The following is a 72,089-nucleotide window of genomic DNA, read 5'->3' as shown; positions in this document are numbered from 1 at the left end:
ACAGCACCAATTTAACCTCTCCGTTGTGTACATTCTCACCACTCTAGTCGCTCCACTTGGGATGCAATCTCAAGAGTCTCAAGATGTCCTGCATGGGAGACAGGTGCTCTAACCAAGATGCCAAAACCCACAGGCTCTGGCATCTGTGGACAGAGCATCTTTTGGTGGTGGGGAGTGAGGTTTACTGACTACCATATGCACAGGGACATGCACATTTCAATGAAGGCAAACAAAGAACAAACCTTTGATGAGGTCATGGTACAGGCCTAAGATAATATATGATAAACTTCATTATCACATAGAGAAATTAGTATTGGACTCATGTGTTGCATACATATGCCTTCTTAGTACAATAAAGTAACAACATCTCCATAAAAATTAAAATAATGTCCACAATAAAAAACAAACAAACAAGCAAGCAAACAAACAAACAAAAAAAATCCATAGTGAAACAAACAGCATGGGATAAATAACACATTAAACTAGCATCACAAGAATCACCCCCCCAACCCCATATTACACACACCCATAAACACAATGGACCATATGCACAATTCCTAAAGTTCAGGCTGTTGACTTGTATCATGTGACATATCCATAAACAACTGTAGCATGACTGTAATATAACTTTATTTACAATAACAGCCTTGGTTCTTCTGGAAAACCTCCCAATGAAGACATGGCATATATAACACTTTACAGTTTTCATGGGAATACAAGGGTTTTCAAAAATATGTCAAAGATTGAAAAAAATATCTAACATACAAATTACATCTGGTTCATACGAGTCCATGACCGTTATATGTGATTTCTGTCATTAGAATATTAACTGAAAAAGCTCTGATTGTGATTTCTGTTGGTTCTACCTTAAAATATACAATAATCTCATAAGTGAATTTATTATTGCTGGAATTGCAATATTGTTGGACTTAATGTATAATGTTGTAAACTCTTTTTAAAACTTCACAACACTGCACTCTTGGCAATTAGTTAATTTCAAGAACAGCTCATCCTTTCTCAGGTTGTGCCTCTGTCTGAGCCCTGCTTATCTGAATGGTCCACACGTCATAAAGCTGACTGGAGTGGCAGAGCTGCGCTCCTCAGCACTGGAGAAGGCTGTTTAGTGGCCATAAATGACACGCTGCCTGACAGCATAGGCTTTAACCCTAATTACACCTGGATAACTGGTGCCAAAACACAGCATTTACAAGGAAACCCTTTTAATAGTCAAGCCTGTGAGTTCTATCGAATCTGTGTGCAGCATCTTCCCATTTCCACTTCATTTTATTTCCCTCTCTCTCCCGGGAACAGATGAGAATCATGAAAAAAATAAAATAAATAACAACCTTATGCTTACCATCGGAATTCAATAAACGGGTTTACGGGGGCAGACAGGCACAAAACAAAGTGTAGTTTCTGACAGCTCAGTGAACACATACTGAGCCGTGCTCTGTGTTAAAGTTGTCACTCTCATTGCCCTGCTGATGACCACATCCCTGTTTTCCCCTCCAGTCATCATATATAGATGTCAAATGAAAATGGAGGAGCTTAATCTGTCATGGGCCTCTGCTGCAAGAAGAAGGATCCTGCAGAGATAATGGTGACACAGAACCTAAGCTGTGCCATTCTGCCTCTTCTTTCATCCCTCGTTCTTTTGCCATCAAAAAGCCTTTCCTGTTTGTGTATGTCTAAACCTATCACAAATCCCTCTCTCTGCCTCCTTGCTCCAGTGTGCATTTTCAACCACCATATATGACTCATCTTTATGTTTCTGAGTTCACACACTGCCATACCTTCACTCCTACTGTCTCCTATCTCTCTCTCTCACTCTCTCTGCTGGCACTCCCAGTGGGAAGATCGTAGCCTAGCAGGGCCTGGATCCGTTATTGAACAGTGTCTCCTAATCTTTCTTTTTATCGAGCAGCCCAGCGTCAGCACGCCTGCCAGCCTGTTCCTATTGCACCCCATTTGTCCTTCATGCTTGGCTGGCTATTCTCAATGGACAATGCGCAATGGACAAGCCCCACTGTGTTTTAACACTGCAAATAACTCGATCAGGATTGAATCCTTCTCAGCCTTTCAAGAAACAGACCTGAGTTTTATAGATCCTTGAATTCACTGGAGTCACTATTAATAAGCATTCATAAATCCTTCTGGTCAAACACAAGTCCACCATCTTTTGGTAACAAATAAATACATTAGGTGTATTCTACCTTTTGTAATTTTGCTTTAGGAATTTAAACATTGCATTAACAGCTGGTTATTAAACTCTGAAATATGAACTAGTACACTGTCAGTTTGTTCCTTCAACTTCTTCCTTGTTTCACTCTTGGTCACCACAGCAGAGCCAAGATGGGTCTGCATGGTGATTTGGCAGAAGTTTTACCCCGCATGCCCTTCCTGATGCAATGCCACATCACGTGAAAAATGAGCAAGGGTGGTCTTCAACCAGAAACCTTCAGCACTGGAATCAAGTGCACATAACCGCTGGGGCTCCACCCTTAACTATTGCAGTGTGATATTGTTATAAATTTTTCAATCATTCAGCTAGAAACATACAAAAGCAATAAGTCCTGCATACGTCCTGAACCCAATCAGGCCAATGTTTATCCACAAAGCTGCCTGCTCTACTGCACATACATCAGAAAAAAGCTACATCTGAAACTTTTATGTTTTCCCAGTAAATTAGGCTATATTTCAAAATTTGACACACAATTGCATGAAGTCATCAAATCTGCAGTTTATTCAGTGTGTGCTCTGTGTGAATCAATCATTTAGGGCCCCATCACACTGGAGCACGAATGCCATACACATCACACGAATGGGAAAAACAAACAAAATTCAAGCTGCATTTGTACGGGACAGGCATTCATACAGCCGTGTATGAATGCCATTAAAAACCCACAATGTAGTTCGAAGCCAGCTAAAATGACTTGCACGCATTCAGAGTGCAGCGACTCCTGAATCCAGGTCGACTGCCCAGAGTGCAGGTCAGATGTGGACGCAACATAGCACAGACCATGAAAAAATGAAAAACAGAATAAAATAAAAAAGGCAAATAATAAAATCAATGCAGCATTAAACTCCACAATGCCAGCAAAATGCAGCAGGAATATGTAGAATGACGAACGTGCCAGCCAATGTCTGGGTGGAAGGCAAGTGGGGGGAGCATGGCAGGGTGAGCGCTGTGGTCTGCTCTTTTGAAGACTTGCCAGTATTCCACTGCTGGGTGTCAAATTTCATCCAACCCATGCACCAATTACATGTAAACCAGGGTCCAATGGCCATTGCATCACTGGAGTGCATGTGTGATCAGATTATTACAGATATCTGATCAACAATGTGCACACCCACAGCTGTTATTACCGGTAATAGCCACCAGTCACAGTGCAATGCAGTGAACCCATGTACAGAGGATCCTGTATGACACACAGCAGTCCATGTATTTGATAAATTATGAGGCAAGGCAGGTCTTGAAATTAATACATCAGTGCCCCCCCCCCCCCCCGCCTCCAGTGGCATGTCTCTCTGTCTCTCACCCACCAGAGAATCGGTGTCACAGACACACGCTGATGGGCAGTGCCTCTGATCGTAGTGTAACATCAAGAATGAGCATGATATCACAGATTGATCATCAGTCCACCTCATGTGTCAGAGGATGTATCTGTAATATCATGTTTTCATGACTGTTAGACCCCATCCAGACAGCCGCACTGCATGTCAGTGAGTTATGGAGATGCGCTGATGGACAGTGCCTGTGATCGTGGTGTAACATCCAGAATGTCCATGGGAATGTATCCAGTGATTACCCATCCAACTAGGATAACTGCGAATACAGCAACACTTACTAATAATATATTGACAATTTTGAGGGGGAATTGGTTATTAGTGACATCATTGATCATTTGCTGACTTTTGTAGTTTTTAATTTAAATGTAGTTGATAAAATTGACCATACTGAAATTGCGGATTTCAGGAGGAAAATAACAGAGGGAACTTTGGAAAATTTTTGAATGGCTTTAAGTAATCAAAACTGGAGTGACATTTATGTTGAGGACATTGACCAATCTCATGAATCATCCATTTCTATTATTTCCATTTTATATGATAAACATTGCCCTTTGATGTTAAAAGTTAGAAAGAATCATTATGTTGATAAACCTTGGCTCACCAAGCAATTGCAAAATGCATGTAAAAAGAAAAAAAAAATCAGTATAAGCAGTTTTTAAAGCTAAGAACATTTGATGCTGAGAAAAGTACAAGACATATATAAACAAACTAACATTATGCAATCTTGTAAAAGGCCGTGTTATAGTGATTTATTGGAAAAAAACAATAAAACAAGCATTAAGGGCACTTGGAAGCTTTTAAATGACAAAGTGACAAAGTTTTTTAATTCGGCACACAAAATATTCAAATAGAAAAAAATGAACAATTCCACAAACAAACACAGACAAAACTAGTGAGTCCGAAAGGGTGTGGGCTGAAGCAAAGCTTATTAGCGCCCACCCCTGCTAGTACAAGTCCAACAATTCTAATCAGTCATATTTACATAAATATAAATTCACTACTACATGTCGACACACAGACATACACATCAATATACTATTCACTTATAATTATATTTATATAGTACCAGATCATAAGAAAGTCGAATCAAGGCACTTTACGCCAGTAAGGAATAACCTTACCAACCCCCAGAGCAAGCACTAGGCAACTGTGGTGAGGAAAAACTCCCTATAAGGAAGAAACCTCAAGCAGACCAGGCTCTTGGGGGTGACCCTCTGCTTGGGCTGTGCCACATATACCTATATACATACGTATATACTTTACAAACATAAATATATACATACATATACACAGTCACTTATATACATATACATATACACCTACCCATATCTATATATCTACATACGCATATACATACCCACACATTCAAATATACAATAAGTCCCACTTATAAATTGAACATTCCATATAAATCAAATTATATTTGCTTCTTTTTGATACTTAGACATAATGTTCTTTTTGAGTAGTTTCTTAAATCTCACTAAGGTACTACTCATTCTAACCTCTATTGAACATTTGTTCCATTTCCTCACCCCAACCACAGACACACAAAAACCCTTTACATTTGTTCTTACTGGTGGTTTCATAAAAATTGCACAACCTCTTAAACTATATCTGGATTCCCTCAATCGGAACAGACTCTGGACATGTCTCGGTAAGGCTTGGTTTTTCGCTCGAAATAAAGTTTGAATTGTAATGTAATCGACCAAATCAATGAATTTTAATAAATTTAAAGACACAAATAGAGAATGAGTTGGTTCACGATATTGTTTATTGCAGATGATTCGTATGGCTCATTTTTGCAAAAGGAATATTGGATTGGTATTTGATTTGTAAGTGTTTCCCCATGACTCAACACAATATGTCATATATGGTACCATCAGAGAATGATATAAAGTAAGTAACCCTTCTTGCGGCAGTAGGTCTTTGGCTTTATACAAAATGGCTATAGTTTTTGACAATTCTGATTTCACATAATTTATATGTGGTTTCCAGCTAAGTTTATTATCAATTATAACACCTAAAAATTTATTCTCTGTTACTAACTCAATTTCCTTATTGTTTATAGTTAAATTTTTACATTTGGGTGCCTGTTTATTTCCAAATAATACATTTAGTTTTCCCAAGGTTGAGTGACAACTTATTAGCGTCAAACCAAACCTTAAATTTTTCCAGTTCTTTCTCCACTATGTCCAGAAGCTGTTCAAGATTTTCACCGCTACAGAACACAGTTGTATCATCCGCAAAAAGGACACATCTCAGTGAACTCGACACCCAACTTATATCATTTATATAGATTATAAACAACAAAGGACCCAGCACTGAGCCCTGCGGCACCCCACATGTGACATCCCTGAGTTCAGAATTTGTATTATTGAATTGAACATACTGAAATCTGCCTTGTAAATAACTAGCTATCCATTCATATGCCAGACCTCTGATTCCATATTTCTGCAGTTTACTTAATAGTATTCCATGGTTAATTGTGTCAAACGCTTTCTGTAAATAAAAAAAAAACACCTATTGTGTATTGTTTATTATCAATTGCAGTTGCTATACTTTCCACAAAGTCCATCAAAGCATGTGATGTAGTTCGAGACCTTCTGAATCCATATTGTTCTTCACAAATGATGTTATGCTTCAGTAAATAATCATTTAATCTTTTAGCAAATATTTTTTCCAAAATTTTGGAAAATTGTGGCAGGAGTGATATAGGTCTATAATTAGAAAATGTGTGTTTGTCACCAGTTTTAAACAGAGGAATTACTTTGGCTATTTTCATTTGAGAAGGAAATTTACCAGTACTTAGTGACATATTGCAAATATAATTGAACGTTTTTACTATACAATCAATAACTTTTTTTTAATAAAGCCATATCCAAATTATTAAAATCAGTCGATTTCTTACTTTTTGAACCATGAACCAGATCAAGTATTTCCCTTTCATGAGTACCACCAATGAACATTGAAACAGATTTGTTAAACGTTGAATTATTTACCCAGAAGTTATTAGTTGATGAGTCAATCTTACTGGCAAGATTTTTACCCACATTAACGAAGTATTCATTAAAGTGTTCAGCAATAGACTCGTCGTTATCAATCGTGATGTAGTTGTTACTCTGAAAAAATGAAGGATAATCTCTAGTTACTCTATTCTTTTTTACTATTTCATTTAATATGTTCCATGTGTTTTTGATGTTATTTCTATTTTTGACAAGTAACTCATTATAATATGTTTTTTTACTGAGTCTCATGATATTGATTAACTTATTCTTATATGTTTTATACTTACTTTCAGCTTCCTTAGTTCGTAGTTTTATGAATTGTTTATATAGTACGTTTTTCTTTTTACATGCCCTCTGAAGTCCCTTAGTTATCCATGGTTTGTTGCTATATTGATTTCTATATATTTTGTCAACAAATGGACAGTGTTTATTATACAAACTGGAAAAAATGGAAATGAAAGCATCATATGACCTGTCAACATCATCAACAAAAACATCTGACCAATTCTGACTTGATAAATCCTCCCTTAAATTATCAATTGTTTCAGGTGTTACTTTTCTACTCAAGAATTTGATATTGCTTCGATACTTACAACAACCCTCCAATGCAAAGACTGAGAAAACTGGCAAGTGATCACTGATATCACTGACCAGTAGTCCCCCACTAAGATTACCGGATATAACGTTAGTTAAAATATTGTCAATGAGAGTTGTTGTATCCATAGTTATTCTGCTAGGATGAATGATGGTTGGAAACAGTCCTAAACAGTACAAGGTGTTTATAAATGAGGTAATTTGTGGATGATTGTGAGGGTTTAAAAAATCTATATTGAAATCTCCACAGACAAATAAATGCTTATTTCTGTTGATTTTGTTGTACATTCCTAAGATAATGTCTTAAAAGGTGTCAATAGTTGTCCCAGGAGCTCTGTAAATGCAACTAACAACTATGTTTTTGGAGTTTATAGATGTCATTTCTATGGTAACACATTCCATGATGTTGTCCACTGTAAATGACATGTTGTTAATGAGTTTACAGTTATAATCTGACCTTACAAACAATGCAACGCCTCCGCCCCTTCTCGTCTGCCTATTAACCAGGAACAATTCATAACCATCAAGATATACCAGATCTTTATTATCCTCATTTAACCATGTTTCTGAAATTGCAATAACTGAAAAACTTTTTTGGATGTTTTCAAACAATCATTAATAGTGGACAGATTACGAGAAAGACTTCTGCTGTTGAAATGTATAATTGAAAAATTTTCATCATTGATTTTATAATTTTTGAATTGTTCTTCTGTAAAATATTTGCACTGTCTCACAATATTCTCACTGAAAAAGGTATCAGGATCATTTTCAGATTCGAAGGGGTGGTTAGCAGAGTTATTATAATGAAATGTATCTAGACAGAGCTCCTGGGCAGAAATAAACGGATCATTATCCTTAGTCATTATGTCTCTCTTGTCTCCGGGTGTAGATGATGTGGATGAGTGGGTTGCTCCAGTCTGCATCATGGTGCTGTGATGTGTTTGAGTCCTCAAACCTATTGTTCATATTTGTCCAGCTCCTCGATGTTCCTTATTGCCATGACTTTTGCTTGTTCTGGTGATCCGTTCAGTTTGATGAATATTTTACAGTTTGAAGTCCATGTGTGCTGGATTTTTCCCTGTTTCTTTAAGAAGCGTGCTTTCCTGGCGATGTCGGCATTCCGTTTGGTGAGATGTTCATTGATGAATACGTTTGTCCCTTTCAGTTTTCTTCCTTGTTTTAACAGTGCTGTTTTGTGTTTTCTGTTGATGAATCTCATGATGACGGTTCGTTTATCACCGTCATTTCTCCGGGGCAGAGGGTGGCACGCTTCAATGTTATTTAAATCCATTTCTATACCTTTAGATAGGAGGAAATCAGCAACCTGTTTTTCCACAGAGCTGACCTCCTGTTCACTGGGCTCCCCTCCGCTCTCATCTGTTACCGCCCGTGCGTAGGACCGTGGTTTGATGTGAAGACCTGTGATGATGACGTCGTTGATTCTGGTGTACTGCTCCAATTCAGCCACTCTATTTTCCAGCTGCACCAGATGCCGGTCTTTCTCGGCGTTCTGGAGACATAATGCCTTCACCTCCTCCACCAGATCCATGATTGATTTCTGTTGCTGCTTCACAACAGAAATCTCCTCTGATAGAAAGTCCAGAGATTTTTTAATATCGTCACCTTCCTCCGCTGTCAGAACCTTCTTAGGCCCCATGGTCGGCTTATGAGCAGCTTGTCGATCGCCGATGTTAACAGCCTGCGTTGTTTGTCACCGGGATGGATCTGCACTGCGCTGGTGCCGCGCGGCCTCGGTGTTTCCACGCTGATGGATCCGCGGTGGCTGCACGAGGCCTCTGGGAAGCGGCACTCGTGACGCGCGGCTTTAATGACGCAGCGCGCGGCCTCAGTGAATTCACCACATTGGGCGGGCCTCGGACGTTGTTGCTGTCCAGTGGCGGGGCTAAGTTGCCGGTTGAGGTGGTATTCCCACTGTCCGGGTTGGCAAACACCGGCGTGGCAGATGGCAACTACAAACACCACCTCTGAAAACTCAGGTACAAACTTTTTGCAGCTCGCTCTGATGACACGCAGCTCTGACTGACTGTGACTGACGCAGCTCCGATAGCTGAAATCATAAATAAGAAAAAAGTTGTTAAAGAATATCCTGACTATTTTGCACAAATACTGATGCAGTTGTTAGGAGAAATAAATCACTTTAATGATTACTTTATTAATTACGCTGTATCTTCTGGAATGTGCTCTTTGGATTACAGAGAAAAAAGTAATAAAATTCAGGATTCAATGTTCATAAAAGAAACTGATGAATACAAAATATTAGACATTGTTCACAGACTCAAGGGGAAATATCAATTGATCAATTTCTTTTTTAGAATGAAATTAGCTAAAGTGATACTGTTGCTTAAATCTAGTGACAAACATGTCTTTTCAAATTATAGACCTCACTGTTACCACAATTTTCAAAAAATTTGGAAAAGGTATTTGTAAAGAGGTTAAATTATTTCATCACTAAACATCACATACTGAGCAAACAGCAATATGGTTTCAGGAAAAATCATACTACTTCACTGGCTGTAATTGATTTTGTTGAACAGATTACAAACACAATTAAAAATAAGCAATGTTCTGTATTGTTTTTTTTTATTATTTACTGAAAGCATTTGAAACTATAGACCATAATGTGCTATTGAATAAACTACAGATGTATGGTATCAGGGGACTGGCACATGACTGGATAGTTAGCTACTTACACAATAGGTATCAGTGTGTACATATTGGTGGGACAATATCTGAATTCATGAAAATTACTTATGGGGTGATCCAGGGTTCAGTTCTGGGGCTGTTGTTTTTTCTTCTATATATTAATGACATATGTTTAGTTTCCAAGTCTGTTACTTGTATTTTGTTTGCTGATGATACGACAGTGTTTTGTAGTGAGGATCACTTGGGATAGACCTTGGACACGATGGAGAAGGAGCTACAGAAGTTTAAACAATGGTTTGATTTTTAAAAAAAAATTATCGCTCCACTGTGGTAAAACAAAGTGTATCATATTTGGAAAGAAGTCTAGGAAATTCTGCAAAAATTTATCATAAATGATATTGAAATTGAAAACATGTAGACAACTACACCACATTATTTGCCTGGTCATAAAGATTCCAAAAAGGTATAGTTTGGACAGTCTGTGACTGAATGTTATGGAGTTATGAGGTAAAAAGCATGGAATGGTGACAAAGCTCAGTTTCAGATTGTACAGGGGTGAAGTTCAATTAATTTTGCTCCAGCTGTGTTTGTGCAGAATTTGTTGCTTGTATCACCATTTGAAGGATTGTTTCAGTTATCTCCTGCACTAATAAGCCAACAGAGCATAAACTAGCTGCTGTCTGTTAGCTTAAACATGTATATAAGGCAACCCAAATTAAAGGAGAAAGGCTGCTTTTAACAACCTGGACCTCATTTCTGACATAAAATATGGCCGTTTACTCACTGTTATAAGTTTGGTGTGAGTCCATACTTCAAACAAAGTTTTTTCTTTTTGTGGTACACAGCACTGACTACTGGACAGGAGGAACCTAGCAGTCAATGTGACTCATGAATTTCAAAATGCAGGGTTTTTAACCAGACGTGTGGTGCCGTGACAGTCAATCATCTGTGATCAATCCGATTTCAGGAGAGTCCAGTGAAACCCGGGTCTCCGGTCTAGCTCCACCCATGCCAGGAAATGTTCAACATTTGACATTTCCTGTTTTACTGTGACTGAAAATTTGGCACTTCCTGTTTGAGTGTGAGCTTGCCACTGAGTTCCCATGAGATTCCATGGGATCTTGTCTGTCAATCCAGGAAGTGTTTGACATTTGAAGATTTCCTGTTTTATTGTGGATTTTAAATTTGGCACTTCCTGTTGAGGACACCCTGTACCATGAGCGAGCATCGCACCACTGCACGACCCTTTGCTCGTATAAAGTTAAAAATAAACTTTTGCCATAGCATGTCCATGAACAGTTAAAATTTAAGAGGAATTTTATTTTTTGGGGGAAATTAAAGATCTGAACTACTGCAAACGTCATTGTGTTTCTGTTAAAGGTGTTAACATCTGGAATAACTGTCCTGACAATATTAAAGTACTTCGTACTTTAGTAGGCTTTAAAAGACATTACAAGAATAATAAAATTCTTCTTATAGTTTGAAGATTTAGGTTTATTGATTTCATTATTGCTTTTGGAATTGGGTGTTGGGTGCCATTGTTTGTCTTGTTGTGTTTTATAAATTTGAGTTCATTGACTAATTTTGCACACTTTTTTGCTATTTGTCATCATGGGTGTGTGTTTCTGTATATATATATGTATATATATATATATATATATATATATATATATATATATATATCAACCATCAATATGTGGCAAGTCCAGTACTCCCATTGCAGATGTTATGTCTGTAGCCTGCATCTGCAGACGTACCCATGGAGAGCATAGAGGAATATATGTTGCAAACGTAATACCGAATATTACATTAGATGACATTAAAATTGAGGATGCCCCACTGGGTTTCCTGCAACATCAAATACTTTGTGTCATCAAATACTTTGTGTCTGCTACCTACAACTCAAGTGAAACTTCTTAAACCCAAACCAAATTTTCAGCACCATATATATACTACTCTGGAACTACCCCAAATACCATTTGTCTAATTGCCAACCCCATGGAGGTCTTTAGTTTGGACCACAATAACATAAGATGACTGTCCTCAAAATCACTGTTGAAAAAAACAATCTAATTATGGAACACCACTTTGATATATTGTTTTTTGTGAAACTTGGCTTAAACCTGCTGCTGACCTCTCCTTAAATGAAGACTAAACATTTAGTCACATCCTCATGATGCAAAGCAAGGCAGGGGTGTTGCTATAATTTACAAAGGTGGGATTACCTTACTAGCAGTTTGTGGTGTAAAATATAATGCATTTGAGCATCTGACTCTCTGCTCTGCCCAGGATACTACGTATAGCCAAGGTCAGAAGAACAAAAATAAACCATGTTATGTCACCATATATAGGCCCCCGGGCCTATATTCTGAATTCTTAGATGAAGTTTGTGAGTTTCTCTAATTTGGCAAAGTGTGCAAATAACATTCTGATTGTTGGTGACTTCAGCATTCATATAAATAAGCGTTCTGATCCCATCTGCAAATCATTTATGGACATTAAAGATGTATTAGGATTCCAGCTATGCATTCAGGGTTCGGCACACATTAGTGGAAATACAACCCCTGGCAAAAATTATGGAATCACCGGCCTTGGAGGATGTTCATTCAGTTGTTTAATTTTGTAGAAAAAAAGCAGATCACAGACATGACACAAAACGAAAGTCATTTCAAATGGCAACTTTCTGGCTTTAAGAAACACTATAAGAAATCAAGAAAAATAATTGTGGCAGTCAGTAACGGTTACTTTTTTAAACCAAGCAGAGGAAAAAAAATATGGAATCACTCAATTCTGAGGAAAAAATTATGGAATCACCCTGTAAATTTTCATTCCCAAAACTAACACCTGCATCAAATCAGATCTGATCATTAGTCTGCATCTAAAAAGGAGTGATCACACCTTGGAGAGCTGTTGCACCAAGTGGACTGACATGAATCATGGCTCCAACACAAGAGATGTCAATTGAAACAAAGGAGAAGATTATCAAACTCTTAAAAGAGGGTAAATCATCACGCAATGTTGCAAAAGATGTTGGTTGTTCTCTGGACCAAATACAAACAACATGGGAAGGTTGTTAAAGGCAAACATACTGGTAGACCAAGGAAGACATCAAAGCATCAAGACAGAAAACTTAAAGCAATATGTCTCAAAAATCAAAAATGCACAACAAAACAAATGAGAAACGAATGGGAGGAAACTGGAGTCAACATCTGTGACCGAACTGTAAGAAACCACATAAAGGAAATGTGATTTACATACAGAAAAGCTAAACGAAAGCCATCATTAACACCTAAACAGAAAAAAAAACACGGTTACAATGGGCTAAGGAAAAGCAATCGTGGATTGTGGATGACTGGATGAAAGTCATATTCAGTGATGAATCTCGAATCTGCATTGGGCAAGGTGATGATGCTGGAACTTTTGTTTGGTGCCGTTCCAATGAGATTTATAAAGATGACTGCCTGAAGAGAACATGTAAATTTCTACAGTCATTGATGATATGGGGCTGCATGTCAGGTAAAGGCACTGGGGAGATGGCTGTCATTACATCATCAATAAATGCACAAGTTTACGTTGATATTTTGGACACTTTTCTTATCCCATCAATTGAAAGGATGTTTGGGGATGATGAAATAATTTTTCAAGATGATAATGCATCTTGCCATAGAGCAAAAACTGTGAAAACATTCCTTGCAAAAAGACACATAGGGTCAATGTCATGACCTTCAAATAGTCCGGATCTTAATCCAATTGAAAATCTTTGGTGGAAGTTGAAGAAAATGGTCCATGACAAGGCTCCAACCTGCAAAGCTGATCTGGCAACAGCAATCAGAGAAAGTTGGAGCCAGATTGATGAAGAGTACTGTTTGTCACTCATTAAGTCCATGCCTCAGAGACTGCAAGCTGTTATAAAAGCCAGAGGTGGTGCAACAAAATACTAGTGATGTGTTGGAGCATTCTTTTGTTTTTCATGATTCCATAATTTTTTCCTCAGAATCGAGTGATTCCATATTTTTTTCCCTCTGCTTGGTCTAAAAAAGTAACCGTTACTGACTGCCACAATTTTTTTCCTGATTTCTTATAGTGTTTAAGCCAGAAAGTTGCCATTTGAAATGACTTTAGTTTTGTGTCATGTCTGTGATCTGCTTTTTTTTCCTACAAAATTAAACAACTGAATGAACATCCTCTGAGGCTGGTGATTCCATAATTTTAGGGGTTGTACTCTGGATTTTGTCCTTGTTTGCGGTGTCTCTGTCACGAATATCAATGTCTTGTCCAAATTCAAAAGTAAGACATTGCTGGACATCCAGCTTTCACTGATGCAAGGCAGTCCTCTAAGGATTTTATGTGTATGAGATTACCAGAGCAGTAATGGGGTCCTTCTACCACGCAGCCATCAAGAACATGCTGACTTACAGAGTCTGGTGTGCAGGTTGTATGGCAGCAGAAAGAAGGACTCTACAAAGGATGGTGGAAACAGCACAGACGATTATTGGCTGTGCCCTCTGGAAGAAGTTGCAGGTACTCAATACCTCTCCAGAACCAAAAACATCTTAAAAGACTCTTCACATCCTGGATACAAAATATTCAATCTTATGCCCTCAGGCAGGTGGTACAGAGCCATAAAAACACACACGAACAGACAGTTTTTACCCAACAGCCATACAACATTTAAACAAACCACAACCACACTGACGACCTTGGGACAATATAGAATAGGGACTATGCAATAATGTTTTTAACCTATTGGTTTTACTATGTCTTAGTCATGCACTTGACACTTAAGGTTGTATTATTTATTCTTGATTGTTATTATTGCATTATGTGTGTGGGTGTGTGTGTTATTGCACTATGTGTATGTGTGGTTGCACGATGTGTATGTGTGTGTGGTGCTATGCCACACTGATGAGTCCCCTATAATTTCATTGTATCACTTGTACAATGACAATAAAGCCTATTCCTATTTCTATTCCTATTCAACTCTTCAACAATGATTTAACTTGGAGCAGACTACCTGATATCTTAGCCTAACTTTTGGAAAATGACAGTTCAGTAAACACTTTTGCAGACAGCTAAACTCAGCACTCACAACCACCTTTGACATAATTGCTCCACCTACATTAAAACCATGCCCCCAAAACAAAATCACATTGGTTCAATGATTGCCTATATGGCCTCAAGCATAAGGCTAGAGGTCTAGAATGGAAACAGCATAGTTCAAAATTAGAAGTACTCCACCTTGTGTGGTGCTATGCTATTCTAGAGTATAAGCATATACCACTGGCTAAAAGGCAGGCCTACCACTATGATTTGATCAACAAAAACAGGCATAATTCAAAGTTCCTGTTCGACATGGTGGCAACACGTATTCATGGATAATCACCTGTAAGTCACTCTCCTTTTACAGCCCAAGATTTTATAGATTACTTCAAGAAGAAAATAGATAACATAAGGTTAAATATTATCAAGGTGGGTGCCATCACTGATATATCACCCAGATTTACAGAATTTGATAGTATCTCAGTTGGCATGCTGACAAAACTTGCAATGTCGGCTTAAAGCTCAATCTGCTTGTTAGACACTATATGAACAACAGTTTAAGAACCTGTGGCCCACTCTTGTGCCACAGAAATCTAATCTTGACCATACTGTATTGAAAAATAATAGGGTGATATCAAATCAATCATTTTGTTCTAAAATTCTGGGAAAAAAAAGTGCTTTCACAGCAGCTAGTGGACCACCTTACTGAGAATAATCACTTTGAGCCACTGCAGTCTGGATTTAGAACATATCATTCCTTGGAGACAGCTCTTATTATAGTGGTAAATGATATTCTGCTTGCAATGGATTCAGACACCACTATGGTTCTGTTATGGTTAGATCTTAGCACTCCATTTGATGTGGTGGATTCTACTTGATAGGCTTGAGAATCATTTTGGGATTACTGGGAATGCCCTTGTATGCCTAACATCATACCTAACCAGACGTTTTCATTATGTCTTGTACAACAACACTACCTTCAACCCTGGTGATATGAAATATGAAATCTTAGGCCCCCTTCTTGTCTCCCTTTATACAGCACCCCTTGGACACATACATGTATTGCAGCAGGATTACCTATCATTGTAATGCTGATGATACTTAGTTGTACATGCCAATAACTGACCTCTGACCTCTTCTTCTTCTTCTACTTGCAGCACTCCACGTAATTTGCCGGCAGCATTCCAGACTTCCCGGTTCTCTGCACGGTGCCATACATCCAACCCTCATCGATTGGCTGAGCATTGATGATGACATCACCGTCGCGGAACGAGACCTCATCGTGGTCCTGTGCCACGTAGTTGTAGAATGCCTGGAAACTAGGCCCACGGCGTCAGATCTGCTCATTAGTCTGCATCTAAAAAGGAGTGATCACACCTTGGAGAGCTGTTGCACCAAGTGGACTGACATGAATCATGGCTCCAACACGAGAGATGTCAGTTGAAACAAAGGAGAGGATTATCAAACTCTTAAAAGAGAGTAAATCATCATGCAATGTTGCAAAAGATGTTGGTTATTCACAGTCAGCTGTGTCTAAACTCTGGACCAAATACAAAAAACATGGGTAGGTTGTTAAAGGCAAACATACTGGTAGACCAAGGAAGACATCAAAGCGTCAAGACAGAAAACTTAAAGCAATATGTCTCAAAAATCCAAAAATGCACAACAAAACAAATGAGGAACGAATGGGAGGAAACTGGAGTCAACGTCTATGACTGAACTGTAAGAAACCGCCTAAAGGAAATGGGATTTACATACAGAAAAGCTAAACAAAAGCCATCATTAACACCTAAACAGAATAAACAAGGTTACAATGGGCTAAGGAAAAGCAATCGTGGACTGTGGATGACTGGATGAAAGTCATATTCAGTGATGAATCTCAAATCTGCATTGGGCAAGGTGATGATGCTGGAACTTTTGTTTGGTGCCGTTCCAATGAGATTTATAAAGATGATTGCCTGAAGAGAACATCTCAATTTCACAGTCATTGATGATATGGGGCTGCATGTCAGGTAAAGGCACTGGGGAGATGGCTGTCATTACATCATCAATAAATGCACAAGTTTACGTTGATATTTTGGACAATTGAAAGGATGTTTGGGGATGATGAAATCATTTTTCAAGATGATAATGCATCTTGCCATAGAGCAAAAACTGTGAAAATGTTCCTTGCAAAAAGACACATAGGATCAGTGTCATGGCATAGGGTCAATGTCAACGAGCAGATCTGATTTGATGCAGGTTTTAGTTTGGGGGATGGGAATTTACAGGGTGATTCCATAATTTATTCCTCAGAATTGAGTGATTCCATATTTTTTTCCTCTGCTTGGTCTAAAAAAGTAACCGTTACTGACTGCCACAATCTTTTTCTTGATTTCTTGTAGTGTTTCTTAAAGCCAGAAAGTTGCCATTTGAAATGACTTTAGTTTTGTGTCATGTTGGTGATCTGCTTTTTTTCCACAAAATTAAACAACTGAATGAACATCCTCTGAGGCCGGTGATTCCATAATTTTTGCAAGGGGTTGTATAATTTGTGCTTCTAAGAAGTGTGCCTGGTCTAGTTAACAGATCTGTGACTCACATGAGTACCATGTCCACACAGAAGGAGTTCTCAGTATCACTGGAATTGAGCCTGCTCTGCTTTGTGCTCATGAGTCAAGTCTGAGTCACGTGTCGCTAGATATACAAAACCATGGAACCACTCGAAGACCTGGATGGTACCCGCTGAAGCAGACAAACAACCCTTTCCCACCTCGCAAAAGTAGCCATCAATCTGCTAGTAAAAATGTACTGTGGGTGTCTAATTGGTCTTCTCCATCCGTTGTGATCCTTAACCTTCAGGCATCTACATGTTGGATCATGGACAGAGGGCTGCAACACGTCCAAAATGTTGTCACTGACTCCTCATCTGAGTCTCACTAAGTAACTGCAAGTTTGACCTCAAGTCTTTCCAGTAACTCAATAATCCTTCCTAGTGACGAAGATCCATATTCAGTCATATGCTGTTCAGTGTCATTACAACATACAATTCAATGTCAATTTCAATTTGTTTTCATTTAAATAGCGCAAAATCACAACAAGGTTGCCTCAAGGTGCTTCGCAAAAGTAAGGTCTAACCTTACCAACCTCCAGAGCAACAGTGGTAAGGAATACTCCAATTACTCCATTCCATCCAAGGAGAGTATTGATTGAAGTGTTATTGCTTTAATTTGGGAGATGATGATCAAGTGGTCAAAGTTGACAGCTTATGTTTAAAGGATTCAGTTCTGTGTAAAACTGCTTGGGGTGTTTGAGCAAGGTTCTCAATTCCCAAATTGCTCATGTGTGCAGCTGAGCACCTTGCATGGCAGAACCCTGATGTCAGTGCATGTGAGACATGACTGTGAAGTTGTTTGACCAGGCAAGCACAATATAAATGCAGTCCAATTTTCTGTTCTATGTCACCTGGTGTTTTACTGCACATGTGCGACCAAAACGATCTGTGTGGAGATCAGACTCGTGGCTCACAGGTTTGGTATGGGATCCAGGGAATCATCCAAGTGAATCCAAAAGTATGTGGGATTTCCAGAGCTGGCAGTACACATGCACTAATGATGGAGGAAATGATTTTGTCTGAACCACAATCCCAATTTTGAAAGCCCACATATACCAACAAAAGGCCTGTGCAGAGATGCACAATAAGATGCATGTATCTGCTGACACGTGTTCCACACAATTAATCGGATGTCAAAACACACTCCCTAAAATGCAATGAAGTCTAATGTTGCTGAAATGTATGAGTGCACAGTTCAGACTAAAACACACACATGCAGACACTCACAGAAAGGCCCATGTTAAATCCCCTGCAAAAGTTATGAGTGACACTTGAACAGCAAAGTAAATTGTCCGAGGAGAAAAATCAATTTAGAAAATTGCTTGAATTCTCACAGGCCTGTTTCATTGTCATTAAGAGAACACATGGCGGGATAAATGTCTCCATGCTACCACACACAGCCTCTGATGGCTTATTCATTTTTTTCAGTCTTAATAGATATTAACAAGCTATGAAAGGGAAAGTGAACAAGACTCAAGAATGAGAAAGTACGCAGAATTTCAATCCGCTCTGTGTTTATAACATTGCAAAAATCGGTCAGTTGTTTATCATGACATGCAAGAGTTTAGTCTTTGGAACTATGAAGAGTGTTTTCTAATTGGGACTTCCATAACAAGGACTGTCATGATGTTCAGGCCTTACTTCAAGTGGTAATTGCTTGGAGTTTAGGGGTAAAATTGGAATAAAGCACAGTATGCGATTTAGAAAGTGAACAGATGTTGCCACATTCTTCATCCAAAATGTGGACATCTTAGATTTCTGTTCTCAGGCATTTTCTGTTCCTTAATTGTTCCTCCAGCCACTGTCACTCAACAAAAGTTTGAATTCGATCGCCGTCCGGTGTTTTCTTCTGATGATTACCTCCTAAGCTGCCATAGGCTTTCGTGATCAGTGATGCATCAGTGGAACAAGATAAGGCAGTGGCGCTGACTAGTTGTCATATGGAAGTCCTCCAATCGCCATCTGTTCTGGCATGTAAAATCATTCTGTCTGAGAGCTTACAATGTGTCCCTAGGGTACCGTGCATTGTGCAACTAATGACAAAAAACAAAACTCCAACTCATTATTTCGGACGTTCTAAGACAGGTTTCCTTGCTTGTATTGCCACACTGATGAACAAGAGGAGCAATATGGCTTCTGAGTGCTGCATTTGTCTACCACCCATTGCAAAACACAAAGCACTGTGCAAGTATCAGTGATAGTTTAATAATAGCCTTTATTGTCATTGGGCAGCATGGTGGCTTAGTGGTTAGCACTGATGACTTACTGCAAGATGGTCATGGGATCGATACCCACCTGGAGCCTTTCTGTGTGGACACGTGGGCACAGGGAGAACACATGTTTGCATGGGGTTCCTCCAGGTGCTCCGGTTTCCTCCAACATTTAAAGACATGCAGGTTATGTGAATTGGAAACTTTATAAATGCCCAGGTCTCCCTTGCAAAAGAGATTTCAATCTCAATGGAACTAACCTGGTTAATTAAAAAGTTAAAATTGTACATATATACAATGAAAATTGTCCTCTGCATTTAACCCATCTTAATTACAGTTAGACACAATCCAACCTCTAGGAGCAGTGGGCAGCCACACCCTGGTGCCCAGGAACTAACTCTGGATGTAGGGACACTGACTTTGGTCAGGAGCAGAGAAAAAAGAAGACCCTAAATAAGCATGTGCATGGAGGAAAACCACACAGACACAGGGAGAACATGCAAAAACCACACAGAAAGGGCAGGAAGTATCCCACGACCTTCTTGCTATACTATAAGGCATCAGTGCCAACCACTAAGTCACTGTGGCACCAGTTTCTTCCTGATGTAATTTTGTAATTTTTATGCTCATATTTTTTTAGATAATATGTCAACATGTCTAACATGTCTACTACTGGTGCAACCAAATGCCATGACAACCAAAATACATAGGCATATGAAGGCAAATGTCAGGTCTCTTCAGTTTCTCCATGATTGAAGCCATATACACACACACCTGCATACATGTACACAACGGCCACTTTGATTTTAATTTATAGACTGTTAATCATATCATAGCTGATGTGCCTAGGTATATATCATGATGCTTATTCACGCCATTAGCTTACATACAGTAGTGTTCAGAATAATAGTAGTACTATGTGACTAAAAAGATTAATCCAGGTTTTGAGTATATTTCTTATTGTTACATGGGAAACAAGGTACCACTAGATTCAGTAGATTCTCACAAATCCAACAAGACCAAGCATTCATGATATGCACACTCTTAAGGCTATGAAATTGGGCTATTAGTAAAAAAAAGTAGAAAAGGGTGTGTTCACAACAATAATAGTGTTGCATTCAGTCAGTGAGTTTGTCAGTTTTGTGGAACAAACAGGTGTGAATCAGGTGTCCCCTATTTAAGGATGAAGCCAGCACCTGTTGAACATGCTTTTCTCTTTGAAAGCCTGAGGAAAATGGGACGTTCAAAACATTGTTCAGAAGAACAGCGTAGTTTGATTGAAAAGTTGATTGGAGAGGGGAAAACTTACATGCAGGTGCAAAAACCTATAGGCTGTTCATCTAGCATGATCTCCAATGCTTTAAAATGGACAAAAAACAGAGACGCATGGAAGAAAATGGAAAACAACCATCAAAATGGATAGAAGAATAACCAGAATGGCAAAGGCTCACCCATTGATCAGCTCCAGAATGATCAAAGACAGTCTGGAGTTACCTGTAAGTGCTGTGACAGTTAGAAGACGCCTGTGTGAAGCTAATTTATTTGCAAGAATTCCCTGCAAAGTCTCTCTGTTAAATAAAAGACATGTGCAGAAGAGGTTACAATTTGCCAAAGAACACATACTCAAAACCTGGATGAACCTTTTTAGTCACATAGCACTACTATTATTCTGAACACTACTGCATTGTGCACTGGCAAATCAAAATACAATGAATAACAGAATGAGGTACAAGTAAGCACAAATAGGAAAACACAAAACAATTTCTCCTCCCAAGATGGACTAGCTAAGGAATCATGCGGGTGCTGCGAGTAGGCAAGGGGTCATCTGTCTTCAACTGGTGGAAAATGTTTAAAATTAGGCAGCTGGAGAAGGATGACATGAGGAGGTACTCACTGCACCTTACTCTGCACTCACACGTGCTGCGCAAATAAAGTGGATGTACCCCAAATCATATGCTCTTTGAGCTTTAGGTCATGCACTAAAGATTGCCATGGCATGGTGTTAAATTCCTTCTGTTTCGTATTAAAGAGGAACGATGACTTTACAACAGGGCTAATTTAATTCAAAGATGTGGTGGGGCTTAAATGTCATGTTTTATGATATGATCAGGTAGCAGCAGCAATTACAGCAGAGAGCCAGTGGTCTTACATCCATTTTCTATACCCACTTACTCCAGTCAAAGATCACGGGGGGTTGGCTGGCATGTATCCCAGCAGGCATATGGCATGAAGCAGGGTACACCCTGGACAGGATGCCAGTCTGTCGCAGGGCAACATAAAAGTAAATCCCTTTGGCTACTCCCTTGTTTGCACTCAGGGTCGCCACAGCAGATCCGAGGTGGATCTGCCTGTTGATTTAGCACAAGTTCAATGCTGGATACCCTTCTTGAAGTAACTCCACATTACTTGGAGAAATGTGGGAGGTGTGGTGCTTGAACCAAGAACCTTCTGCACTGAAACCAAGTGCACTAATTAAAGAACGTCCAAGTTAATGCAAATATAGGGGATGTTTTTACACCAGAGGATATTAGTCTGGTGCAATTTCCATCTTTGTGCAGTTTATGTTAAGATATTTTAGAGACATTGTTCTCATCACTGGTGCAGCACGCCTTTAGTGGGACACCGAACTGGACCATAATACCATTAATCCTGAGCAACCCTCCTGTTGAGCATGAATTTTGGAATAGAACCCATTTAATAATAAGGTGAAAAGGATGGATGTGATCATGACTTAGATATTATGTCCCACCAGCCAAATGTGGGCTGTCCACTGATGACTGCATGTGTCTTTTGGTCCATCATGTTTCCTGCCATTCATACCTTGTGGTGAAAAGTTGTGAAATTTGGTATACTTATTAGGGACAGTCAGGTCATTCTTTTCATAAAGGCTCATTGCTGCATCCTCAGCAGTCTAGCTCTTGCTCCACCAGTGGATCAAATTTAGAAGTATGTTTACGCTTGCAACTTTTGAATTGCCTGTTTTTCAAAGCATGAGTATTTTGCACACCATGACATGAATGTTTTTCCATCCAAAATTCCAGCCATATTGGACATGGAATTTTTTTTTTTTTTTTTTTTTTTTTTTTTTTTACAGGCAACAAATGTTGTCCAATCTTCACAAAAAAATGGCACAGTTAATTTCCAGACCAAACCTTGCAATTCTGTCAATTGAATTTGGTGGCAAACCAGCCAAAAGGAAGTTGAGGTCATATTGATCTGGGATCAGGGAGACAGACACCCTCTCTACTTTTAAGATTAGGCTTAAAACTTTCCTTTTTGCTAAAGCTTATAGTTAGGGCTGGATCAGGTGACCCTGAACCATCCCTTAGTTATGCTGCTATAGACTTAGACTGCTGGGGGGTTCCCATGATGCACTGTTTCTTTCTCTTTTTGCTCTGTATGCACCACTCTGCATTTAATCATTAGTGATCGATCTCTGCTCCCCTCCACAGCATGTCTTTTTCCTGGTTCTCTCCCTCAGCCCCAACCAGTCCCAGCAGAAGACTGCCCCTCCCTGAGCCTGGTTCTGCTGGAGGTTTCTTCCTGTTAAAAGGGAGTTTTTCCTTCCCACTGTAGCCAAGTGCTTGCTCACAGGGGGTCGTTTTGACCGTTGGGGTTTTACATAATTATTGTATGGCCTTGGCTTACAATATAAAGCGCCTTGGGGCAACTGTTTGTTGTGATTTGGCGCTATATAAAAAAAAATTGATTGATATTGCAGCAATATACGAGGTCTCTTAGATAATAAACCGACCCTTTTATTTTTTTTTTTAACTATATGGATTTGAATGACATGCGATTACACCAATCATGCTTGAACCCTCGTGCGCATGCGTGAGTTTTTTCACGCGTGTCGGTGATGTCATTTCCCTGTGGGCAGGCCTTGAGTGAGATGTGGTCCCGCCCTCTCAGCTGAATTCCTTTGTTTCACACGCTGCTCGAGACGGAGCGCGTTGCTTTATCAAAATTTTTTCTGGACCTGTGAGGAATATCCGAGTGGACACTATTCGAGAAATTAAGCTGGTTTTCTGTGAAAAGTTTAACGGCTGATGAGAGATTATGGGGTGTTTCTGTCGGTGTAAGGACTTCCCACGGAGCGGGACGTCCTGCAGCGCTTCCAGGCGCTGTCGTCGGCCTGTTTCGAGCTGAAAACATCCTAATTTAAGGCTTAATTCACCCAGGACATCGTGAGAGAACAGAGAAGATTCAGAAGAGGCCGGCATGAGGAATTTATGCGGACATTCCACTGTTTAAGGACATTTTTTTAATGAAAGACGTACGCGCAAATTCGCCGAGTCGTTTCCGTGACGACTCTGCAAATCTGTGTGCGCCGCGACAGGAAAAACACCTCCGTGTTGAAAACCATTTGTAGAATTCAGGCGGCTTTTAATGGCTTTCAACAAGTGAGTAACTGAGAAATTGTTTAAGAGCTTGGGCATGTTCCAACTTGCCCGTTAAGGTTTCCAACGGAGGTGTTTTTCCTGCCGCGACCCCCCGCGGTCGGGTTCAGCCCGACATGCGACTCTGCCCGCACGTTCTTTCATTACAAAATGACCGTTAACAATGGAATGTCCGAATAAACTCCTCATGCCGACTTCTTCTGAAAGTTCTCTGTTCTCTGACGACTTACTGCGTCAACAGAGCCTGAAATGTGGAAGTTTTCAACTTGAAACGGTGAGACGCTGCCGCCTCGAAGCGCAGATCGCCGTCAGGCGCCGTGGACCGTCCTTAAAGCGACACTACCAGACCAAAATCTCTCATCAGCCGTTAAAATTTTTACCGAAAACCAGCTGAATTTATTGAATGGTGTCCACTCAGTTGTGCCTTACAGTTTTGAAAAAATTTTTATCAAACAAAGCAACAGTCTCTGAGCCATTCCTAAACAATGAAAAAAATCGACGAGCGGGTGGACGACTCCTCACTCAAAGACTGCCCACAGGCGAATGACGTAACCGACAGGCGTGAAAAAACTCTCGCATGCCCACGAGGGTTCAAGCATGTCTGATGTAATCACACGTGATTCAAATCCATATGGTTTTTGAAAAAATAATAAGGTCGGATACTTTTCTAATAGACCTCGTATTAATCAAAACCAAGTATATGGTGTTGGTACAAGGTATATCACTCATCCTCTAGTGTTGCTGCTTACTCGGGTTCTCCCATTAGTTGCAGTGTTTTGCCTAATATTCTGTAATATTCAAGAGAGGCAGGTGGTTAAAGTGCAGTGTGGTGTGCTTACATCTGATTATAGGGTTTTTCATCGTTAAAAAGTTATGTTACCATAAGATATTTACTGCACATCACATATGCTTCCCCTCAGAATTACAAGATACAGTCTGCTCATGTTGTCATTACTTATGACAAATAAGATGATGTTGCATTCTCAAATAATGTTCATATTGGAGCTTTTTGTCACATCTGAAAATAATAAATCAGAAGCAGTGATGCGAAGCTGAACCAGCTGTCAGTCAGTCAGGGAACAAACTTTATTTTAGTGCTGATGATGCAAGATGACAGTCATCAAAAGAGTTCAGTGCACGTGTTATCAATTTCTATCCCAACCAAGAGAGTAGGGGCATTTATGTTACTGGCTGTCTGTCTGTGCCAACCCACTGCAGAGGACAGATTTCAACAATTTTTTTGAGACAACCTTTGGGTTGTGGAACTAAATATTGAGGTAAATCCATTTTTAATTATTTTCTGTTTTTCCTAGTTATTTTCTGTTTTTCCTAGTTTTATCTTACTGGCTTTGCAATGTCTCAAAGTTCAAGACAGATGATGCCCAAAAATCTACTGTATAAACTCAAGTTAAGAGCTCTTGTTGCTCTTGTAATGTTTTTTGCTTACGAATCAAAAAAAAAATAGCATAGGGAATTCTATGACATTCTTTAGACAGATGGTCTTTAGGTCAGGGAATAGGTTATTTCATTTTTGCAGTGATCTGAATCATCCTAAATAATAATAATAACAACAACAATAACTTGAATGCGGTACTCGTAGAGCAGAAACCTTCGCCAACACTAGTTTCCAATTTTACAAAAATGTTACCTTGAAAAATATTTTCAAGGTCAAAGTCCTGTTAGAAGTGTTTATTCATGAAGCCCCATCACACTTAGCATGAATGAAGCCAAATCAGGCTGAATGGGGAAAAAAAGGCAAACACTGAGATGCAGTCTGGAGGAACACAAATTCTACAGCTGTGTAAAGTCCCCATCACACATAGCAAAAATGTGGAGGAGCCATTCCAACACGGCAAATATTGCCATAATCTGATGCAGTCAGGAGGAAAAGAGGCGTGGCCAGCCGTGGTCCGAATGCATCCCAACTACCTCATGCACACCTGCAGGATGCAGTCCAAACATAATTCAGACAACAGTCAGATGACACAGATTGCTGTCAGATGGCCCTGACATTGAAGCTGTCACTCACCCACGCATGCAATCAAATCTGCACTCGTCCTCACATCCCAGCACTAAGCTGACCTCTCATCAGTGTGTGTCTCACGTGACAGAGTGCGCGTGTGTATGTACATAGAACAGGTGAGCCGAATGTGTTCACAATGGCTGAACAAGCCATGTGTGCCAACGTGTGTAGAACAGGTGATCAAAGGAGTATGCGTGTGTGTGGCCAAAATGTTCGCCCAGCTGTGTGTATGTGTTCATAAACGCTGCACCAGCCACTCCACATCCAAAGAGCACACAAACAGGCTGACTGCTGTCAGTCCAGTGAAAAATCCCTTTAGGTTTTTGATCAGTATATACTTGCATTGCTAGATTTTATTTGTCCGGCTGGACTTCATAACTGCTGCTGATTTGTGCTGGCAGTGCGCCAACTTCCCACATGTGCACAACTTTCAGATGCAGCCAGTGGACCTTCTCTTTTCTCTTTTTTAAAACTCTTTTTTGTTGCCATTTCACTCGATACACATCTTAACCTTATTCTGGACTTTACTCCATAATCATGTTTTAGATCTTTTGGGGTCCATTGGACCCCGTTTTGCAGCTGTTACTAATAACCAGCACATGAGAATTTGAATGAAATCAATAAATGTTCAGGAAATATTTTGCAAATTATATCAGAGTAAAATAATTACTTTCAGGCCAAAATTTAACAGACACTGAATGCAGTATGGAGTACACACTAATGAAGAAAAGGTATGTAACTGGTAAGTAATTAGCAGGTAAGTATGGACAATCATATTAGCACTCTTTTTCATGTCGTATGAAGGTAAGGAATGTCCACAAGAAATACAACATTGTCTCAACAAATTTTAATCCACACAACACTTGTTTTTGACATCATAAACCAGGGGTAGGCAACCTGTTCCAGAAAGAGCCATGAGGGTGCAGGTTTTCTTTGCAGCCACTGACTCCACCAGGTGATTTTACTGATTAATATCACTTTGAGCAGATGGAATCAGTTAATCAGTGAAATCCCCTGGTGGAGTCAGTGGCTGCAAAGAAAACCTGCACCCTCATGGCTCTTTCTGGAACAGGTTGCCTACCCCTGTCATAAACTGAAAATATTTTACCTCTAACAGTCTAATGGATATCAGTATGTCAATATTACAAAAAGAAGGGCTACACATTGGTAAGCATGGAACATGTAAATTATACTGATAATGCAGTCATATAGAGTTCACAAACATTCATCGCACAAGATAGTGTTTGGTGAATGTTCCTGGCACACATAATTTTCACAGTCCGTGCATGTTGTATGAGTTTTTTGGTCGTTTTCCCAGGGACAAAGGTAACATTTTTTTTTGCAGCAGGAATCCTTCCTCTTTGAGTGATTTCACTTTGGTTGAGGAATCCTAGATTCAAGAGAGCAGCCTTAGAATCTTTGCGGAAATGTCTCAAATTCTGAAGACTTCTGGTGATTTCAGGAAGAACAAGAATGTTTCCCAGCTCCATAAGAAACACTCTCCGTTTAGATGCGCGTCGATGAACTTTCCACTCAGGAAAGTTGGAAATCCATATGATGAATGATGCTACAGCAGCGACATCAAGAATGTTGAAGAACACAACCATTTGCCATTGCCTGTTTTTTTTCTCTTGACTGTTAACATTCCAACCAAGTGATCAAGAATGTCCATGCTACTCTCTACTGATAAGTTCAGGTTTCTGTTGTTCCTCTACTTCATGATGCATAGATGACAATAAGATGACAGATGAGTTTGGCTTGGGAACGTATGATACCATTGTGATGTTTCCATCAATCCAAACAGGGAAGACTCTGGCTCAGGCTCTTTGAGGTTGCATCTCTGGCGGAATATCTGGTTTGTTCTTTCTAAGAGTGTCAACAAGCATCAAATCTTCCTGTAGAAGTTCCTCAACCAACGCCACACTGCAGAAGAAATTGTCAGTAACAACATTCAGCCCAGATCTGTACAAATGATAGTGCAATTGACAGGTGACAATTACATAAAATTGCACAAGAATATAATACATAGTGAGCACAATACTGAGAAAGCAAATGCCATGGGGTCCAACAGACCCAAAAAGACCAGAATAAGGTTAACACAACTGCAGTTGGATTATCAGTGTGGGACGGCACTTCACATGAGATTTATTCATGCCAGAGGTGGAGTATGCTTTTGTCAGCTGATCGATATTGCCAGCACACAGCGCAGCTGGGTGATGGCGATTTGACCAGCTGTCTGCGCTGTGCTGTGCAATGCGAGGTACCAGAGGTGAGTTACATGTTTATTTATGTCATCGTGTGCTGGGTAAACATTTCCACATCATACCTGCTACAGACTTAGGAGGTGTATGAGTAACAATACCTGAGTTACAGCAGTGACATCCTGTTGTGATGCTACACCGAGCCTCTGACATGCGCACAGTGCCACATACACGTCATTACATAACCAACTTTTCCTTCGCCCTTCCTGGCCAGGGTCCAGTGGAGGTGGACAAATGTGGTACAACATGTCGGCAGGCTTTTCTGTAACCGATCGATCTCAGAGCTCAATCAACCACTATCGGATTATTTCAAATGCTTGTTTTGATGCCATCAGAATATGTAAATTACAGTCAGATGGTCCTCAGATTATACATGGATTGCTGTCGGATAGGTGTCCCATGTCAACGGCGCCCTGAGACTTTTGAACATGTGCATCAAACCCGGGGCCGCCAGCCACATTTGACCAACTGTGTCGACTTGCGCAGATGGCTGTCAGAATGTTTTTGAACAGAAATCTGACAATTTTTGAATGTTTGCCAATTCATAAGTTTGACAGGGGTATAAGAATGCTGCTTGAGTACTCAGAATGCTTGAGTACTCAGAATGCAGGAGGATCTCACCTTGACTCATTTGGCACATTGTTTGTGTGTGCTTATGAATGGAGTTCAAATGTAATTGGAACACATTATGAATACCCAGAATGCTGTCAGAATGCAGTAAGAATATCAAGAATCCACGAGAATGCCTTGCGGGTGTGGTCGATCGCCACCCAAAGTCTGGGTGGAAGGCGACCAAGGGGAGAGGCATGGGAGAGCAAGCACTGTGGTCTGCTATCTTTTGAAGACCTGCTGTGTCTCTCTGCTGGATGTATCATGACATCCAGTGTAGGAACTGAGAAGATAAAAAACAGGGTCCTCTGATTATTGCCTTACTATACAGATTGTAATTGCATGTGATCAAATTATTACAGCCATCAGAACGCCGACATGCGGACCCACAGCTGTTATTCCTAGTAACAGCTACCAGTCTGCCGTGCATAGCGGATTAATGTTAGGCAGGTCCTGACAAGATGTTGCAATCACATGCTGAAACTAAACTTGGTTTTACATTGTGATGACATATTTTTATGCTGCAAAACCTGCATATTGATCTCCCATCAAATCCAAAGCCAGAATGCAGATCACCTCCAAAATTTACTGGAGTCTTCCATGCCCTAATATCTATATATGTTGCAAATTTGGTGAGAATCCATAAAGCAGTTTTAACATAACCCTTCAAAGATTATATCAAGTTAAATTTTGATCCAGAATCTGGATCAGGGTCACCTCCAGAATTTAACAGTCTGCCATGGCCTAATATCTACAGTGGGGTAAAAAAAAAGTATTTGGTCAGTCCCTGATTGTGCAAGTTCTCCCACTTAGAAAGATGAGAGAGGTCTTTAATTTTCAACATAGGTACACTTCATCTGTGAGAGACAAAATGAGAAAAAAAAATCCAGGAAATCACATTGTAGAATTTTTGAAGAATTTATTTGTAAATTATGGTGGAAAATAAGTATTTGGTCAATAACAAAAGTTCAAGTCAATACTTTGTAACATAATCTTTGTTGGCAATGAGAGGTCAAATGTTTCCTGTAAGTCTGTAACAGGTTTGCACACACTGTAGCTGGTATTTTGGCCCATTCCTCCATACAGATCTCCTCTAGAGCAGTGATGTTTTGGGGCTGTCACTGGGCAACATGGATTTTCAACTCCCTCAACAAATTCTCTAGGGGGTTGACATCTGGAGACTGGCTTGGCCACTCCAAGACCTTGTAATGCTTTTTTTACGGAGCCAATCCTTTGTTGCTCGAGTGGTGTGTTTGGGATCATTGTCATGCTGGAAGACTGAGCCACATTGCATCTTCAGTGCTCTCACTGATGGAAGGAGGTTTTATCTTAAAATCTCATGATACATGGCCACGTTCATTCTTCCCTTAACATGGATCAGTCGTCCTGTCCCCTGTGCAGAAAAACAGCCCCAAAGCATGATGTTTCCACCCCCATGCTTCACAGTAGGTGTGGTGCTCTTGGAATGCAACTCAGCATTCTTTTTTTTTTACCAAAAAGTTCTATTTTGGTTTCATCTGACCACATGATATTCTCCCAATCCTCTTCTGGATCATCCATATGCTCTCTGGCAAACTTCAGACGGGCCTAGACATGTACTGGCTTAAGCAGTGGGACACGCCCGGCACTGCAGGATTTGAGTCCCTCTCTGCATAGTGTGTAGCCTTTGTTACTTTGGTCCCAGCTCTCTGCAGGTCATTCATCAGGTCCCTCCATGTAGTTCTGGGATTTTTGTTCACTGTGCTCATGATCAATTTGACCCCACGGGATGACATCTTGCGTGGAGCCCCAGATCGAGGGAGATTATCAATGGTCTTGTGTGTCTTCCATTTTTTTTTACAATTGTTCCGACAGTTGATTTATTCACACCAACCTGCTTGACTATTGTAGATTCACTCTTCCCAGCCTGCTGCACATTTACAACCCCTGGCAAAAATTATGGAATCACCGGCCTCGGAGGATGTTCATTCAGTTGTTTAATTTTGTAGAAAAAAAGCAGATCACAGACATGATACAAAACTAAAGTCATTTCAAATGGCAACTTTCTGGCTTTAAGAAACACTATAAGAAATCAGGAAAAAAAATTGTGACTGTCAGTAACGGTTACTTTTTTAGACCAAGCAGAGGGAAAAAAATATGGAATCACTCAATTCTGAGGAAAAAATTATGGAATCATGAAAAACAAAAGAACGCTCCAACACATCACTAGTATTTTGTTGCACCACCTCTGGCTTTTATAACAGCTTGCAGTTTCTGAGGCATGGACTTAATGAGTGACAAACAGTACTCTTCATCAATCTGGCACCAACTTTCTCTGATTGCTGTTGCCAGATCAGCTTTGCAGGTTGGAGCCTTGTCATGGACTATTTTCTTCAACTTACACCAAAGATTTTCAATTGGATGAAGATCCGGACTATTTGCAGGCCATGACATTGACCCTATGTGTCTTTTTGCAAGGAATGTTTTACAGTTTTTGCTCTATGGCAAGATGCATTATCATCTTGAAAAATGATTTCATCATCCCCAAACATCCTTTTAATTGATGGGATAAGAAAAGTGTCCAAAATATCAACGTAAACTTGTGCATTTATTAATGATGTAATGATAGCCATCTCCCCAGGGTCTTTACCTGACATGTAGCCCCATATCATCAATGACTGTGGAAATTTACATGTTCTCTTCAGGCAGTCATCTTTATAAATCTCATTGGAACGGCACCAAACAAAAGTTCCAGCATCATCACGTTGCCCAATGCAGATTCGAGATACATCACTGAATATGACTTTCATCCAGTCATCCACAGTCCACGATTGATTTTCCTTAGCCCATTGTAACCTTGTATTCTTCTGTTTAGGTGTTAATGATGGCTTTCGTTTACCTTTTCTGTATGTAAATCCCATTTCCTTTAGGCGGTTTCTTACAGTTCGGTCACAGACGTTGACTCCAGTTTCCTCCCATTCATTCCTCATTTGTTTTGTTGTGCATTTTCAATTTTTGAGATATATTGCTTTAAGTTTTCTGTCTTGATGCTTTGATGTCTTCCTTGGTCTACCAGTATGTTTGCCTTTAACAACCTTCCCATGTTGTTTGTATTTGGTCCAGAGTTTAGACACAGCTGACTGTGAACAACCAACATCTTTTGCAACATTGCGTGATGATTTATGCTCTTTTAAGAGTTTGATAATCCTCTCCTTTGTTTCAATTGACATCTCTTGTGTTGGAGCCATGATTCATGTCAGTCCACTTGGTGCAACAGCTCTCCAAGGTGTAATCACTCCTTTTTAGATGCAGACTAACGAGCAGATTGGATTTGATGCAGGTTTTAGTTTTGGGGATGAAAATTTACAGGGTGATTCCATAATTTATTCCTCAGAATTGAGTGAGTCCATATTTTTTTCCTCTGCTTGGTCTAAAAAAGTAACCGTTACTGACTGCCACAATCTTTTTTTCTTGATTTCTTATAGTGTTTCTTAAAGCCAGAAAGTTGCCATTTGAAATGACTTTAGTTTTGTGTCATGTCTGTGATCTGTTTTTTTCTACAAAATGAAACAACTGAATGAACATCCTCCGAGGCCGGTGATTCCATAATTATTGCCAGGGGTTGTACAATTTTCTTCCTGGTGTCCTTCGACAGCTCGTTGGTCTTGGCCATGGTTGAGTTTGGAGTCTGACTGTTTGAGGCTGTGGATAGGTGTCTTTTATACAGATAATGAGTTCCAACAGATGCCATTAATATAGGTAACAGGTGGAGGACCGAATAACTTCTTAAAGAAGAAGTTACAGGTCTGTGAGAGCCAGAAATCGTGCTTGTTTGTGGGTGACCAAATACTTATTTTCCACAATAATTTACAAATAAATTCTTTAAAAATCCTACAATGTGATTTCCTGGATTTTTTTTTTCTCGTTTTGTCTCACAGTAGAAGTGTACCTATGTAGAAAATTAAAGACTGCTCTCATCTTTCTAAGTAGAACAACTTGCACAATCAGGGACTGACTCAATACTTTTCTACCCCACTGCATCTGTGGTGAAAGTTTTGTCAAAATCCTTGCAGTAGTTTTGTTGTAATCCTGTTAACAGACATAAAAATCAATGAAAAAGAGCAATTCCTGATGTCTGCCAATTCTGACCCGGGTCACCTCCAAAATTCTATGTCTGGTGCAAATTTGGTGAGAATCCATGAGGCAGTTTTGACATAATCCTTCAAAGCCTATGTAATGTGAAATCTTAATTCAGAATCCAGTTCCATATCACCTCCCAAATCAGTCTGTGATGTGAATTTGGTGAGAAACCATGAGAAACCAAATCTTGATCCAGAATTTGGATCACCACCAAAATTCAGTGGAGTCTTACATGCCCTAATATCTATCTGTTGTGCAAATTTGGTGAGAATTTGTGAAGTAGGTTTGATGTTATCCTTCAAAACCTGTTTAAAGTGAAATCTTGATTCAGGATCTGGCACCAGATCACTTCTAAAATTGAATCGAGTCTTCCATGGCCTAATACAGTATGCATCTGTTGTGAAAATTTTGTCAAAATCCGTGCAGTAGATTTGTCGTAATGCTGCTAACGGTCAGACAAATAAATGAACAAACAAATACAACAGACTTTCATTGCTGCCTTTCTCTATATCTTGATCTCCTTTTTGCAGCATTTTAAAAGATATGCTTTATGGAATAACTGAACCAAGCTGCAAACTTTAAAAACACTCTCTGTGTTTGTTATCCTTCATTTGACCTGTACAACTACTTAGTGTACGAGCCTAGAGCACATGCCTCCATGTAAGAATCTGCCAAATAGGATTTTCGGTCAGCTAATATTCTGTCAAAGACTTTCCATGCTAAAAAAAACTTTTAAATTATAGATAAGCAGCTGTGGCCTTTATGACTCCAACACCTATGTTTTTCAAGGGAACTGACAAACATACATGTCAAGCTATCCATAACATCAAAATCATGCAAGAAAAATCTCATTTCAATTCTCCATCACACAAGAAATTTGCTGTGGTACCGCTGAGCAATGTCTTTCATCCCTAAGTTGAGCTGAGTGCCTTCCATGGCACCATGCTGATACTGAAGTGTGATAATTGTAGGTGTGAAAGAGTGCATCGTGTAAAGTGCTTTGAGCTTCTGCATCAGGGAAAAAAATAATTATAGATATGCAGTCAACGAATAAGCAAGTGTCTGTTTTTGCTCCATTCATACAATATCTGTCCCACAGGGTTATGTGAACTTGTGACTGTGTTTTCTCTCACTTTTTTATTTTTAGAATGCAGCTGCCCTTAAACAATCATAAATCAACATTACATTTGTCAGATTTAATAGTAAACGGCTTTGCGGAGTAAGGGCAGAGTATCCTGTTTCTTGCCACTGAATTCTGGGATGTGTTCTGGCTCCCACTCTTTTCAATACTTGCACAGACTCAGTTTTGGATGGTGTTGTGGAGTCTGGCAATGTATGTGCCTTTGTCAAGAAGGAAATGTTGTCCAACATAGACTTTGCAGATAATGCTGTGATCTTCTGCCATATATGTGCAGGGGTGGTGGCAGTGTTGTATAAAGAACCTCAAAGTGATTGACTTGAGTGAAAGTACAAGTATCTTACCAAAAAAGTTCTTTGGTAAAAGTTAAACTGTCATGGTCTGCCTTTGTCCTTGCCCTTTTTAACCTTGTGTGTGTAGTTTGTCTGTTTTCCCTCCAGGTGGCACACTGCAGAGCTGAGGAACACCTGCAGTTCATCTTCTCCTCACAGCTGATGCTCATGAGCTCCTGATCAGGAGCCGGCTACTTGAACCCGGGCTAGGAGTTCAGTCTTGGTCAGAGTCTCAGTGACCCTGACCAGTGAGAGTCTTCCGTGACTCTCCATGGCTTTCCATGATACTCCGTGAGCCTTCCATGAGAAATCCATGACCCTGTCTATGCTCACGCTTCCATGCGCTCTGACATCTGAGCTTCCTGCAGCTCATTTCAAGGTAACCTGGGCATCTCTAATTTCCATAATAGACCTTGTTGATCTTTTGGTGTTTTCAGATGCTTTCCTGCTTCTCCTGGCTCCCAGGCCACTCTCTGCACTACATCACTTTGGAACTCATCTCCTCTCTGACTCACAGCACATAGCTCAGCCAATGTTCAGCTAAATTCCTGCATCTCTGTGACATCCCCTTCTCATGCTGCTCCTGTTCATGACTGTGCATGACTGAGAACTGATTCCAAGAACTAGTACCAAGAATTGTTTCCAAGAAGTAATTCCAAGAACTGTTTTCCAAGAACTGTATGAGCTCTGACGCAGAACAACTACGAACCTTCTGATTCATTTCTAAACCAAAGTCCTGCTTACTTGAAACTGTGTCATAAGATGTGCAGCATCTGACCTCTGGACAATTCAGGAACTGTGAATGTTCCTGCCTAAAGCCTACAGTGAACTGTTTGTGGTTAAAGGTTTCCATTGTTATGAGTGCAATCACTCACCTATGTTCTCCTCTGCCCTCCTAGTTCCTCATCCTTGGCTCTCTGCAACCCACAAGGCTCCGGTTCCAGCTCTGTATAATCCAGGACTCCAGCTCATTCTCAGACTCCCAAGTCTGGCCTTGTGTGCACTGTGGCTCCCGAACATCCACCACTATATGTGGGCCTAGTCTCTGCTCAGCAGGCTTCCTCCAGCTCAGCACCTCAGTTATTTATTATTGTAAATAAAGCTATTTTCATTCACAGCCTGTTCTGGTTCTTGCTCCCAGCATTTGAGTCCATCACCTGTACCGGTCCGGCCCCATTCCAGACCTCTAATTTCAACATGAAGTCGCCTTTAAAATATTACTTGTAAAAGTCTTAAAGTATCTGACATTTTCTGTATTTAAGTATCAAACGTAAATTTCTCATATAAAATGTAATTTAAGTAAATGTTTTGAGTAAAAGTAAAATCCAAAAGGAATGGAGAGTGAAACAGCAACATGAAAAGAATGCCAGTGTGTTGTCTGGATAAACCAGGAGGGGGCCTCGGCCCCTATAAAAGGCTTGATCTATCTCTGGTGGAGCAGTTGGTGTTGGTGACAGAATGACTTACTAACAGGTGGATGCAAATAGCTGTAAATAAAGTTGCTGTTCTTTTTGCAAGAAGACCCACACACACTTTTCTGTTAAACACAACAGCTTGGCTTTGTGAAAAAAGAACAGTCATTTATAGCTACACAGCTGGGTCAAATTTAAGGGGAAAAAAAACAAAAAACAATGCAAGCATCGCCACCACCAACCACTGCAAAGCAACCAAACACATTGCTCTTTATGCTCTCAAATCCAAAACGTGGCACTGCTTTTATGCACCACTTCTCTGCAAACATTTCAAATAAAATAAATGAACTGGAACAGCCATGCCAGCCAGTTTCAGTAGTACTGAAGTTCTCCGTTTAACTCTGATCATGCCCTGGACAGTAGCAGAGATGATGTGTGTGTATGTGCGTGTCAGTGTGTGCGTGTTTGGAGTCCAAAGCACAGATGGTTTTCACCCTCCACAGTCTTCCTCTTTCTCAGTGGGGTGCAGATTCAACCTATCATCTTTTAATTTTTTTTTGTTTTTTTAAAACTTGTTTTTTGTCAAACACGACAGTTGATGCTGCAGGGGAGGAAGGCGCTGCACTCCGGCTGCAGAGGACTGTATCTCTTCCTGGTGTACAACTGCGCTCTGGCTGACTTTCACGTTTGCAAACAGGCATTGACTTATCAAAATTATTCTATTTTTATATTGTAGTAACGAGTGACGAAGATGTTTAAGAGAAATGTATCAGTAAAAGTATACATTTTATTGAAGAAATGTAGTGGAGTTAAAGTGAAAGTCGCCAAAAATGTAAATAATGAAGTAAAGTACAGATATGTCAAAATTCTACTTAAAGTAGACCTGCATTGAAATAAATGTGGTCAGATTTCAGAAAGAAATAGCTGATGTGTATTTATAAGACCCTTGTGAATGCAGTAAAGTAAATCTGTAAGCCCAAATTTGTAATTTAGCAGAGAAATCTTCGTTTAAAAATGACAAATTTGCAGCTAAAATTTAGCCCTCTGTGAAAACAGTTTGTACAGCCGTATCATTTCCATGACGTCAGGGACAAGATGACGCGCTCCCGCCTTCAGTCCGATCCCGCATTGAAATTGATTTTATCTGTTAGTAATGTTACTTATACACGTCCTGGTTTCAACATCCAAAAGTAAGCTACAATGAATGTGAGATACAGATCTGTGTGCTCAGATCAGCAACGACATCGACAGTGCTGTTCTTCCTCTCCCGCTCTCTGCCTCTGCTGCGCTTATTAAGTCTGCGGGCTCGTTAACAAGCTTGTTAACCGCCGACGCGGGCCACTCACACCACCCGTGTCTGCTTTGTAGCCGGGGTGTTGTGCCAGATTCAGCGCACAACACCGGCATCACCTCTCTGTCTACTGAATGGAGCTGCAGCACACTTGGCACAAGTCCTGAGATTATGCTCGCTGTTTTAATGCGAAGCGGCCGCACATCTCGGCAATCGGAGCCCCAGAGCTCCATGGATGCTGAGAGAGGTTTATATATTTTTAATGACTGGGATTCTTTGCGGGTCTCGCCTCCATATCCTGCGATGGTACTGGAGGACAGTAGATTTTCATTGCGACACCACTCAATCAAATGGATGTATGAAAAAGTCCCCCAAAATAATTTTCAAGCACAAATAAAAGAAATGTGTACTCACCAAATGTGCTGCAAGACAATATGAAGTTTTAAAAAAAGTAGTTCCTTCTGTATAAGACAAGAAAAAGGTGCAGATGCAAACTGACGTAAATCCACAAATTACAATTGGTGCAATGCATGCTGGGAGAGGGTCTTGTCCGTGACGTCTCGGCAGCATCCATGATGAGAGGGACAATTTGCGGAGGGCTAAATGTTAGCTGTAAATTTGTCATTTTCAAATGAAGATTTCTCTGTTGAATGACAGATCTGGGCTTGTAGATTTACTTTACTACATTCAGAAGGATCTCATGTGTAAATTAAGTCATTTTTTGTTCAAAAAAATCTGACTGCATTTTTTTCAATGTAGGTCTCCTTTAAGTACAGTAACAAAGTATTTCTACTTTGTTACATTACAACACTGGGTGGTGGCCAAGCAGTTAGTGCACTTGTCCCCAGTACAGAAGGTTCCCGGGACCCATGTAAGGTGGCACTCTCTCAGCAAGGACATCCAGTGTAAAACCTAGGGCCCCTTCACACATAGTGTGAACTTGGTTGATTTGTGCATAAAGTGCACATGAAGCAGGAATTGTGTGCAAAATGTGTAAAATTGTAGCTGACTCATACACCTGTTGCTATATCTATTTGTGCACACCAGTGGCTGAAAGACAGAATGTACGCTGTGCAAACCCATCGATCTCTCTTGCGGCAGGTGTCGGCCAAATTCCAGGTGACACACATGAACATCTACAACCCTGACTCCAGTGAAATTGGGAGACTGTGTAAAATGTAAATAAAAACAGAATACAGTGATTTGCAAATCCTCTTCAACCTATATTCAATTGAATACTGTTACTGTCGGGAGGAGGTGAACCAAGGGATGAGGGGAACCCCTAGATGCAGGACAGCTGAGGTGATGAGAGTGGTGTTAAAGCACAGAGATAAAGAAGTGATAAAGAAACTAGGCCAAGACAAAATGTGGCAACAAAACTCAGATTTGGGTGTCCTCTGACAAATCCTGGTGAGGGCCACGGAGGAATGCTACTGCACTACCGGTGCAAGCTCCAGAGGAATGTTGACCACAACTGGGGACTCTTTCCCTCTTCTGAAAGTATGACATCAATAGAGGACTCCTTCCTGTAAAGGGGAGTGCACTGAAAAGTCTCTACATAAAATGCGAGAGTACCAAACAGAATAAACAGAGCCAAGGAAAGTCTTTGCTGCTTGGAATGTATTTCCAAAATTAACCACCAAATTCAACCAAAAATATTGCTAGTATAGATAATAATGTTCAAACAAATGTCTTCTCATTCAAAACAAGATTCCAACAAGTCTTTCTTGTTATTCAAACAGGATTCCAACAAAAAGTCTTTCTTGTGATTCAAACAGGATTCCAACAAAAGTCTTTCCTGTTCAAAAGTGAATTAAGCTTACTCATGCTCCAAACATGATCACCAGGAGACATAGGACAGGAAGCACTCAGGCTGCAAAGTGCAAACCTTTCATGTATACACAGACAACCAAACAGACTATGAACCTGCACTGGACAAAAACCAGAGTCACTTTAAGTAGCATCTCTCATCAGATACAGGTGCAGACCAACCAAGGTGTAACTGATAATGTGTAATTATGTGTAGGGACAAAAAAAAAAAAAAACACTACATGGAGGTAAAGCAAAGACAGAGACTAAGAACTGTGAGGACATAAAGGATCACGAGAGTGCTAAATACTGAAAGGTGATAAAGGGCAAATGCAGAGAATGCTTTACAAGAAAAAGGGTGAAAACAGACAAGATGTGAAATCAGAACAGGAAACTGGGAGTGACTGAGAAGAAAATGACAAAAGATTACTGTGGCAGATAGAAAATAGAGGAATGACAGACAGGAAATGGCTCAGGCAAAATCTGGGATAAAGTGTGAAAAATAGGAACAGAGTGTGAAAAATAGGAACAGAAGACAAAACCAACCAAGACAGGACTCTAAATGGACAGGACCACAATAAATACATCACAAAGACAAGATATTTAATGTTTAAACTGATAAACTTTATAGTTTATGTGCAAATATTTGCTAATTTTGAAATGGATGCCTGCAACACATTTCAAAAAGGCTGGGAGAGTAGTATATTTACCACTGTGTTACATCACCTTTCCTTCTAACAACACTCAATAAGCTTTTGGGGACTGAGGACACTAATTATTGAAGCTTTGTAGGTAAAATTCTTTCCCATTCTTGCTTGATGCACGACTTCAGTTGTTCAACAGTCCGGGGTCTCTGTTGTTGTATTTTGCGCTTCATAATGCGCCACACATTTTCAGTGGGTGACAGGTCTGGACTGCAGGCAGGCCAGTCTAGTACCCGCACTCTTTTACTATGAAGCCATGCTGTTGTAACACGTGCAGAATGTGGCTTGGCGTTGTCTTGCAGAAATAAGCAGGGACGTCCCTGAAAAAGACGTTGCTTGGTTGGCAGCATGTGTTGCTCCAAAACCTGGATGTACCTTTCAGCATTGATGGTGCCATCACAGATGTGTAAGTTGCCCATGCCATGGGCACTAACACCCCCCCATACCATCACAGATACTGGCTTTTCAACTTTGCACTGGTAACAATCTGGATGGTGTTTTTCCTTTTATGTCTGGAGGACACGACGTCCATGATTTCCAAAAACAATGTGAAATGTGGACTCATCAGACCACAGCACACTTTTTCACTTTGCGTCTGTCCATTTCAAATGAGCTTGGGCCCAGAGAAGGCAGCAGTGTTTCTGGATGTTGTTGATATGTGGTTTTCACTTTGCATGGTAGAGTTTTAACTTACATGCAAACCTGGGGAGAATGTGCAAACTCCACAAAGAAAGGCTACAGGTGAGAATCGAAGCCATGACCTTCTTGCAGTGCTAATCACTAAGCCACTGTGCTGTCAATACACAGTATTCAGAACAGGGGTATGTAAACTTTTGATCAGGGTCATTTGTGTAGTTGCTGTTGTTATTATGATTTAAAAAGAGTAAACAGTTGTTTGACAATAAATGGCTTCATCCAACCACTACCCATGAGGGGAAAAAAAGCTTTTGTGTTATCATTCATATTTTCTGAAAAATGGCCAAAATAAATAAATAAATAAATAAAATTCTTGGTATGTAAACCTTTGAGCACAACTGCATCAGCCACATCTAATGGTCAGTACATAGAAAATCAATGTTGCCTTTTCAATGAATCTGGTCAATTTAAATTACAACATGATAGTGTATATTATTGTTGAGTTTTCAAACCTACCTACCTATCTATCTCTCTATTTATCTATGATTTTACTTGATTTCATTGAATACATTTTAGTAAAGTAAGTCCCTTCGGCTGCTCCCTTGTTTGCACTTGGGGTCGCCACAGCAAATCCAAGGTGGATCTGCATGTTGAATTGGCACAAGTTTTACGCCGGATGCCCTTCCTGACGCAACTCCACATTACATGGAGATTTGAACCCGGAACCTTCTGAACTGAAACCAAGCGCATTAACCACTTGGCCACCACCCCTAGTGTCAAGACAAAACACTTTTTTAATCTCCAGACTTGTCTCCACATATATTTTAGTACTTTTATATACAGTAAGATGATAATTTATAATGATCAGGATTGACAAATTCCAGTCGATGTGTTTGATATGGGAGTTCATGTTGTTTAGATGACATCACTACATTCTTTCAACAACACATTGAACAAAAAAAGCCTTTTGACATTATGATTAAAGAGAAACACATGGCTGAAGTTGGCTGAGTTCATAAATGTCAATATGAGCACACACCGGCTGCATGCCTTTGTTTTGGGCTGTCATGAATATTGATCTCTGCATGAGAGTAAAATCAGTATGTGGGTGTACAACATGACTGGCCATGAGCCATGTGCATGTTTTTTTTCTCTGACTTGCAGATCCCCACTGTATCTTTCTCCTGCTGCAAGAGCCCAAAATCTTGCTAGTGCGTGCTTTAATTTCATATTATTTTTAGTTATGTTTGAAGGTGTTTTGTCTTATCAAATGGATGACCAAACACAAATCCAAATTAAATAATGCAACAATATAGATAAAAAAGTATACAGATGTTTTGATCATGTATTTATATGTTTATATGGATCACTATGTACACTTTAATACATGTATTTATAAAGTGATATATTTTTATGCTTTATCCATTTTTTATACTTTTGAAAATGCATTTCTACATTTTATCTTTTATTTGGTCTTCATACACTGTTTGTCCTCTGAATGATGAATAAATGGATAAATAATAAAATCATAAAAAAAATGTATAATGTGGGTAGCTAGATAGATGTATTCTTTATTTTCTCCTTTCTTTCTTTTTCCTGGAGCAAATGCATAAGCTCATCATGACACACTTCCTAATGAGAATTCTTCTGTACAAAACATGTTTAACAAGAGCAAATATGGTGAGAATCCATTAAGTAGTTTTGAAGTAATCATTCAAAGCGTATAAAAAGGGAAATCTTCATCCAGAATCCGGATAACCTCCCAAATTTAATGGAGTCTTCCATGCCCTAATATCTACCTGTTGTGCAAATTTGGTGAGAACCCGTGAAGCAGTTTTAAAGAAATCCTACCATATAAAGTGACTCGATAGAGAACCCAGATACAGATCGAGATCACCTCCAAAATTCAGTGGTGTCTTCCATGGCCTAATATGTACCTTTTGGTGAAAATGTGGTGAGGATCTGTGAAGGAGTTTGACGTTATCCTTTAAAATGTATATAAAGTGAAATATTGATCCAGAATCCGGATTTAGAACCAGATCACCTCAAAAAATTAAGGGACTCTTCCATGGCCTAATATCTATCTGTTTTGAAAATTTTGTTAACAGTAGTCCTTCAAAGCTGACACAAACTGAAACTTGATCCATAATCTGGATCACCTCAAAATTTAAAGGGTTCTTTGATGGCCTAATATCTATCTGTGGTGAAAATGTCATCAAAATCCGAGCAATAGTTTTGACGTAATGCTGCTAACACTCAGACAGACAAGCAGACAAATAAATGAATCCCAGTTAATTTATTACGTCCTTGATGGACATAACTATCAAGCCACATTCATGTATGTGAACTAGTTGAATGTTTCTGTGTAGGCTCTCAGTTGTCCAGGTGGTTTCCATAGTAGAGAAGCTTGAATCTTCGACTGGACTGGGTTGCTTGACGTGAGGACGTTTCGCTTCAAATCACAGAAGCTTCCTCAGCTAAAATTCTTGCTCTGGTAGTCTGACTTCTGTCTTGACTCTTGTAGAGAAGAATAACCAGAAGCCAACAAAAGCTGGAGTTTTTAACCTAACCAGATCCCTCCTACCAGGAGGCCGACTGCTATAGGCTAGTGACTAAACAATAGCTCTAATTAGCACCTATTGTGCTCTAGTTAGCACTCTCCTAATGATGGGATGGAAGCCTCCCCTAATGGCTCCCTTGACGACTCTCCTGATGACGTGAATGACTCATTACCATGAACAAAAGACTGAAACTGCTTTGACCTGAGTACCCCATTGTAAACAGGGGACAAAGCGTGTCTGAGACCCGCTCCGCGGTTAAGGCTGGGTTTCAACTATTTTACAAAGAATGCTTCCTTGACACCTCTCTCAAACCATTTCTTCTCTCTGGCTAAGATTCCAGAAAGGGCCGAGACGGTGCAGGTTTTCTTTGCAGCCACTGACTTCAGCAGGTGATTTCACTGATGAACTCATCCCACCTGTTCAAAGGGATGTTAATCAGTGAAATCACCTGCTGAAGTCAGTGGCTGCAAAAAAAAAAAACCTGCACCCTCTCGGCCCTTTCTGGAATAGTTTGGAGACCACTGTTTTAGATGATGCACAAGAAAATTTTAATTTGCTGTTTTACTGTGCAATGACAATAAAGCTGATTCAGATGATTTTTGTTGGATGACAAAACCTGTTCAGATCATCCTACCTTGTTATTCTCTGCATTGGGGTTCTTGAGGTGATTCATTATAGTACTCACATATCTGCAGTTATTACATACAACAACAAGAGCACTGTGCTCCAAGAGTGCAAACATCCACCAACACGAGTTTACAATTCCACAAATTGTTATCTTGAAAAAAATTTTCAAGGTCAAAGTTCTGCCTTTTTATACGCTAAAATATACATCAAAAAAGCTTTCAATTTAAAATCAAATCCGCAATACGGATCAAGCTTGGCCTATTCATTGAGAGTGCCTGTTTGCACCTCATTGTCACAAATGAGAGTGATTGAGCCACTTTTGATTGAGATATAATGCAAAATATACACCAAATGGGCTTTTCAAGATTAAATTCAAATGTCCTCAACAATCCACATCAGATCTGGATCAAACTTTGTCAGATGATAGTGAGTGCCAATCTGCACCTCACTTCAAATATGAGTATGATTGGGACATGTTTGATTAAGATATAATGTAAAATTTACATTAACTGGTGTTTTCAATGTTAAATTGAAATGGCCCCAAAATATGTAATCTGGATCAGATCCTGATCAAATGTTGTCACTCAATAAAGATACAATCCTACATAACACTTTCAAATATGAAATAAATCAAACATTTTTTACAGAGTTATGAACTGTTGAAAATTTGTTTGCTGTTAAACATAGGGATATTTCCAATTTTCCAAGATTTTTCCTGACTTTGACCTTTAAAATTTAATCAATTTTTGCCTATCAGGATAGAAATCTTCAGTAAAATGTCATAACACTATATGAAAAAATGTGGGCTTCAGGCTGTTGACAAACAAACATAAAAATAAACAAACCTCTTCCAACTTGGTGGCAGAAGTAAACATCACATCAAACTGTTCACTTGGATTTGGCATTGCATAAACACAATCAGAGCTTCTAACATTGGTTAAAGGAAATGTTCACCTTAGGTTGGTGTGTGCAGATCCCAAATGACTGTCTTGCAAATTGTAATGTTCTATAAAACATACTGTGCGTAAGCATTGTACCATACAGGGATCATGAGCAATAACAGTATGACCCACACACCCTTACAGATCTCATAGAAATACATCATCTTACCTATAACAATGACACAACTTGTTATTGTCTCCCCTGGGCCCCTGTGCTTTAAAGAGGTTGAGGGGAACCTCCCACCACATATATATGGGGCTGGAGTCTGAATGTGACAGACAAATTCTACATCTTTCTAAAGTGGTTAAAGGTTGCAGTTCACCCTGGAGGCTTCTCATAGAGAGGAAGGAAAAGGACAGAATGACAGCTGTGAAATGAAAGTACCCATACCTATATTATTATGAAAGAAGATCCATTTGTTTTCCATGGATGGTCACGGATTTTCTGGATGACTGGATTCAAAATTGGATAACAATTATATATATATATATATATATATATATATATATATATAATTAATTATTCAAATAGACAAGTGTTCTCTGTGTACATGGGTGATTCTTAGACTACGGGCACTTTTATGTCCCTTGATCATATTTTATGAAAAAAAGACAAAAGGGGAAATTTCACACTTTTATAGTTATCTTTACAATTAAAGTGTTTTAAGAAATTTGTCCTAGTAGTCTATGATGACTTTTTCACCTTTTTTCAGCATCATTATATACAAATATTGCTGTTTTGTGCTTGTCCCACACCCAGACTTATGATCTTCAATGATAAAAATGAATAGTAAACAAACGTTTTTTCTAATGTTTTAAAATATCTCTGAATAAAATATCAGTAAAATAATGTAAACATAATTGGGGTATTCAATGTCATACAACTGTTGTGATGTTTTTAAACGAAATGTAGTTGTCCCACACTATTGCTGTAATTTCCACCACAACAATAATGTCCCTTTAAAAAGTTTGTATGAAAGATTGTGTGGGTAGTTTCTATGGAGATAAACAGTAACATCAGAGCACATGTATATAGCGCCAAATCACAACAAACAGTTGCCCCAAGGCGCTTTATATTGTAAGGCAATGGTGTGGTGGAAATTACATTTACAAGGCCAATAGTGCCCGTAGTTAAAGAATCACCCACATATACGAGGTCTGTTAGTAAAGTATCTGACCTTTTTATTTTTTTTTCAAAAACCTGATGGATTTGAATCACGTGTGCTTGCATGAGCCAACCTTGAACCTTCGTGCACATGCGTGAATTTTTTTAAGCCTGTTGATTGCATCATTTGCTGGTAAGCAGCCTTTGTGTGAGGATGGATGTAGTCTCTCTGCGTTTTTTCTTTGCAAGGAAATGGCAGAATGACTGGAGCAGCGTGACTGCATCAAATTTTGCCAGAAACTGGGCGACAGCCAGGTGGAAACCATTCGGATTATTCAGACGGCTTTCAGTGACGATGCTATGAGCATCACACAGATTAAGGAGCAATACAACCGGTTTAAAGACATCTGCACAATGGTGGAGAATGAGCCACACTCCGGGCGGCCATCAACATGCTGAAATGACCGGATCATTTCCAAAGTGAACACTGTGGTGATGCGGGACCATCGTGTGACTATCCAAGAAATTGCGGAAGAGGTGGACATCAGCACTTTTTCGGCACATTCCACTGTGACAGAAGATTTTGCCATGAAAAGAGTTGCAGCGAAATTCATGACAATGGCTTGGGCACGAAGCTGATGGCAGAGCAAACGCGCCTCCATGTTGAAGTCTCACAGGACGTGTTGTGACATGCCCACCTCTTCCACAATTTCTCAGATTTCACACGACTGAAAAGCCACCAAAAGCCGTCTGAATCTTCCGAATGGTGGAAGAGGTGGGCATGTCACAACATGTCCTGTGAGACATCAACATGGAGGTGCTTTTGCTCTGCCATCAGCTTCATGAATTTCGCTTTTCATATATATATATATATATATATATATATATATATATATATATATATATATATTATGTCCACGTGATGACAGCAAGCAGACACATGCGGTCACAGTGGGCAGTTGTTAGTCCATGTCAGTCCAAACACAGTACCTGTTGTCCAGCTGGGATGTCCAGATTGACAGATCTTTGCAGCCACTTCTGTTGATGTTCACATCTCCTGTCAGTTTAGCGCACACACCAAAGCCACACTCGTGGGGCACTTAAACAAATTTCACTGCCAGCACGACAATGATTGTCTGCTGACTGTTGTCATGTTAATAGTGTGAATGACCACACATTTTCTAAATGCCATGTGAGTGGTGTTAAATGTTTGTGTGTGTCACCTGGAATTTGGCCAACACCTGATGTGAGGGATTGATGGGCTCGCACAGCACTCACTCTGTCTTTCAGCCACTCTTGTGCACAAATGGTTGTAGCAACAGGTGTACGAGGTGTTGGAGGCACGTATAATTTTACACATTTTGCATACAATTCATGCTTCATGCGCACTTTATGCGCAAATTGACCAAATTTGCACTATGTGTGAAGGAGCCCTAAAATATACATGAATGACATGATAGAGTGAAAACATTCCTTAACGTTTTGTATTTAAAAATCAAATGACAAAATAGACTGAATAATAATAATAACAACACATAATAAGAATGTAAACAATTCATAAATACATTAAGACAGTAAATTAACATAAAACATACTTAATTAACAGGAATTAAAACGGTTGAGCTCTTCCTCTAAAACTGTTTACATCTAAGGTACTCAAAACATTCCGGACTCCCACACCATTCCAGTTCATTATGGAAACTTTGCATAATTTATTACCACCCTTGAAAAATGTCAGCTCCCAATTTTTTTAAACAATACCCAATTTAGAGCATGCGGACCTCCACCAGCAAAGTGCTAGCATATATACATACAGTGCATGCAGAAAGCATTCACAGGGCTCCATCTTGTCCACATTTTGCTATGTTAGAGCCTATTTTTTTTAAATGGAGTAAATTCAAGTTTCCCCCTCTGCTCACACCACCCTGTAATGACAACATCAAAAAATGGGAATTTTTTTTTGCAAATTTATTAAAAATAGAAAAGTAAGAAATCACATGTACATAAGGCTTCACATCCTTTGCTCAATACTGTGTTGATTGATTCAGTTTAGATGTGGAGCCAGCTCAAGGAAGAGTCCTCATGAATTGGAACATCTTCCATTTATGGATCATCACAATGAGCACAGTGACCGTCAAAGCAGCAGAAATGTTTCTTGAAGGTCTACAGTCAATTTCCTTGACTTCATGCTAGGATTGTGCTGTGACATGCATTGCCATCTGTGGGACCTTATGGTGTTTGCCTTTCCAAATTATGTGTAATAAACTGAATTCACTCCAGGCAGACTCCATTTAAGCTGTTGAAACATCTCAAGGAAGATTAATGGAAACAGGATGAAACTGAACTAAATTTTGACCTTCATGGCAAAAGCTGTATATGCTGTACTCATGTACATGTGTGTGTTTACTGCTTCATTCCCAATTGCCCTATTTCATGAGTTTGCACTTAGATATGGCTTGAAGTAGACAGACATTCAGGAAGTGCAAAGGAGTCGCTAACCACTTTTCTTACCTCCACCAAAAAATATAGTGTGGAGCTCAATATTTGATCACTGCCTGTTCCATGAGTTGGCACATGTTAAATGTCAGTATCCTACCAACTAATAGTCATCACAATTCCTCAGTATTGCAATATCTGGTAAATCCTTGACACAAAAAATAAATATATTCAACTCTGTTGTTGTTTAGTTTTTTTTTGTTACTGGTATTTTAATGGGACTTGACTCTTAGCAGACCCTGTTGCCATTTTGATTGAAATGAATTTGAAAAAAAAATTGCAACTATAAATCAGCACATCATACACTTCCCTTTCCTTGACCACACCCTCCAACTCTTCCTGTGGCATTCCCCCTTGTGTGTCCTGGAAGACCTTCTCAGGGAGATGACCAGGGGCCACCCCTGACCAGTTACCTGAACCACCTCACCTGGCTTGTTTCAGTGCAAAGGAGCAGCAGTTCATGTACGAGTCCCTCCTGGATATGTCCTTCTCACCATGTCCGCAAGTGTAAGCCCAGATATCTCACAGATAAATGTCATATCCTCTGTTTCTATCCACTTTGTTGTGGGCTGCCTGCTCTGTTTGCTGCTGCTTTCTCTCCTCTCTGCACAGGTGGCGCGCCTCAAGCTGATCGACACACCTGTTCCACATTCCATCAGCACCTGTATATTTAACCCCATCTCTTCACTCCATCCTCGCCAGAATCTCAGCTAATCCTCACGGTAACCTTGCCTCTATATTTTTCCAGAAATAGAATATTTTCTGACTTTTTGGTGTTTCCACACACCTTCTGTCTGAACCTCGGCTCAGAGCTGACACCTTCCTCCTTGCTGCCACTCCAAGACCAGCTTACCTGCAGTCTGTGTGTGGAGCTCTCACACTCTGCAATCTACCAGCTAAGTGTTTGTCATTTTTGCCCACACGAGCAGCTTCACACTGAGCTCTGCTTGGAATATTGTACAAACTGAACTGTGAACTTTTCCTGACACAAACACTAAGAAGAAACTGAACTGAATCATTCTGTCTAACTATCTGCATATCTGGACCAGCTGTGATAGTTTGATACTGATTGACTGATTCACACTGATTCACCCATCTGTCTCTCCTCCCCAGCCACGTCGACAGCTTGCAGGCAGCCACCTGGCTCCGGATCCATTCACCAGGACAGAAGTACTCTGGGCCGTGGTTCTCCTGTTTCCACCGCCGTGCGGGCCAATCTCCACTTGGATAGGCAGCATTATAAACTCTGAACACTCTGGACATTTCTTGCTGTAATAAATCTGTGTTTAACACATTCCTTTCTATTCCCTGCTTCTGGGTTCGTCGTCCGTTCACACCCGAACCATAACAGGAGTTTCTGGTCACGTCATGGACCCAGTGGGGGCTGAACATTTGCAGCAGGCATTACAGATCCAGGGCGAGTATCTTGGAAAACTCCAGCAAGCCGTGGACTCTATAGCGGATCACGTAAGCTCACTGACAGACCACATCAAACATGCATTAAATGCATTAAAAGATGAACTGGTGGTCCGGGACGAACCCAGGGAGGTGGACTCGCTTATTTTTCTAATCATTAGGCTGGATAATCGCATGAGGGAGCGGTGCCAGGAGACGGTCTGTCGGACTGACCACGACTTTTCCGCTCGCCCCTCCCCTTGACAAACAAAACTTCTGCAAGGGTATATACATGTTTGAGCACAACTTTATACACATAATTATGCTAATAACAACACACATTCATATCTACATAAATGCATTTAAATTATTCTTTATTCCATTGCAAGAAATCAGTTGGTAAATATGTTCCTAGCGTTAGGCTTTATGAATTCAGTATTATTACCGTGCTTGGAATTCTCTATAATCTTTGGCCTTTTCCAGATAAACAAAACCCTTAACATCATTAGCAAAAGCAGCAAACAAATAAAGCTGCATAATCATGTCCCTTTAGGGGTGCTATGCCAGTATATTGGTTGTTACTGTTTCTGTAATATATCCAGATCTTACACAATACCAAATGTTGCATTATCGTTTGTATTTTCTCTGGATAATGCATAACAGAACTTGTGTGGAAGCCTGAATCTGCCTGTTAATTTGAGGGATTGTATGGGCTATCAGACTTTGCCACACAAAATGGCTAGACATGATTGCTAAGCTCAGACACAGAGTAGATTTATTGAAAAAAGGTTTACTGTAGTAACAAACAAAGAGGTTTGGTCCAAAAAACAAGCAAGTGGTCATTAAAACACAGAGAGACAAGCAGGATCAGACCAATGCAAAAAGCAAGGGTGGACGCAAAGGCATCGAGCACAACGATCTGGCAGAGAAGACATGAAAGAGTGAGTCTTAAATGCATGGAGTAATGATGAGGTAATGGGGAACAGGTGTGCAGGGGCAGTCCAAAGTGGGGTGTGGAGAACAGAAGGGAACCGCCCACCTCCAAACACCATTGTGACAGACAAGAGCAGTAACACAAATCCCCACACAAAATAAGAACAAGACAAACACCATGTACAGCCTAAGACTGCTCCTCAAACCAGAGAGACAGGTACAACAAATTCACCATACTTGGCAAACCCCAAGCCTTGCATAAGCTTGAACATTTTCTGTAAAATATCCTCCCTTTTCATTCACCCATGAGATTCAGTGGTGGCTTAAAAGCCTGAACATCTACTCTTTATGGAAATAGATAATTTATCTCTGCAGTCTGGTATTTCTCTCCATGCAGTGCACATTTCCATCATGTCCAATGTCTAAATGAAGTGATTTACAAAAAGGTTGATGTACTATGAAAAAAAGGTTTTATAATTTGAAAGAATGTAGGTAAGACCTCAACGAAAATCAAGTACCATGAAAAACAAAATCTTCAATATTACTTTGACTCCGTGTTCAAAGTAATATTTTCACAGTTCACAATTTCTCACCAGGACACTTTTAATAGTGTTAATATATAATAAGTCTTTATGCATTCATACATTTTGTACACCCACTTACTCTAATCAAAGGTCACTGCCTATCCCAGCAACTATAGGGTGTGTGGCAGTGGACACTGTGGACAGGGAACCACTCTATCGCATCGTCACATGTACATACACTGACCATTTTATTAGGTACACCTCTTCAGTTGCTTGTTAACACAAATAGTCAATCAGCTAATCACATGGCAGTAACTCAATGGTTAAGACAACTTGCTGAAGTTCAAACTAAGCATCAGAATGGGGAGGAAAGGGGACTGACTTATGTGACTTTGAAAGTGGCAGGGTTGTTGGTGCAAGGTGGGCTGGTCTGAGTATTTCAGGAATTGTTGATGTACCGAGATTTTCACAGATAACCATATCTAGGGTTTACAGAGAATGGTTAAAAAAGAGAAGATATCCAGTGAGCAGCAGTTGTGTAGATAAAAATACCTTGTTGATGTTACAGTATAATGGGCAGACTGGTTGAATGGGCGACTTTGTGATGTTATCATGTCAATATGGAACAACAACTCTGAGGAATATTTCTACCTTGTGGACTTTAACCTCGCAGGGTGATAAGAGGGAGACATGGCAGTATGGCTAACCAGTCCACATGTGTGTTGTGGATATGGAAAAGGCAAATGAGTGCACCCTTGAGGTAACCTGTGTGAGGTCCCGCAACAGTTTGGGGTACCAGAACTGCTGGAAGGCACAAATTTGTATCTATACAATCAGAGTAGGAGCTGTTTCCCCATTCTCTGCATTGCATCAATTTCAATTCAATGTATTTCAATAATACAGCACCAAATCACAAGAAAGCTGCCTCAAGGTTTGTTTCATTTTGTTTTTGTTGTTTGTTTTTTTTTTTCAAGCTAAAGAAACAGAAAAACCAGAGTAGCATCCAAAACAAAGTGCATTATTAAGATGAGCACACAGTCATTGGTGCCACTGACAGGGGGTAAATCAGCACCCTGGGGTCCAGAGCCAGTGTCCATCCATCACATCATCAGTGGGATGCAGCACAAGCTCTCCTCCTGGTGAGGTATATCCCAAAAGCAGACTGCGGTGTGCTGCACCGGTTTCAGCAATGGCACCTCAAGGTCAGTCCAGTGCCCTGTAGTGTGCAGCCATCAGCCTTGCTCAATGTCATCAGTGCCTCAGGCAGAGAGAAAAAGAGCAGAATCAGTCGGCCAGAAAAACTGCACCTAAGGTATGAGTTCACCAGCAGGAAAATAAACAGGGAAACAGAAAGAAGACTAGGGTGATTGCTGACAGATAGCCCTCAGCTTAACTAACAGACCCAGAATTCAGATGACGTGAGGCCGAGACCTGTTCCGTTACTAATAAGATGAGGTAACCCTCTGGGGTCTGAGGGCATTTTTTTGGGCAGTTCACTCGCCTGGCATAAATGTTTTATTATTACCGTTAACAGCTCTCCCTGCATCCCACAATCAAGTTTTATGTTTCTTTTTTTCAGGAGAACCTGTGCTTTCAGAATATATATGTTTTTGTTGTGTTTTATAAGTGCAATAAAGTTTACAATCAAAAATAAGAAAGGAAAAAGTAAAACAGAAATAATTTTCCACACACATTTATTCAAAACAAACAGCACACTATAATAAACTAGTAACACATCACTCCTAAAAACAATCTTTGGTGTGTCACATGAGGATAATCTGCCCTATGATTAGATTTTGGAAAACCATGTGACGGTGAACCAATTCCAATAGGACACTCACATTGCGCACGTCATCACACAGCTTATGAGGAGTACAAAGATGGTGGCTCGAAAGTCAGCGGAGTTAACTTTTCAGCAAAAAAAAGTTTCTATCTCATATCATTAAAAAGTTATTTATAATTTAGTAAAGCTTGGGCTCAGCCGTCGTATACGACAGCGTCGGCCCCAGAGGGTTAAACCCTTAGATCCTTAGAAAGAGAAACTGCATGAACTACACAAGTTTTTTTTTAATAACAAGTTTATTCAATGAGGAGAAACAAATGCTAAATTATTGTTGTGTCGTAACTTAATTTTTGTTCAGCCTTTGTGACCCGTCTTCATGAAGTTAGATGGAAAAATGTTGAAATTGGCCCTATCCTGCGATGATAAAGAATCCTTAAACAAATTACTGGATCTGGATCGTGTTCTGGATCATTACCAAAATTTAATGACTTCTAAGTTAGACCAAGATACACCCCTGGTAAAAATTTCATTGAAATCCGCTGAGGATTTTTTGAGTAATCCTCTACCAAACCAACCAACCAACCAACAAACAAACAGATGCGACTGAAAACATAACCTCCTCGGCGGAGGTAACAAATCAGTGAAAGCATGCAGACATAGAGTTTCCTTGAATTAATTTTTACAGACAAAGATTTTCATTGGCCTTTAACCATTAATGCCACTGTCCTCATATTTGATCAAAGTTACTCTTTCCTTGTCCAATGAACTTCACGGTCTTTAAACCTTACTATTTCCTCTTTGTTGGCTGCTCCCCTTGAGGATTTTCAGCAACAGAAGCATTGACCTCCAGCTCACACAAATTCTTTATGGAAGTCAGGTGAACTTTGACAATATTAAAATACTAACAATGATCACACTCACCTGTGGCCATTTCTATCATTATTGCAAAATTATTGTAATGTTAACTCTGTAATGGCCATACCCAGTATGGGTTTTTGAAAGGCTACAGTGAATGAGACTGAACTGCATTAGTTTGCTGACTGCACATATTGTAGAATTATAAACATTACATTTCATATTAAGTCATATTTGTGAATTGAAACAAAGGTATGCTGTAATGAGTCAATCTAGTTATGAACCAGAAAAATATTTATATGAAAAAAACACATCATTCACTACATCCACCACATTTGTTACTGTTGTGTGTATTATGTTAGTTAAACAGTACACAGTTTATATGCGATAACAAAAATTTAGGTGAAAATAGTCAAGAGACTTTCTACTGATTTTCATGCTGGCCATGTACCACAGTAATGTATGGGTTTACTGTGACATCCTCTAAGTGTAACATTTATTTATGTGATGTCCTGGCAGTAGGATATAAACAGATTTACCATTGGGAGGATGTCAAGGGTACTGTGACGTTTTCGTGCACAGCATCAACCTAATGGACGATGCAGTTCAAAAGCAATAACAAATGCTTCTGTGGGCACTGAGCAATTCAGCAATTCAGGCTTCTGCAGATGATTCTTGCAAGATGACTGCAGGAGGAAGCACAAGAAAACTAAGTGGTTCAGACAGGGTTATACTGTCAAGCTGGAGGGATCAAGTCCCAGTGGAGATTCACAGGCCAGACACAGTGATAATGACATGGTTGCCGTATCCTCTGAGATGTGGCCCACCATGTGGTTTGTGAGCAGTCACTACCACAGAGGATTGAGGGCTGTTTGGGCTCTGTGAAACTCTTGAGGTTGGAGGACAGGGTGGTCACAGAGGTGTCAGTGTAAAACAAGATGAGATAAAACATATGTTGCTGTCTTTTATCTTCCTCTGTGTGTTTTTGACTCTCCATAGTTCTTCATAGCTGGGTGCAAAAGTTGCATCAGTTAACATTTAAATTGCAGAGAGCCCCTGCACTCCCATCAAATGGTACTGTGTGGTATATTAGTCCACATTAGGCAGTTTGACCATAAATACTCAGGAAACAAAAAAAAAAGTTAAAGATTTTAATCCACAGTGACAGTGTGCAGAATGGTAGAAGAGTCATTGTGGAGGTTCCAGTCCAGATGGTGTAGGGCTGTGTACAGGGTTCTAGCCACAATGGGTGGTGCCAGGTGGTACCTCCCAGTACTGCAAATTTCTGTTTGGCTCTCACGTTCAAATTGGTTGTCCTGCCCACCACAAATTTTCCAAAAATTTAACTGAAATGTTGCTGAAAAATGTATGAATTCAATTGCATTTCAAGTTCATAGAGTTGTACTTTTGTTTTATCTTGCAATTTCAAACAAATAATTAACCCTCTGAGGTCTGAGGTCATTTTTTTGGACAGTTCACTCTACTGGCATAAATGTTTTATTATTGCTGTTAAAGGCTCACTCTGCATCCCACAATGAACTGGTATGTCTTTTTTTTCAGGACAACCTGTACTTTCAAAATATATATGCTATAGTGGTATTTTATAAGTGTAATAATGGTTTACAATCAGAAATAAAAATGGAAAAAATAAAGCGGAAATAATTTTTACACACATTTATTCAAAACCCACAGCAAACTATAATAAACAACTATTTTTACACTTTATAAAGATAGCTTGGGGACCCTTTAACCCTCGGACCCCAGAGGGTTAAAATAATAATAATAATAATAATAATAATAATAATAATAATAATGCTATCCCACTGAAACTTGTTTAAAAAAAAAACTGTCATAACAGAAAAACTGACTGCTTCACAGGATTAAAAAGGTCCAGTGTGTCGTGTTTGAACAAGAAAGCAAATGCTATATGCCATCAAATATTAATGTGTTTTTAACCTCTTCAACATTATTTATCTTATTAACTTAGACTTTGCCAGAAACAATTAAAAAAGAACTTACAAATATTACAACATAAATGTATTTGTTTTGTTCTATTATTCTTTCTTTAAATTAGGGATGAGTGAGTACACCAGTATCTGTATCTGTATCTGTTCAGCCATCTAAATTATCTGTATCTGTACTCAGAGTGGGCGGGGCCTAAACCGGAAGCAGGCGTGGTTTAACCTAAAATGGGTGGGGCTTACATCTGTACATTTCTTTCAGTCTGAAATTGATATGGATTGATCAGAAGTTGCTATATTTATTATTTATTTGAAATCTATTTACAGAACAGCCTCAAAATTGAGATTCAAATCAATGATTTTGATCACAAAAGTAAGAAAACTATTTACAGAACAAGTTTTTTATGAACTCAGAACAGGAATATTCTTAATGGTATGAATGAGTAACAGAATAGCCTCAGAATTGACATTCAATGTAGTAGGAAATTATGAACTAAGTATGCATGAACAAGAGTTGTTATAATCAACACAACTTTCTTTTTTATTATTATTTTTAATTTTATGATCAAACTGTGATTTTTTTTTTCAATTATTTCTTTATTTTTACTACCTAATGTTCTTGGCATTTTGATTAAGGTGTCTGTGCATGTGTGTGACTGAGGGAGAGAGAGAGGTTGGTCTAAAAACTGCTTATTTTTTAATGATCTGTATGAACTTGGTAATTCATGCAAGCATCCAGTGATGGCAAGCAGGGAACTAATACATCAGACTTGTTCACCGTATTCTTCTCAAAATCACCATGGTCAGTACAAGCAAAGTTTTCCAACTGACTTTATATCACCAGCCAGCAAACAAATGGTTAAAAAAAAAAAAAAGACTGGAGTGGAGTCAGAAGGGAAATGGGGGCACTTGAGCCAAGATTTCATCTGTTTTCTTGTACTAAAAGTTTCCACTGTGACCAGGGCCCGATGGGTACCCAGTTGAACTCAACTCTGTAAGAAATTCTCAGACCAACTAGCCCCATTGCTACTAGAATTGTTTAAATATTCCTGCCACCAGGGATCCTTCCACCCACTCTTATGCAACCTTGTATCTCCCTGATCTTTAAAGAAGGCAAAACTCCTCTGAACTGTGTGTCGTATTGCACAATCTCACTTCTACCTGTTGATGTTAAAATTCTCATGAATATCCTGGCCCTCAGATTAGAGCTAGTTATGTCTTTGATTATATCAGAGGATCAGAGGGGATTCATTAAAGGGAGAAATTCATTTGATAATATCAGAAGACTTCTTAATGTCATTCACACCACAGGCTCGTTCACAGAACCAGAGGTTGTCACAGCTCTGGACATGGAGAAGGCTTTCCATTTGTCCATTCCACCCCATTTATTCTTCTCTTTGTAACAGTTTAGTTTCAGGCTTTGTTTCTTGGGTTTAGTTAAGGGCCTTTCAGATCATGCGTGCAAAGCATTCAAGCTGCACGTCTGCATGTGCAGAGTGATCATAGGGATGGAGTTTGTGTTTCTGTGCCCAAGGTTGAACAAGTCAGAAAGTCAACATGTTTGTGAAGACTTGTGTGTTCCCCAAAAAATACTGAAATAAAAAGCGAAGCACTCAGTCTGCAAATCATAACCACCAGAAAATGTATTTCATATTTGAGAGCTTTGTGTAGGATGGGATCCTTTATCAACTGACAAAGCTTCTTCTGGATCTCACATTTTGTGGCCACTAAAATTTAACATTAAAAACCCCATTTAATGCATATTTTACATTATATCTTAATCAAACATACCCCAATTATTCTTATATTTGAAAGTCAAGTGGAGACTGCCACTCACCTGACAAAGTTTGATCTGGATCTGGAACAGAGAGAAAAAACAGAATCAGGCATCAGAAAGACAACAAATACAGTATAATTTGTCAGCATTTAGCAACAAGAAGAACAAAAGAAATATTAAGGTGATCGCTAGCCCACTAGCCCCAAGCTTCAGTAAAAGACCCAGAATTTAGATAAAGGTGAGGCTGCAGCCAACTCAGTTTCCTAATAAAATTAATTAAAGAGTAAAAAGCATAATAACATACTATGCCAGTATGCTAGCCATACGAAAGTGAAAACAAGTGTGTCTTAAGTCTGGACTTGAAATTCTCTACAGAATCTGACTGTTTTATTGGTGAAGGGAGATCATTCCACAGAACAGAGGCACGATAAGAGAAAGCTCTGTGAGCCGCAGACTTTTTATTCACCCTAGGGACACAAAGAAGTCCTGCACCCTGAGAACGCAAAGCCCAGGCCGGTACGTAAGGTTTAATTAGGTTTGACAAGTAGGGAGGTGCCAGTCCGTGAACAATTTTATACGCTAGTAGTAGAATCTTAAAATCTGATCTCACAGGGACAGGAAGCCACTGAAGAAATGCCAAAATGAGTGTAATGTGGTCAAACTTTTTGCTTTGTGTCAAAAGTCTGGCAGCATTTTTAACCAATTTGAGACCCCTAATGCTGGACTGCAGTAAACCAGAAAATAAAATCAATCAATCAATCAATCAATTTTTTTATATAGCGCCAAATCACAACAAACAGTTGCCCCAAGGCACTTTATATTGTAAGGCAAGGCCATACAATAATTATGTAAAACCCCAACGGTCAAAATGACCCCCTGTGAGCAAGCACTTGGCTACAGTGGGAAGGAAAAACTCCCTTTTAACAGGAAGAAACCTCCAGCAGAACCAGGCTCAGGGAGGGGCAGTCTTCTGCTGGGACTGGTTGGGGCTGAGGGAGAGAACCAGGAAAAAGACATGCTGTGGAGGGGAGCAGAGATCGATCACTAATGATTAAATGCAGAGTGGTGCATACAGAGCAAAAAGAGAAAGAAACAGTGCATCATGGGAACCCCCCAGCAGTCTACGTCTATAGCAGCATAACTAAGGGATGGTTCAGGGTCACCTGATCCAGCTCTAACTATAAGCTTTAGCAAAAAGGAAAGTTTTAAGCCTAATCTTAAAAGTAGAGAGGGTGTCTGTCTCCCTGATCTGAATTGGGAGCTGGTTCCACAGGAGAGGAGCCTGAAAGCTGAAGGCTCTGCCTCCCATTCTACTCTTACAAACCCTAGGAACTACAAGTAAGCCTGCAGTCTGAGAGCGAAGCGCTCTATTGGGGTGATATGGTACTACGAGGTCCCTAAGATAAGATGGGACCTGATTATTCAAAACCTTATAAGTAAGAAGAAGAATTTTAAATTCTATTCTAGAATTAACAGGAAGCCAATGAAGAGAGGCCAATATGGGTGAGATATGCTCTCTCCTTCTAGTCCCCGTCAGTACTCTAGCTGCAGCATTTTGAATTAACTGAAGGCTTTTTAGGGAACTTTTAGGACAACCTGATAATAATGAATTACAATAGTCCAGCCTAGAGGAAATAAATGCATGAATTAGTTTTTCAGCATCACTCTGAGACAAGACCTTTCTGATTTTAGAGATATTGCGTAAATGCAAAAAAGCAGTCCTACATATTTGTTTAATATGCGCTTTGAATGACATATCCTGATCAAAAATGACTCCACGATTTCTCACAGTATTACTAGAGGTCAGGGTAATGCCATCCACAGTAAGGATCTGGTTAGACACCATGTTTCTAAGATTTGTGGGGCCAAGTACAATAACTTCAGTTTTATCTGAGTTTAAAAGCAGGAAATTAGAGGTCATCCATGTCTTTATGTCTGTAAGACAATCCTGCAGTTTAGCTAATTGGTGTGTGTCCTCTGGCTTCATGGATAGATAAAGCTGGGTATCATCTGCGTAACAATGAAAATTTAAGCAATACGCTCTAATAATACTGCCTAAGGGAAGCATGTATAAAGTGAATAAAATTGGTCCTAGCACAGAACCTTGTGGAACTCCATAATTAACTTTAGTCTGTGAAGAAGATTCCCCATTTACATGAACAAATTGTAATCTATTAGACAAATATGATTCAAACCACCGCAGCGCAGTGCCTTTAATACCTATGGCATGCTCTAATCTCTGTAATAAAATTTTATGGTCAACAGTATCAAAAGCAGCACTGAGGTCTAACAGAACAAGCACAGAGATGAGTCCACTGTCCGAGGCCATAAGAAGATCATTTGTAACCTTCACTAATGCTGTTTCTGTACTATGATGAATTCTAAAACCTGACTGAAACTCTTCAAATAGACCATTCCTCTGCAGATGATCAGTTAGCTGTTTTACAACTACCCTTTCAAGAATGTTTGAGAGAAAAGGAAGGTTGGAGATTGGCCTATAATTAGCTAAGATAGCTGGGTCAAGTGATGGCTTTTTAAGTAATGGTTTAATTACTGCCACCTTAAAAGCCTGTGGTACATAGCCAACTAACAAAGATAGATTGATCATATTTAAGATCGAAGCATTAAATAATGGTAGGGCTTCCTTGAGCAGCCTGGTAGGGATGGGGTCTAATAAACATGTTGATGGTTTGGATGAAGTAACTAATGAAAATAACTCAGACAGAACAATCGGAGAGAAAGAGTCTAACCAAATACCGGCATCACTGAAAGCAGCCAAAGATAACAATACGTCTTTGGGATGGTTATGAGTAATTTTTTCTCTAATAGTTAAAATTTTGTTAGCAAAGAAAGTCATGAAGTCATTACTAGTTAAAGTTAATGGAATACTCAGCTCAATAGAGCTCTGACTCTTTGTCAGCCTGGCTACAGTGCTGAAAAGAAACCTGGGGTTGTTCTTATTTTCTTCAATTAGTGATGAGTAGAAAGATGTCCTAGCTTTACGGAGGGCTTTTTTATAGAGCAACAGACTCTTTTTCCAGGCTAAGTGAAGATCTTCTAAGTTAGTGAGACTCCATTTCCTCTCCAACTTACGGGTTATCTGCTTTAAGCTACGAGTTTGTGAGTTATACCACGGAGTCAGGCACTTCTGATTTAAAGCTCTCTTTTTTAGAGGAGCTACAGCATCCAAAGTTGTCTTCAATGAGGATGTAAAACTATTGACGAGATACTCTATCTCACTTACAGAGTTTAGGTAGCTACTCTGCACTGTGTTGGTATATGGCATTAGAGAACATAAAGAAGGAATCATATCCTTAAACCTAGTTACAGCGCTTTCTGAAAGACTTCTAGTGTAATGAAACTTATTCCCCACTGCTGGGTAGTCCATCAGAGTAAATGTAAATGTTATTAAGAAATGATCAGACAGAAGGGAGTTTTCAGGGAATACTGTTAAGTCTTCTATTTCCATACCATAAGTCAGAACAAGATCTAAGATATGATTAAAGTGGTGGGTGGACTCATTTACTTTTTGAGTAAAGCCAATAGAGTCTAATAATAGATTAAATGCAGTGTTGAGGCTGTCATTCTCAGCATCTGTGTGGATGTTAAAATCGCCCACTATAATTATCTTATCTGAGCTAAGCACTAAGTCAGACAAAAGGTCTGAAAATTCACAGAGAAACTCACAGTAACGACCAGGTGGACAATAGATAATAACAAATAAAACTGGTTTTTGGGACTTCCAATTTGGATGGACAAGACTAAGAGTCAAGCTTTCAAATGAATTAAAGCTCTGTCTGGGTTTTTGATTAATTAATAAGCTGGAATGGAAGATTGCTGCTAATCCTCCGCCCCGGCCCGTGCTACGAGCATTCTGACAGTTAGTGTGACTCGGGGGTGTTGACTCATTTAAACTAACATATTCATCCTGCTGTAACCAGGTTTCTGTAAGGCAGAATAAATCAATATGTTGATCAATTATTATATCATTTACCAACAGGGACTTAGAAGAGAGAGACCTAATGTTTAATAGACCACATTTAACTGTTTTAGTCTGTGGTGCAGTTGAAGGTGCTATATTATTTTTCTTTTTGAATTTTTATGCTTAAATAGATTTTTGCTGGTTATTGGTAGTCTGGGAGCAGGCACCGTCTCTACGGGGATGGGGTAATGAGGGGATGGCAGGGGGAGAGAAGCTGCAGAGAGGTGTGTAAGACTACAACTCTGCTTCCTGGTCCCAACCCTGGATAGTCACGGTTTGGAGGATTTAAGAAAATTGGCCAGATTTCTAGAAATGAGAGCTGCTCCATCCAAAGTGGGATGGGTGCCGTCTCTCCTAACAAGACCAGGTTTTCCCCAGAAGCTTTGCCAATTATCTATGAAGCCCACCTCATTTTTTGGACACCACTCAGACAGCCAGCAATTCAAGGAGAACATGCGGCTAAACATGTCACTCCCGGTCTGATTGGGGAGGGGCCCAGAGAAAACTACAGAGTCCGACATTGTTTTTGCAAAGTTACACACCGATTTAATGTTAATTTTAGTGACCTCCGATTGGCGTAACCGGGTGTCATTACTGCCGACGTGAATTACAATCTTACCAAATTTACGCTTAGCCTTAGCCAGCAGTTTCAAATTTCCTTCAATGTCGCCTGCTCTGGCCCCCGGAAGACAATTGACTATGGTTGCTGGTGTCGCTATCTTCACATTTGGCAAAACAGAGTCGCCAATAACCAGAGTTTGATCCTCGGCGGGTGTGTCGTCGAGTGGGGAAAAACGGTTAGAGATGTGAACGGGTTGGCGGTGTACACAGGGCTTCTGTTTCGAACTACGCTTCCTCCTCACAGTCACCCAGTCAGCCTGCTTTCCCGGCTGCTCGGGATCTGCCAGGGGGTAACTAACGGCGCCTAAGCTACCTTGGTCCGCACCGACTACAGGGGCCTGGCTAGCTGTAGAATTTTCCACGGTGCGGAGCCGAGTCTCCAATTCGCCCAGCCTGGCCTCCAAAGCTACGAATAAGCTACACTTATTACAAGTACCGTTACTGCTAAAGGAGGCCGAGGAATAACTAAACATTTCACACCCAGAGCAGAAAAGTGCGGGAGAGACAGGAGAAGCCGCCATGCTAAATCGGCTAAGAGCTAGTAGCTACGCTAAGCTAGCGGATTCCTAAAAACACGCAAAGTGAATAATGTGTAAATAATTTAGAGGTGATTCAGCAGAAGGAGTGCTTTAAAAATAAAACATTGCAGTAGTCCAATCTAGAAGAGACAAATGCATGAATCAGGGTCTCAGCATCATCGCAGGAGGAAGAAAGCAGTCCTCGTAATATCTCTAATGTGTTGGTCAAAGTACAGCGCAGGATCAGACATTATCCCAAGGTTCCTCACTTTGTCCGTGTGATTATGACTCATGGCTAAGGGTTAGCTGGTCAAATTGATGCCGATGTCTCACTGGACCAAGAACCATTATTTCAGTCTTATCAGAGTTTAAAAGTAGCAATTTGCAAGACATCAGTTGAAATATGAATGAATGTATCTAGTAAGTCCCTTCGGCTGCTCCCTTGTTTTGCACTTGGGGTCGCCACAGCAAATCCAAGGTGGATCTGCACGTTGAATTGGCACAGGTTTTACGCCGGATGCCCTTCCTGACGCAACTCCACATTACATGGAGAAATGTGGCAGGGGTGGGATTTGAACCTGGAACCTTCTGAACTAAAACCAAGCGCATTAACCACTTGGCCACCACCCCTGCAAAAATGTACACATTACTTTTTGTCTATATATTAAAAGCCAAGTGGCCTCTGTATATGTGTATGTGTGCATGCTTGTGTGCATGCATGCATGCTTATCTCTTTGATCACAGATAAACTGGGGTGAGCTGACATTTGCCCTGTGGTATGCTAATGCATTTTGGTAATGAATAGATAGATGAATGCATTTTTTAACCAAAACCTCAAATGACTGTGAAATGCAGGCTAGCCACCATGAGGAAGCCTCTGTACATGTCTGGGTGAAGAAACACGAAGATGGAAGCTTATGAGAAGGGAGTGAGTGTTCAAGGTTCATTGGAGGACGCTGGATGATGCATGTGATTAGCCAGCCATATGCGTGTACCTTTCCCCCACTGACAACATCACATAGGTTGACAATGGGTCATTCCCACATCAGTCCCTAAAGGTAGGAAGAGATCTGAGATTACGGGTTGGCTAAATCTAGCAGTAGATCAACAAACTATAAAAAATAAACTTTATATGGTAATAGTATGATTGTGTGAACCCAGACAATCAAGTATATTAAATATGTCTGAGCTTTCATCCTACACTTTGCATTTGGTTTCCATTCATTTATATGAGCATTTTCCATGCCGTTACTTTTTACTGCTTTTGGATTGTATCATAACATTTTACTTTGTTGCACTGCAACAATGGCATTCCTCTCAGTTCTATAAGTCCCATCACCCATGGGGAAGCATTCAGGCTCATCTAACTCTAATTCTTGGGGCATTTTCACATCATATGATATGTCTACCAACAATTATCTTTCCATCCATCCAGTGGTCTCCAAACTATTCCAGAAAGGGCTGAGATGGTGCAGGTTTTCTTTGCAGCCACTGACTTCAGCAGGTGATTTCACTGATTAACATCCCTTTGAACAGGAGGAATGAGTTAATCAGTGAAATCCATCCATCCTTTTCATAAACCCACTTGTCCCATTTCAGGGTCACCATGGACAGGGGGCTGCTAGATCCAATCCCAGTGGTCACTGGCCAAAAAGCAGGTTACACTCTGAAAAGATCACCAGTATATTGTAGCATGCCACCAAGAATGTTAAAGATTAACTCAATGTAAAGGTGGATTTGTCTTTCTCAATATTAAATTTGGCTGTGTTCTTTTAAAAGCTTGAGGCAACGCAAACATGCTGAAGATGTGTCATCGTGACTGAAGGTGTTAATGTTGGTTGATCATTCAGATCTCCCAAGGGAGATGTCCAAGATTTTGTGCTCTTTGGAAGATTTCTTGTATCTAAATTATTACTGAGATGGAACATATCCGTTGATACTGTGTATGCATGGCTCAGCTGCTGTGGAGTGAGCTAAAAGGACTCTCTTTATCCAATTTAGGCTACAACCTGTCTGTGAATCTTGTGTTTATTGTGTCTGGTTGGTATGACCATATCAGATGATCACCCCATTGAATCTGGTTTGTTTGAGGTTTCTTCCTGTCATTAAAAACATGTTGAGTAAGGTTTTTTTTTGTCCTTACCAGTGACACTGTGGTGGCATGGTTTGATACTGTACATACAAATTCAGTTAAATGTTTTGTTTATTGCATCTTAGAGCTTACTGTGTATTGCTCTTTACCCTTTTTAATGATGTACTTCCTTCCTGCCCTCAAACTGTTGATATCAGTGCCATGGCAGTTTATTTGATTCGAAACAATACATTCACTGCTTAAGGAGAAAAAAAGTCATGGACCTACCATTTGTGGAATTGTTTTATGTGTAACCCATAATGAAATAGTGCTCCTTAAAGAAGATTTACTTCAGTACATACATTTAAATGTATTTCATGGCTTAACCCGTGAGATACAACATCGAATTAATCCACAAGGGCTAAATTATGTCATAAACACCCAATAATTCAGGATTATGCACTGTAAATCAGTACTCTGTTATACTATGGAAAAGTGCCTTACATTTGTAAATGATGTAAGAATGAGCTTTTAATTCTTTAATAATCACTGAGCAAACCCATGAGGACAGACAGGTCTTAAGCTCCTCTGACACTGAAGGTGTTTACCTGGCGTATGCGTGGTTTATGTGCTGTATTCTCACTGTCACTTGCTGCACCACGTGACTGCTGCATGTGCACAGCATGGTGTTCTGTGTGATTGCTCTATGTGTGCAGCATGACATTTTGCATTAAATTATTCCCAGACCATTACACCATCAAATTCAGGTACTGTACATATCACCTACAAACCTGGACTGTCAGAGGGGAAGCAATCACAAATGTCATTGCAATCACCCTGCTAGTGTGACTGTATATGAAAATACTACACTTTAGTCTCATGTGTTGATCAAAATTGTTATAAAATATTTGGGTGTGCACCAGAGGATTTTCGGATGTCAAAGTGTGCGCAGGCATTCTTACATGTGGGAATGACTGGTGTACACTGCTAGCTCATAGATATTGTTTTATTGCAAATGCCAAATTCCACTTTTGAGCCCCTTCACACATAACATGATTGAAGCCAACAAGCAAACGAAGGAGGAATTGCATGCCATTCATGAAAAATCAGAGGCACGTCAAATGCCTCGTACACCTGTCGCCACAACGATTCATGCACATCAGCATGACAGCGAGTGCCCTGCGAGTGGTCATTTGACCCCTCTCTCGGCAGGTGTCGGCCAAATTCTAGGCATCACACATGAACATCTAACACCGCTCACTGGACACTTAGAAAAGGTGGGGCTAGTCGCACTCCTGGTACAAGAGTAGACAGCAGCTGACCACATTCAAGCTGTCTGTGAAAACTGTCAAAGTGCCCCATGATTGTGGCGTAGCCAAGCAACACACATATGGCATGTCAGAGTGTTGGCTGTCCCCTCAACACATATGGCCTGCGTGTGTATCACACGTTTGCGCATGTGTCACACACCCCCCACTCCCCCCAACATATGTGGCATGCGTGTCTGTTGTGCACCCCCCCACAACACGTGGCATGCGGGGAGCACACTTGCATGAAATGTTGATATGTATGTACAGACACAATCACATGGAGACTGGCCAGCCACGTCTGACTGCACACAGCATGGCAATGCACCTCTCACCTGATCGCTGGCCAGCGACTCACTGACAGTGGGAAATGATGGCTCAGTGCATGCAATGTCTTACCTTACAAACACAGACATCAGACAGATGCAGGACAAACATATAATAATACATACATAGAATAAAAATCACACAATGAAGGTACAGAGAGTGAGCTTTTTTCTGTGAGCTGCCGAGGTCCGCTGACAGAGGTGGGCATGGCCCCCTGCGCGGTGCAGTTGTTCAGATATCTGTGCTCACAATTCATAGCTGGGGGACACCTGTAGTGGCTTGTAGGATACGACCTCACATAACTGTACTGTGAGGCGCGGACGTCGGCATGCTGTCTTCATGTGCGAATAAATTAAAACACATATTGCTTCAGCTGACTGCTGCATCAGCACACCGCAATGCTGGTGAATATCGTGCCATGCAGGAAATCACCCCGTGGGATGCCCCTGCAAGACATGAGTCACTGCAGGATTTCCCCACATTGTAATAATTAAAACACATATCACATTTGCGCTGGTTACGCCATGTCGGGTGATGTGTTCACAACACGAGAGCCCGGCTCTTCATGAAACGAGAGCTGACTCTTCATGAGATGGGAGTCGGCTCTTACTGTTACGTGTGAAGGCACCCTTAACTCCGACTTTTTTTTTGTCTTTCATTTCCAAAGCCTAGGTCTGGGTGCAACCAAGGCCTCAGTTGCTTGTCTTAATAGGTAAACACGCATATCATGTAGACCGCACCACTCGTGGCATGGATCAAATCTCTTTTTCAGGAGTTGAGCCATTAATGAGATGCAAATAATTATTTTATTTACTAACCTAAAGTCAGGTCAACTTTATTGATCCTCAATTTAATGAAGACTTGTTCCGATCTCTGGGCTCAATTTGAAACAGTGTTTGCAACTGAAAATTATCATCAGTTTCAGAGAAGGAAAGGTGCGCGATAACATATTCATCAACAGTACTGTATATGCATCCAACTTTGATGATGAAATGGGGCTCTGATTTAACAACAGCAACAAGCCTACACATAACAGCTGCAAGCTGCAAAGATTAAACTTAGATGCTGGAAAATGTGGGAGGCAGTGAGTACAGCAGTTGGCAAGGTGCACCTTTGCTCACTTGCACAAGCACTTACCAGTTTGTTATATTCTCTGACAGCAGTGACCACAGTGGTCATTAATGCTTGATGTTACGTGCAAAGGAAAGCACGATGATAAGCTTTTACCACAGGTGCTGACAATCCTGACAAGACAGGAGGAGGCAGACAGAAAGGTGACAGCGACTGCTACCTGGTAAGTGGAGCACAGAAAGGTCACATCTGATGGCCGTGCACACAGGCATGTCTACGTGATCATCAAATAGGTCATATTATACAAAATCTCAGCAAGTACTTAGTTGCCTGAAAAATATATGTAAAAGTTTATTGTCAAAAATATTAATCTAAAACGGAGATGAAATTGTTTCTGTCGCAGTCTAAGGATGGATTGGGTATTCTGTCTTGGTGGGTTCTATCCAGAACCTGAGGGAATTCTGTGGTGTAGTGTATACCGTGATGTGTGAAACCAGCATATGCTCCCAGGCTTGACACAAAGAACCCAAACACAGACAACATCACTCAGGGAAATTAAATAAATTAAATAATGCATTTACCAGTCCTTATATGTAGGAGCTAAGTAGGATGAAACTGTAGAGCTGTGCACACATGAGGGGACTCAAAAAGACAACATTGGATGTGAGAAGTAACAAATCTGACAAAGAGTAAAGGGATACCACAAACTAAAATACTTGGAATTCTAATTCAAATCCTTTGAATGATTTGAGTGAATAAACAATAACATCACTGTGCTGAACAGGATGCAAGACAGTGGGGATGCCACACCCACAGATACACAAAGAGAAACTGTACAGAAATGACACACATGGATAAATTTGCATCAGAGTGACAAAGAATAAGCCAATCAGGCATCTCAGTCCACACAGTGCATGCTGGGCAAGGTCAAAGTGCATGACTACCCACAACACACTATAAGTGACATGCTGGGCAGCATGGTGGATTAGTGGTTAGCACTGTTGCCTCACAGAAGAAGGTCATGGGATCGATTTCCACCTCTGGTCTTTCTGTGTGGAGTTTGCATGTTCTCCCGTGTTTGCGTGGGTTTCCTCTGGGTGCTCCGGTTTCCGTCCACATTTAAAGACATGCAGGTCTACACAAACATACCAGTGGTGGGCACAGATAACAAAAAATTAACATCAATAACAGATAATCAGATAACTGAAAAGTTATCTTTGATAAAAATAAACTGATAAACCACCCAAAAATGTATCGGAAGTTACAGATAATTGATAAATTACAGTATTGTTTCCGGTACATTTGCAACTACTAACAAGCTGATTTTGAGTTTTAACACCATGATCGCTTCTGGAAGCACTTTTGTTTTTGAGCTCCCTGCCCCCTGCTGAAAGATCCTGTTTAATACATGGTTTCCAGCACAGAAGCAAGTTGAGAGAAGTCACAAAGCTCAACTCTCTACTGAGTCACAATGCTGCCATCAGGCAGAGGTCTTGGAAAATAAAGCAATGCTGAGTTATGGTTTGGTGTATAAATAAAATGAATAATGATAGAATAACTCAATGTCAATTCAGTCATTTGTACAAAGTTAAAATATAACATATATCTTTTAATGTTGAATAATGCACTAATTCTGAAGTTTTGTAACAAACACAGACAGATTGCAAAGGATTCTGGGTAAAATGTGTCTCTGCTAACACTGATTGGCTGACTTTCATTATGTAAACCAACACGTTAATGTGAGGTGTGTCATGTTGGTGTTTACAGATAAATGTGCTTTAGTAAAATATTCAATTTTTTATTTGTAAAAAAGGCATTTTCAAAAAAAAAGCCAAGTTGTAATTAGATAACTGTCATGATATAACCGGTGTCAAAAATAAATAACAGAACACTGCCATGATGTACTGGTACCAGATGTTCAGTACTTAAGCTGGGTTTACGCTGTGCTAGTTTTGGCCCTTTTTCAGCAGATTTTCCATTCGTGCGAGAATGTTTTGGATCGCGCCAAGTTTCATGTTAATCGCGTGTCCTGCATTGTTTAGTATACATGGAGTAACGAGCTGCATTTAATATCTCATGACCACCTCCTGATCGGCGATCGTATGGTCAGATGAAAATCAAATTCTGGTCGGCTGTCATGAGGGTATCCTGCTACTGAAGTGATAGAAGCGCCAACCTCTCATGCTGTGCCTGTGCAAACACTGCAGAACTGTCTAGTAATTTTTTTAAATCTTTGATGTCTCCTATCGAGAGTTTTTGTAAGAAATAAGAAATGTAAATAAAATTTGAAAAACCTTCTGTTCATGTTTTGCTTCTGGAAACACATGTCTGACATGTGGTTTTTGAACATACAATGTGTGAGAGAACATAAATCATGCGCTCTAAACTTTTACACCACACGGTTCTGTCATACTGTTTGAGCTGGAACCGAGTACAGTGATTGAAAATATCAGCCCACATTAAGTTTGAATACTGCCATGAACACTACTGGCCAGTAGATGGCAGTAGAGACCGTGAAAACTTGCCAAAAAAAAATTCCAGATAATCCGTGTCTGCTACATTTAAAATGTGTGGAATTTAATAAACGCAAACACAATAACAATTTCAATTTCAATTTATTTTCATTTATATAGCGCCAAATCACAACAGAGTTGCCTCAAAGCTCCAAGAGCAAACCCCCAGAGCAACAGTGGTAAGGAAAAACTCCCCCCTAAGAAAAAAACCTCAAGCAGACCAGACTCAATGGGGTGACCCTCTGCTTGGGCCATGCTACAAAACATAAATTACAGAACAATTCATGGACGAATATACAAGAAATGCTATTGGTGCACAGGACAGGAGGATCGCCAACAAGAACACAACTCCCATCTCTGGATGGAGCTGCACCTTAAACAGAGAGAAAAAACAGAATCAGGCATCAGAAAGACAAGAAATAGTGTATAATTTGTCAGCATTACACAACAAGAAAAACAGAGAAATACTAAGGTGATAGCCGACCACTAGCCCTAAACTTCACTAAAAGACCCAGAATTTAAGTAAAGTTGAGGCCGCGGCCCGCTCCAATTACTAATAAAATGAATTAAAAGAGTAAAAAGCGTAAAACAAAACTGTACCAGTATGCTAGCCATATGAAAGGGAAAATAAGTGCATCTTAAGTCGGGACTTGAAAGTCTCCACAGAATCTGACTGTTTTATTGACGCAGGGAGGTCATTCCACAGAACAGGGGCATAATAAGAGAAAGCTCTGTGACCCGCAGACTTCTTATTCACCTTAGGGACACAAAGTAGTCCTGCACCCTGAGAACATAAAGCCCGGCCGGTATGTAAGGTTTAATTAGGTCAGCTAGGTAGGAGGGTGCCAGTCCATGAATAATTTTATAGGTTAGTAGCAGAACCTTAAAATCTGATCTCACTGGGACAGGAAGCCAGTGAAGAGTTGCCAAAATGGGTGTAATGTGGTCGAACTTTCTGCTTCGTGTCAAAAGTGTGGCTGCAGCATTTTGAACCAATTGGAGACCCCTAATGCTAGACTGTGATAAACCAGAAAATAGAACATTGCAGTAGTTCAATCTAGAAGAGATACACTCAACAAAAATATAAACGCAACACTTTTGGTTTTGCTCCCATTTTGTATGAGATGAAGTCAAAGATCTAAAACTTTTTCCACATACACAATATCACCATTTCCCTCAAATATTGTTCACAAACCAGTCTAAATCTGTGATAGTGAGCACTTCTCCTTTGCTGAGATAATCCATCCCACGTCACAGGTGTGCCATATCAAGATGCTGATTAGACACCACGATTAGTGCACAGGTGTGCCTTAGACTGTCCACAATAAAAGGCCACTCTAAAAGGTGCAGTTTTGTTTTATTGGGGGGGGGATATCAGTCAGTATCTGGTGTGACCACCATTTTGCCTCATGCAGTGCAACACATCTCCTTCGCATAGAGTTGATCAGAGTGTCTGAAATGCATTTCTCATGTTGTGAACGTACTGAGATTACCCTATCATACCCATAATGCATTGGGCACAGCAAGTCCACACTAAAACCTTAAGAATTAGCGCATTACTTTAAAACTAAAACTTATATCTGATATTTTCACTTTATAAAACTTCAGACGTGACCGTAATTTTAATAACTTGTCTTAAATTAGTTTGGTTAAAATTTGAACCATAAGTTAAAAATGTATGCCTCTGGATGACTTGGGTGATATTGCCCACATATCAGTATGGGGTTATAAGAAATTAATTTTTTATTTGTGTGTGACCAGTTCTTATTTGACTGCAGAGGACAGAGCTGTTTCTTCTAGAAGTGGTTCTTCTAGAACTTCTAGAACTACACATCTGCTATAAAGCATTTAACAGATAGGTGCTCAACTGATTTTAAATTTTAAAAATGTTTATAGCTGTTCAGCTTTGTGGAGGGACTCTTAGAGCCAGTAAATGTCCTCCTGGGTGCTCGTGACTGCCTATCTGCCTTGGAGGATCTCACTGACCTCACAATCAAGTTGGCCAAGTAACTTTATCTACGGAACATGGAGTGGCACCGCACCACTTCCTAATCTTGAACCCATGCAGGTGGGGAACTTAAGACTAGATTATGATGATCTTTGTGAGGTGTTCAGTAAGGACATGGCTCTCTCATTACCCCCACACCAACCTTACAACTTTGACATCAACCTTCTCCTGGACGCTATGCCCCCTGGGGGTAAGCTGTATTCACTGTCTGCATCAGAGAGGGAGGCAATGGGGAGATACACACAGTACAGTTTATCTGCAGAAATCAACCACCCATCTTCAGCAGGGGTAGAATTTTTCTAT

General features: G+C 40.0%; 1 long non-coding RNA gene across 1 annotated transcript; it reads left to right on the top strand.

Annotated features, from left to right (window-relative positions):
* Positions 1 to 22,384: 22,384 nt before the first annotated feature.
* Positions 22,385 to 25,839, top strand: LOC117525415. The gene is made up of 3 exons (XR_004565042.1): positions 22,385 to 22,396; positions 23,230 to 23,232; positions 25,763 to 25,839. It is a non-coding gene; the product is annotated as an uncharacterized LOC117525415 (long non-coding RNA).
* The last annotated feature ends 46,250 nt before the right edge of the window (positions 25,840 to 72,089 follow it).

This window comes from Thalassophryne amazonica, chromosome 14, assembly GCF_902500255.1.
Source record: "Thalassophryne amazonica chromosome 14, fThaAma1.1, whole genome shotgun sequence".
Lineage (NCBI taxonomy): Eukaryota > Metazoa > Chordata > Actinopteri > Batrachoidiformes > Batrachoididae > Thalassophryne > Thalassophryne amazonica.
Note: the sequence above shows the minus strand (reverse complement) of the source record. Positions and strands in the feature narration are given on the sequence as shown.